This window comes from Vigna umbellata, chromosome 1 (assembly GCF_029865625.1).
Source record: "Vigna umbellata cultivar VRB3 chromosome 1, Vumbellata_1.0, whole genome shotgun sequence".
Classification (NCBI taxonomy): Eukaryota; Viridiplantae; Streptophyta; class Magnoliopsida; order Fabales; family Fabaceae; genus Vigna; species Vigna umbellata.
This window is the reverse complement of record NC_142165.1, coordinates 50,148,421-50,220,509: the sequence shown is the minus strand read 5'-3', so window position 1 is coordinate 50,220,509 and position 72,089 is coordinate 50,148,421. Positions and strand designations below refer to the sequence as shown.

Here is a 72,089-nt window from a genome sequence, read left to right as displayed (position 1 = left end):
TATACCGATTCCTCGCGTATAAAATTCATAAGATCAGTTCCCTGAATATTGATTCCTCACATATCCAACAAATTGTCCAGCATTATATTCAAGTGTTATAAGCAATTGATAAACTGAAATCTATCCCTAGCATAGTAGGATATCAAGTATTCTTGTTCAGATCAGATTTTAGAAATACTTTCCAATCAAAACTAAAAGCCACATTCATGAAACTATTGATCAGATAGAATCAAGCACTAAGAGCAGAACAAAAATACCAATATTGAATAAAACATAAATGATATATATAAATATCACCAGATTACATCTAAGTTCAAATCGATTATATTCAATCCCAAGAGAAAAGATCAGCCACTCATGGTGGCCGTTGACATTCTAAGAGATGAAGAAGAAGATCCTACAGCTAAAATGGAAGAAAAACTCTTTAGGTAGCTTTGTGTCTTCTTTTCTTCGCGCTCTCTGTCTCCCCTTTTTTCTTTCTAACTCATGAGTATATTGCCCGAATTCTCGCTTAAGCTAAATTATTCTCGCTTAAGCGAGAAGAAACTTCTTGGAGAAGATAGTCATTCTCGCTTAAGCTAAATTATTCTCGCTTAAGCGAAAATGACTTTAAAATCAATGGCTTCCTGGATGAATCTAGCTTAAGCGAGATCATTCTAGCTTGGGCGAAATGTTGCAGGATTTACTCTTCTCTCTTAATTTACCTGAAATATATACAAAATAGGGATCAAATGATTTCCTTTTAATCCACAACTCAGAAACATGTGATTACTTTTCATCTTCTTAGATTGGGATAAATTGATACAAATGTACCCAATTCAAATCAAAAGTGCCAAAATTCCATATGAAAATTTACTACTTTTTTTGCACTTATCAACCGGTCAAGGTCAGTGAGATGTGCTAGTATCAGTGCCACATGTTAATATCTTATATTCAATTTGGTTCCTACATTCATTATTTTTGTCCAATTCCGTACCATTTTTTTAAAATAGAACAATTTTGTTCCTTTCCAAATTGAAACCAAATTTAATTTTCATATAAATATTATATTAATTTTTAGGTTAAATTATTTAATTTATTTTTAACCTAGAAATCACATACAATATTAAATAGTTTGTGAGTTTTGACCTTTTAAAATTTTAAACTAATGGTGTTAGTCCTAACTTCTAAAATTTGTATTCTAATTTTAAATCAACTCCAACATTAAACTAGAAATATTTAATAAAATTGTGAGTAATTTTAATATAGTGGTATTTTGTGTTAGTCATTTTAGAGAAGAAATAAAAGAAATTTGAAACTAATGAAATGTGAGAAATCAACATATTACTTCAACTCAAAACCTTAATTTTGTTGTGACAAATAGGGAGACAAATCTCCTTGCAGAATATGTGGAAGAAGAGTGTGGAATCTTGTTGATGGCAAAGAGCTCAGATGTAGCGGACATGAAGAGTTCGATTCCAACAATGAATGAAGTGATCTTAGTGAATGGTGCGACAAATATGGAGAAGGCAAACCTACAAAAGAAACTCAAACAAAAAGATTAAGAGATTTAGCAGATAGTGAAACTTCTGGATGAAGCTAATAAGATTATAAATAGAGGGTTGAGCTTAAAGAGATGAAGAAGGCGGATGTTGACGAGAAAGAGGAAGCATCTAGTGTTCTTGAACCAGATGAAAATGAGAAAGAGGAAGATGAAAATGTTGAGAAGAAACATGGTATGGGAAGCTTATATACTGAGACAACAAAAAATATGATGAGTAAAACTTCAGACAAGATGAAGAAGTCGACCAATATTGCTAAAAGATCAACCAAGATTGTTGAGAAGTCACCTAAAGTCAGAAACGAGATGGTCAAAGTTACTACGAAGTTAGGCAGAACAAAGAATAAGTCAACCAAAGCATTAAAGGTTCAGTTAAGGTGAAAGAAAACACGATCAATATGAAGAAAATGAAGAATACAAATTTGATTAAAAGAAGCAAGCTTGATGTGGGGTGATGCACATGGAAAACTGTTAATCTCTTTGGCAAGTGCACCAAATCGTTCAAGTAATAAACCGTGGTAAGACCATGTATCGTTTTCCCAAGAGACTCGTAATACTAGAAAATTATGTGATTAACAACTCATCTAGACTCAAGAACAACTCATCATTTAAGAATATGTGAAAAAAGATAAATTCACAAGTAATTACAAGGTTGGACTTTGGTATTGAAGGCACTTGGAAATGGAAAAGACTAGAAATGGTATGAAATGACATTGTTAAGGTTAGTTTTCACCAATGCACTCTTGTGTATAACCAATTTCATCTCCTCTCTATCAATTTACTAAAGTCAATCCACTAAAACACTCTAGCCCTAATCCCTTAGGTGAAAGAGCCTAGGTTTTCCTTATCAAACTCCAATCCCTTGGACAATCTAACAAGCAAACCCGCATTAAGAACTAGGATCTAAGACAACATGTGAATCATATCCCATCCCTGGCTTAATGACCCACAAGGACTCTTGTTTCAGTTCAAGATTTCATATCCCATCCCTGGCTCAATGAAACCCCAAAATCAAGTCATGAACGTCCCTATTACATGCAAGCTTTAAGATCGGAAACAAGAATACTAGTAATAGATAGAAAAGGCATTTATAAATACGAAACAATCATTCATTATACAAGAGTTCATAGGCTACATCTAACCCTAACAAGATGAATTTGGTTCTCCATTTCCATGGAGAACCTTAAAGCTGACAAACATGGAAGATGGAAGAAGAAGGAGACTCAAAGGAAGAGGAGGAGATGTTCCCACAAGCTCCTCGCGCCCTTCATGAGCTCCATACGTGAAATCGCGCCTCCAAAGAACCAAAGACCCTTTTTCTTTCTGCCTCATGAGTATATATACAGCCCGAATTCTCGCTTAAGCTAAATTATTCTCGCTTAAGCGAGAATAAACTTCTTGGAGAAGATAGTCATTCTCGCTTAAGCTAAATTATTCTCGCTTAAGCGAAAATGACTTTTAAATCAATGACTTCCTGGATCATCGAGGCTCTTCAATGTAATGGAGGATCTTCCTAACATCGAAATAGATCAAAAAACAAGGGATTAGAGTATTATTTACGTAATGTAGCTCAAAGTATTGATAAATACTAAAACTAAATAAAAGAGAGGATTTAAGCAAGTAATAAGCTAAAGAAGAGTTGATTTTGCTACTAAAATGATGCTTAGATAATGGTAAGAATTAGCTTTATCAAAAACCGAATAAATGATGAAAAATTTAAAGTTACGGGGGAGTTTTACAAGGATAAACTTAAATTTTAGAGGTTTATTAATAATTTTGTTTGAATCTTATTTTATTAGTTTTGGATATAGTAATATTTAGTTTGATTTTGATAGAGATAACATACGGATAGGTAGTTTTGATTTTCCATTTATTTAGGTGCAGTATTATTTCATTTTGTTTATATAAGATAGAAATAGATTAAGTAGATTTTATTTTGAGTATGTTGATATTTTATTTTCAGTTTTTGTTATTTGTAAAAATATATTCTAAAATACACATCCGAAAATATGCTAAAAAGATAAATTCCAAAAAAGAGAATATGGGGTGCTTCTCACATAAATTCATTTCTTTCTTTTCTTCTTCTCCACTCCACGATACACACACACCATGGACATCATCTTCTTCCCCCATTTTCCCAACTCCATCTTCTTCTCTACATCCTCTTCCTTTCTCCACATTCTACCGAAGTCTCTCCTCCCTCTTCTTCTCCTCACTATGGTTTTAGTCACACTAACACAACAAGAAGTTCTTAGAGTTTTTGCTTATACAGGTTTTCTATTTTTCCAAATCTATTTCTCAGATGGATCGTGTTTTCTCTTTTTTTTATTAGTTATTTTCATGAATGATGACCTACGAATATAGGCGTTAAAGTGAATCAATTTGGTTCAATACGGATTGAGTTAAAAATGAATTAGCACAACTTAACTCACTCTTTCGTAAGTTAAAAATTTTGTAACTCAGTTCAATACACCACAGGTTGGTGGATCAGTGATTGATCCACTTAATAATCTTTTTCTTTTAAATTATTTTATATATTTATTACAATATAATCAAAGTGTATTAACTTGACTTATAATTTTTTTACAATACAATCAAAATGTCATCTCTTTTATCAAACATTTTTATGATGATGTAGTAGTTAAAAACTAAAGTATAAACTCAAATAAATTAAACATTCAAACTATTTAAACATTATTGAATATCATTCTAGTATTTAAAAATATCAAATTGTCAACCTACACAATTAAAGTTAATAAATAATTATAATAAAGAATTTGTAAAAAATGATAAAAATTTAATAAAAATGGTTTTTGGTGGGTTATAAATCAACCTACTTGCAATTCAACTTGAATTCATTTAACCTATAGATTAAGTGAGACGGATTCAATTTGATTTTTTGAAAAGAAAAGAAAAACTATATTTTCTTCAATTTAATGTAACTCAATTTATAGTAAGCTGCTTTGATTCACATGTTAAATTTCATTTTGACATATCTAAATATGTACAAATGACTTTAAATTGTTTACAGTTTAAAGATGAGGATGCCATTAAGTTTTTGAAAATAATATAAAAGCAAAACAACCTTTTAAAAAAAACTGTGATTTCATGTGAGAATTTCAAATAAAATTACGTTAGACACCATTATAAACTTTAACAATCTATGTGTGATATCGAAAATCCTTCATTCATATTCATAATCATTTGTTTTAACGTGTGCCATCAGTTTTTTGGAGACACGCTGGAAAACTGTGAAAAATATTTCGGTATAAAACAAGCCAAATATTAGCACATTAGATCAATATTTCGTTGTTTAATATAATATATAACTAAACGATCTAATAAATATTCAGGTTTGTCTGTTTTATAGTTGTAGAATGTGCATGTGTGGTGTCCAGGTAAGTTATAAATGAAAGAAGTAAACAATAAAGGGTGGTGCTCCCTCCACCACCATCCCTTCTTCCTTCATCTCTCTACAAAATTTTTAATGATAAAATTACTCTTTAATTTTTAACTATTTTACTTTTAACCTTATAAATCTTTTTCTCTCTTTGACCAAAATATATTAAAATAATAACTTTGATGGAAGGTGAAACAAAAGTTGAAGCCCCTCTAGGGGTGAGTATCCCCATTGTGTGTTGCGAAGGAGATGGAGGCACTACTCTGAATTGGGTCTTCCCCGCGGATTGAAGAAGGAGTTCCTTGGGAGCTTACTTTTGTTATCAGTTGCAGATGGTTCCTTCATATGAATTTATATGAAGTGAGTTGGAGAAAGAGTATACATTGCATTTGATGATGACTACGGCCTTCCGAAATATTACATTTTTCATCAACTTATAGATGAGATTCATCCAGGCACGGGGTTGGTGGTTATCCTCTTCCAGGAATTACAGGTGATAGAGAGATATGATGGAGGGAATGGAAGGCGTCAAAATAGATGGAGCGGTGGCCGCTAAGGATAGTGGAGATCACGCAACGGGTGATGACAGCGTTGTGTGCCAAACATCTCGCGTGAAGAGGGTGGTCTGACGACAACTAACAGTGGAATTATGGAGGAAAATGCGAGTAGTAACAGCGACGTTAGCAGGAGCTTTCTGGATGAAGCATTGGAAGGCCCACTCGAAGGCGCTGCGGCTCATCTTGGAGGCCTTATCGGCGGCATAGACGGTCGACGACGATGGCCAGAAGTGATCGGAGATTTCGTTAACTGAGGAGAACACCCTATGCATATTGTATCTTACATCTCCTTTGGTTTGATTGTGTGATGTGATGCGATGGGAGGAGGCCGCGACTATACAATTCGAGAGCACCGAGACACATAGGTTAAAGAAAACCAACCTGAGGGTAGACCAACGAACATATGCACGCACCAGTCACAATCAACGAACCACCACCGTACCCATGCCACACCATCGCACCACAACAACGCACCACCACGAACAGAGAGCAAGGGAAAGTTGGGGTGAGAAGAAACGGATCTCACCAAAAGAGAGACGAGAAAGACAGAGAAGAAAGGATCTCAAAGAGAGAAAGAGTGAAAGAAAGTTGGGGGGTGGGGTTGCGCAAAAGTGAAAGTGAGTAGTGATGTAAGGTTGAAAGTAAAATGAGTAAAATTTAAAGGATAATTTTGTCATTAAAATTTTGTGGGGAGGTGGAGGGAGAAAGGGTAGTGGTGGAGGGAACAACACCCACCAATAAATCGTTTAGGTGAGAGATTTATTTTAAACAAAGCATTCCAGCCCTCAATCAGCTCCATACTACTTCGAGCGTTTCTTTCTTTCTGTACCCCAATTTTTGTTGCAGTTTTATTTCCCTTGCTAAAAAATGAGTTGCATGAAATTTCGGTCATATAATTTTAGTTCAGGATTCGGATACGAAATCTTGTTAGTTAAAAATTTCATTAGATTTCAAAATCTAATAAATCAAATTTTAAAATTCGAAAAAAAATAGACATTTAAATGTATTTTAAAATCAAGTAAAAAAATGACACTTAATCCACTCTTGAATTTTGTTAAATAAAAAAATTCACACTTAATCTAATCTCAAAATCTGGTAAAAAGAAGTTCACACATAGTAACTTTTAATCGAATTTTGAAATAAAAAAATCTAATTTCAAATATAAAATCCGGGTGTACAAAATCGGATTGGAGAATCCGGTTTGCCTTTGGAGTGAGAGATGGTGTTGGAGATATGTATGGCTTGTTTGGAGTGATGCGTTTGGAGTGGGTCAGTAATGGTGTCGAGGGTTACTTCAATCTCTAATAAAGTGTTGTCCCATTTTCATCTTCTTTCCTGATGTTGTTCAAAGTAGGTTTTCCTTAGTCAAATTACACCCCTCAAAAAACTTAATCAGATTTTTTGTTTTGGTTCATGTTATATCTTTCGGGTTTTTTTATGAATGTTATCCGATTTATTATTACGAAGAGAAGAGAGTAAAATGAAAAGAAAAAAAGAAAAGTTTAGAGGTGCAGGAAGAAGTGTCCTGCTAATTCAATTATTTCTCCAATGGGCTTCACTCCACTATTTAGAATGGACGGGTGTCCTTCCTCCACCACCACTCCTTGTTCCTTCCACCACTACCTTCTACTCCTTTCACTTTCCTAATTTATCTTATTTTCAAAATTATCCTTCTGTTTTAACTTTTTTACTTTTTACCTTTTGGGAGATTTTAACATATTTTAAAATCCTAATTTACTCCACCACCACACCACATTTTTCACTATTCTTCTCTTCCCGTCTCCGTTCAAGGTTTTCTTCTTTCTTTTCTTCCTTTTCCTTTCAACCTTCTCTTCCCCACTTCCCTTTTCCTTTGCTTTCTTCCATTGTTGCTGATGATTTGGAGAAGTGCAGAGGAGGAACGTAGATCTAATGATAGATCTGGGTTTTCATCTCCATCCTAGGTTAGTTTAAATTTGTATATCTGTTTATCATGTGCTGTTGTTATGCTTGGTTTGTCTCTCAAAGCTGCTGTTGTGTAGTAAATATCATTACTAAACTATAAAAAAATACAATTCAAAATAATTAAACTAACAATAATTAAATTTTTTAACCACAAAAAAAATTAAACAATTACACTAATTCATTAAAAAAAATTAATAACATTTCCATTTAATTATTATTAAATTAATATTAATTACAAATACAAATTTACTATAAAAAATTTAAATACAAATACATATTTACTACCTAACTATAATTAATTTAATAATATTTACCTCATCAATTTTAGATATATATGAACATGACACAATTAAATAAACATGAAGAAAATTTATAAAATATTAAATTAATAATCTAAAACGTGAAAAAGAGTTAAAAATATATCAAATCTATATATTCAAATTATATTATGGTTTAAAAAAAATTAAGAAAAAAAATATATATATATATATATATATATATTCGAAATAAAAATTCAGAAAAGCTAAAATAGAGAAGAAATAAAAAATACAGAATCGGAAGGCCAAAATGAATGTGGGATATCCGTTTGGATGTCGGACATCCGTTGAAGGCCAAACAGATATCCCACATTCGTTTTGGCCTTCACGGCTCTGAGAGACAAACCAAGCACAACAGCGACACATGATAAACAAATATACAGATTTAAACTAACCTGGGATGGAGATGAGAAACCAGATCCACCGCTAGATCTACGCTCCTCCTCTACACTTCTCCAAATCAACACCAACAATGAAAGGAAGCAAAGGAAAAGGAAAGTGGGGAAGAGAAGGTTGAAAGAAAAAGAAAGAGAAAAAAGAAGAAAACCTTGAATGTAGATGAGAAGAGAAGAAGAGTGAAAGATGTGGTGTGGTGGTGGGGTGCAACTACCACGGAAGTGAAAGTGAGAGGTAAATTAGGGTTTTAAAATATGTTAAAAAATTCCAAAAGGTAAAATGTAAAAAAGTTAAAACAGAATAGTAGTTTTGGAAATAAGATAAATTAGGAAGGTGGAGGGAATAAGGGGTGGTGGTGGAGTAGCAACACCCTGATATTAATTACTTGGCGCACATTCTTCATATTCCTTCACGCTATTTCTATTTACACTCCCCTTTTGCTCTCGTTCTATTGTAAAAAAACAATACTTCCACTTATAAGTTGGAATATCCATCATGTCATGCATCTTACTAGCATGATATCCAACTTTACCTCTGTATGTACAAAATGAAGAACATGATAAAAGCATTTATCGAAAAAACTAAATTCAATTAAATTGCAAGAAAACAAAATCAAATTATTTAGTGGTAGGTTTTTCTTTAATGATTTAAAAGTGTTTATTAATACATAATTTAATACTACACAAATAAAATAGGTTGAAAGTGGAGAATTTGTTTATAAATTGAATGTAATTAAAATAAAATTAGCAATGACATATTTGGTCATCATTTGATTAGAATAGCCTTATATGTGCTTACTCGATTAGTAATAACATATTTGGTGAGCATTCACATGCAACTCCATGGAAATTAGTCACCCTTGGTTTTGTTTGTTTAAGTTTCTTTGATTTCCTAAACCCTCCTGAACCCAAAAGTACAAAAAGCTAAAGTATGTTGGTGTAATCTTAAATGACTTGATCTTTATTTCTTGTCGATTGGAATATACGTAGGAATTGTGCCTTTACACTTTGGAGATAACTTGGGCCACTTTTCTTTAATAACATAAAACAGAAAATTTGTTCGACATAAATATTAAAGTGTATTATTTAAGTAAATGAAAGGAATGTGGTGTAGAAGTAAAAGACTTTTTATTAAAAAAGTTCTAACTTGGGAGTATCATTTTGCTTTTCTCCCTACCTTTTGGTCCCATACACTACCCTTACTACACTTTTTTTTTTTTTCCAATCACTTTTCTCTATATGACATGGAAACGCATTATAGTTACCAGGAGATGGTTGCTTATGTTCCTAAGTTTCATCCTTCAATCTAAATTTCTTTTCTCTTTCCTTTTATAAAGCACATTCTACCTTAATTATATATATATATATATATATATATATATATATATATATATATATATATATATATATATATATATATATATATATACACACACACACACACTAGTGGAATTTTAAATTTCAATGATGTATTTTAATCTTCATCCTTCAATTAAACTCTCCAACAATAATACTCGTCTCTTATTCATTACAATGCGAAAAAGAAAATGTTAAATATCCCTTAGATTTTTAAACTTAATAAGAATTAAAAAAAATTCTGTCCAAAATTTTGATATACTTTTGACATTAAATTTTAAAAATAAATAAATATATTCCTCTTAATTCGGTTATATTAAATTTATTTAATATATTAAATTGTGTTTTAGATTTATGTTTGAATTGTTTACATTAAAAATGTCAATTTAAAACCTTATTTAATATGTAAAAATATTTAACGTTAAAAAATTATATTCATTTATTTTTAAAGTTTTAAAATTAAAATATAATAAAATTTTAGAAAATAAGAAATTTTAATTTCATATCTAAATTTTAAAAATAAAAATATATGTAACATAAAAATTAGTGATGCATTATGTTAAAGTAAGAGTGTTCATCTTCAATGTCACTTCATGGGTTTAACGAGGTACACCTACCTTTACATCAAATTACACAAATTACAATATATGTACACCTAAGAACGTGAATAGACATAAGAGTATTAGTGAAATATCTCATTATCTTACCTTTCTTGTTCTTCAAGTTTGAGCCTCACATCAATATATAAAAGAATCAGACATCTCATTCACAACTCTTAAAAAAATGGATAGAAATAAGTTAGTAGAATAAAAATAACTAAAAGTAAAAAATCAAAGATATTTTATTATAGAAAAATAAGTGTATTATACATTTCTGGATACATCTCAACCATGAGGAGATAAGACCTTGGTGAGTACATGTTGACCTACTAAGTCAAGATTGAGGGCTTATCTAGTTGTACCACCTCAAGTTATTTTTGAGATGCAATGATGTGGAAAGCTCAAATGCCATTTATCGAAGGTATGATGAGAAGAGAGAAGGTCGGAGGAATTGTGATAAGGAAAAGAAGAAAGAGGAATCGACTCAACAAGAGGAAAGACATGTTGACGCTAGAAGGTTTGGATTTTCTGGGAGCAATCACATGGGGTGGATATCTATCAGCGACCCCTTCAATGCAGAAGCCAAGGTCTCCTGTCCTTACTTCTTAAAATTTGAAACACGTCATATGTTGATGTTTTCTTCACATGGTGCGCCATTACTCCTACAACAAGTGAAATATTTTAGAATTAATCAAAATTTACTTTATACTTAGCCTTAAATAATTAACTCACCAGTTATCATTCAAAGGACGGGGAGATAGGTATATTTTAACTATTTCCCTAGTTGACAGGCGATAGGAAAGTTAATTTATAATAATTAAGGTTCTTTTATCATCATCTGTCATGTTATTCCTCAACCACTCCTAATACCTAATCAAATTGTTGATCATCCAATAAAAAGGGAATTTGCAGCTACCATTCTCATCATAAAAGTGAAAACGCCCCTTATCAGTAACCACAAATTTAAAGAAACCAACCTTACATTTTTTTTGAAAGACTAGGAATAAAAGCCCAATAAACATGTCCTCGATTGACTAACCAATGAAAGCCAAGTAATTTAATATTATGGGTACTATAAAATGTAAGAAACACTAAGGTGTAGGGTCTAACCCTAAAGATTTACATACAAACCAAAATGCCTATAAGAAACCCTAGTTGTTTGGGTGTAATTGGGTAGACGGTACATTCAAAATGCATTGCACCCCATTGTGAACTCATCAAAGGGTACAAAAACATGTAAATGAATGAAGAAGGCTAGGATGACCATCTCGCCCATGACAAATATAATCTATACTCGTCCTCTCAAAGGTCAATATGTCTTCGAACTTGGCACCCTTAAAAGTATACATGCTTTCCTACAAGGATCTTAGTATAGACGACCACCTAAACTTTGACGTCTACATCTTAACCCTTGGATCTACCCAATCATATCCATCCCTAGGTGACCACTTAGACTCAAGTACCTCATCGACAGGTTCCTCCCTTGTCTAATAAGCACTTCTTTACTCACAAGAGATAACACTCGTGAAGTACCACATACTAGTACTTTACTCTAGGTTATCCCTAACATACATATCGAAAACTACCAAATGATGACATACCTAATGCTAATAAAAAATTATACCACTAGTTAATCTCGAAATATATATATATATATATATATATATATCTCGACACCAAGAAAGAGAAATGTTACAAATACTTAAATAGTTAAATGTGCCCACTATTTATAGATTTTATATGACTCTTCACCTCCTATGTCTTCAATCTCAATTGTTACATCCACTTGTATTTGATGGTTAAGGAGTCATGACTGTTGGACTCTTTTAGGTGTGACACCCATCAATCAACCCTCGTTGAGAATGGAGGGCTATTATTCCTATAAGGTTACATTGCCAAAGAAATACAAATTTTCTTTGCAAACATGACAATGATGGAAGACTGATATCCTTTGCAACAGAATGAGAACTAAAGGCCGACATCCTCACAAGCAGGACAAATCCTAATATTCGGCATCAATGAAAGCTTTCTACATGTCTTCAACAAGTTTGGAGGGCTAGTGTATTGTACGCATCTAGATACATATCGACTATGATGACATAAGACCTGATTGTGTACATGTACCTGACCCACGCATGTTTAACCGGAATGAAATCATGACAGTCAAACTAATTAGTTATAGTAATCTACATTTAAACTATGGAAGAAAGAATTAATCTAAGATTAACAGGTAATTAGGTCACATGGCTTAAACTCATCCAGGTAAAGACTTATGCTAATAGTATAAATAGTACATTCTACAAAGTACGTTTATTATGTTTATTAATAATAGTATTTATCACCATATGATATACTTGACTAACTTAAACATTATAATGTCTTCTGTAAATACAATCTTCATTTAGACTAAAAAAGATGAATATCTTTTAAACGAACAATTTCGTGATTCATGTAGCTAGAAATGCTTAAAACTAAAAATCTTTACATAATATATTTAACTATATAAAAACAATAAATAAATAATAAAATAAATATAATCATTTCTATTTTACTTCATCATTCTAATCAAAGTTGTCGAAAAAAAGAATTCAGACGGTGAGTCTAGTGAGAAAGATTGGTTTATACAAAATGATATCATTCCAAAAACAAAGCTTTTTTTTAATTATCACTAGTAAAAAAACTGCTTTCTAACGCGCCTTATAGGCATCAGTCTTACGAAAACCGAAGCAGATGAAAACGCGGTGGCATTTTTGCAATTTCAGCGACCTTATAGGCCTTGGTTCAAGAGGAGCCGAGGCACAAAGTGTATATTACCTCAGTTAATATAAGAACCAATGTATAATGTATCGCATTTTCCCGCTAAATTGTGTAAAAAACATCTACGACATCAGTTGCCCTTGGACCCGAGGCAGTAGGGCCTTTGCAAGTTTGAATGAAGCTTTTATGCTTCAGTTTTGTGTGCACCCAGGGCATATAGTTCATGTTTAGGCATCGGGTCAGGTGAATAACAGGGGCAATATGGTTTGATTACCTTGGTTAAGATATAACCGAAGCAATATTGCTTTAATATTTTCACAATTAACCATACGCGCACTGTGTTTCTTCGTTCTTCTGCTATCGCCGCTGCATCCAGCTTTCTTCTTCCTCTGCATCTCCACCATTTTTGCCGCTGCTTGCCGCGCCTCCCCCGCTTCTGCTCGTCGCGCCTCCGTGGCGGCGCTCGCCCTGCCTCTGTCCCGTTTGTGACCGCCTCCTTCGCTCCTCCCTTGCTCGTTCATAACGGTTTGCACCTCCATCGCGGTCTTACCTTTGTTACGCCGCTTCCTCCACCACTGCTCCCCTCCCTTGCTCGCGTTAAACAAACCGACGTTGTTCCACCTATTCAATCTGCGAAGAAGCCTGCCCAGCCTAAGGAGTCGAAACCCAAACCTTAGGATGAGCCGAAGAAAGTGGCTAAGCCAGAGCTAGAGAAGCCCAAAGAAGAGGTAGAAAGGGAGGCACCCAAGCCCAAACCCAAAAATCCCCTTGATCTTCTTCCTCCAAGCAAGATGATATTAGATGAGTGGAAAAGACTCTACTCAAACACCAAGACCAACTTCCGCGAGGTTGCAATCAAAGGTATTATGATGGCTTTCTGTGTTTTAATTTTTTGTTTCTCTGCATCAACATGTAAGAGGAAAGCAAGTGCTCATTATATTCTAGGGTGGAGTTTTGCATTGAATGAGGTTGCTCCTCCATTACATTATGCACTACTTTCAAAGCCACCACCAAAGGAGAAACACTCACAGTCTTTTCCTTGGATCAAGGTTATAATTGACATGTTGTCTCCTTTGACATTTACCTTGTTGTGCCTTTTTTCTTTATGTGACACTCTATAAGAGATACACGGTATTTGAAACTCTTGAGGACTGGGAAATGGATTGTCCTCACAGGTTCATATATAGATATCTTCACTTAGCAACAAAGGGGTTCATAGAAATCCAACTAATTGGAGTTGGAGGCTTTGCTTCTGTTTACAAAGGGGTGTTACCCAGAACAGGAACTGAGGTTGCTGTTAAAAGGATCCTGAGAACTCCAACCAAAGGAATGAGGGAATTTGCAGCTGAGATTGAAAGCTTAGGAAGATTGAGGCACAAGAATTTGGTGAACCTTCAAGGATGGTGCAAGCACAAGAATGATCTCCTTTTGGTTTATGATTACATTCCAAATGGGAGCCTTGACTCTCTCCTATTCAGTAGAAGCTTTATTTTGGATTGGGATCAGAGATTCAGAATTCTCAAAGGTGTAGCTGCTGGGCTGTTGTATCTGCATGAAGAATGGGAGCACGTGGTGATCCATAAAGATGCGAAATCTAGCAAAATTCTTATTGATGGGGACTTTAATGCTCATTTAGGTGACTTTGGCCTAGCAAGGCTTTATAGCAAGACTACTTTCAAGGATTTATAAATACCGTAGAGGTTAGATGTATGGTCTATTATTGTTTTCGAAACTATTTTTCAAGAAAAATAATATTTTAAAGATGGAACTACGAGTTTATTATAATAATCTTTTGCGTAATCACAAGATTGGTTCGATCTTTTTTAGTTTGTACAAACTGAATTGTCATTATTTTACAAATTTTACTATTTGAAAGATATTTTAGATTATTTTATTGAGTTTCACATTATATCATTTGAGTTATTTCTTATTACTTTACCACATTATATCATTAGATTCTTTCTTGCAGTTGCTCGGCTCAATGGTGACAATGCATTGTACCTGTCTACTCCCATTGATAAAGAGGTGGGTGGTATTATTTTGGGGTCAAATGTCATGATTGAGATAACTGGCCTTGCTGACATAAAGTCATCATTGAACTTACACACTACTCTCACCCATTCTCTCTCTTTTCTATATAATCTCAACCCACACGGCCCCCCTTTCCACTCCTCCACATCTCCCCTGCTTTTCATCATCATCATCATCCCCTTCTTACTCTCTCTCTTTCAACTGCACCTCAATCCCACTCCCTCGATACCCAACTTCTTCAGCGGCTAAAATTTATAAAGCTAGAGATGATGGTTCAAAAGGAACATTTGGGTTTGAGTCTAAGCCTCAACTCCCTTGTTACCCAACTTATTCCAATCTATTTGATTTCTCCTCTTTTTCCACACTCCTTTTCCTATTTTATACGCTCTTCTGTTTCACGTTGCAGGCCCGCATCGACCAGTGGATTGATTTTTCAACTTTGGAGATTGATTCTAATAATCCTTAAATCCTGTCGTCTATGAAACTAAAAAAAAAAGACATACGGCCTCGGTTCAAAGGGAACCGAGGTGAAATCCTCCACCTTTTGCCTCGGTTCACAACCGAGACATAAAATTGTGGACTTTTTGTCTCGCCTGTATATGTCTCGGTTCAAGAATTGTTGCTTATGGACAAAAATAACCGCTGTCGTTTTTCCTGAATGTAATAGTGTATAATACTCTTAATCATAAAATTTTATATCAAAAGATTATAAAGTAGTAATACCACAGGATTCTTTTTTACATGTGTATATTGGCGTTATTAAGGATGATTGTATGTATGGTTATGGTTTGAATACCTTTTGTTAATATCAAATGGTAAAAGTTGAAATACTTATCAAAAAAATTATTTAAAATGATAGATGCATGATGATTTGGATTACATAATAAGTTTTTAAGAATAGGATTGAAAATATAAGTTGAATTGCGCTAAATTTAGCCTAAATCAATTTTTTATGTATTGAGAATGTGAAAAAGTTAGAGAATAGTTTGATTCGATACATTACCTTGATTAGATTATAAATTATAAATATTTTTTATTTTTATTTAATAAAATATAAAACTAATTAAACGTCAATTGTATGAATTTAACAACATATATAGAAATAGACGGAAAAAAATATATTTGCACAACGTTTAAAATACTTCTGACACTATCGACAACGAAGAATAATTTAACTACATATTCTATTAGCAACGAAATTTATGATAGAATAGCGGAGAAAAATGTTTTACACTATAAATGTGTAAAAACATCAAACTTTTTGAGAGAGAGAGGGAGAGTGTGTGTCAGAGTTTCTTTATAAATTTGAGAATATTTATAAATTAAGTTTTTTAAAAAATTGTTTATTTATAAAGTATTTATAATTTTATATTTTTTAGTTGTATTTTAATTATTTACTAGTGGTTATTTTAGTTATATGTTATTTTAGCTTATTATTTGATTAACTTCTTTTTATACATTAAAAAAATAGATACGATGATTAATATAAAATGATATTATAAATACTTTTATTATTTTTATTAAAGTTATATTGGATGAGTTTTTCAAATTTATAATGATTTTAACGCAATCACCTATAATGATTAAGAATCTGTATCGATACCACCTTGGAGTTCGTTATATATATATATATATATATATTTTTTTTTTTTTAGGTCTTCCAAAAGAGCTCACTGTATATTAACTTGCTGAAGAGAAAGATGGTTGCATAAACGTTGGAGAAGAAGGTTTAAAGATGAATGAAATGTAGTGGTGAAGGGGATCTGGCTCCAATATCAATGCTAGTTGTCTTCACATAGGAAATGAGAGACGTTGGAGATTGTTACTACTATCTTCCGAACCAAATTACAATTCACTCTTCTTTAGTGCATTTGATACAGACTAACTGTTATAAGCCTGCATAAAGCTTCCATCTAAGAAAATGACCCAACGATTAAGACAACCAAGTATTAAAATACGGAATAGATTCTTTTTTTTTTTTTCTATATATACTGTTAACATGCTAACTATCACTGCACATTAACATCTAATTAAATTCACACTTAATCATACTTCACCATTTACAGCATATTGAAAATCTAACATATACAAATAAAATATAAGATCACCAACCCAAAATTTATGTGAAACAAGATGAATCTACAACCAGTAAATCATTTTTTTTTCAGTAAAATTATCTATTATACAAAAACAAACATTTCCTCAAATAAATTTGACTTCAATTTAAATGCTTTTTAAAATTTTAACTTAATTTTTTAATCAAATTTTATTAAGTTTATTTGATGTTGTAAATGTAATTTATTATAATATTTGAGTTATTTATATAGTTTAATACATTTATGTTTTAATGTTAATTGAGAAATACAATTATAATGTTAAATAATTTTTAAAATATTTGATTAAAATGATTAAATTTATATATTTTAAAGTTTGAAGACTAAATTAGATTAAGTAAATTGATTTTAATTTTGATTAAAATTAAGAGACTAAAAATGATATTTTAATTTGCCTTCACGCACGACAATAAAATACATTTTAGGATGTCCACGTCCATGTTCTTTTTTACAGTCCTTTTCCACTTTATGCTTCTGCTCACGAAAGAAATACTTACATTGGAGTAAATTTCTTTACTTAGTAAAATAGAAGATCGGGATTTCCATCCATACTAGTTCAAATTTTAATTAAAATGTACTTATGATATTTTTAATGCAGAATTTTTTGTTGATTTTTATTATATATTTTTAAAAATGTATACATAAGATCATTGTGTATAATAACTCAATTAAGGCATTTATACATAATTTATTTATATTTTTCAATTTAACATGGTTTTGGAACAACAAATTTAACTATGTTTATTTAATATTCATTTAAGATATTTATTAGTTATTGTAATTGTTGCTTTCAATATTACGAGAAATTTAACTATGTTTTTCTTGTCTTAACTAGGAAGCTTTTCGAACTCTTTAATGTATCAAAAAAAGTTTTGACTTCCATTGTCTTCTAGAATTTGTTAAATAAAGCATATTAGAAGGAACCTTGAGATTGTCTATCATTAAAAATTATTTAGATAAAGTGAGTCATGTTATGAATCAAAGATTGTTCATTAATTTGTTACCGTTATTTATATATAATTGATTAGTCTTTTAGATATTGGTATTAAATATTTTATTTGTATTTTTTTAAGTTATATTTTGCATTTATAAATATGACTTTTTCTATTAGATTTTGTATCTATGAGATTTAGATATTTGTATTAAACATTACTCATCTTTTTCTCTTATATTCTTTTATTTTTATTTCTTTATCTCTTTACTATGGGTTTTATTTTATAGTATGTTACATTAGTATAATGTTTTAACCATTTGAATTGGTGAGTACATTTTCTCTTTAATGGCAATACTATTATGCGTGTCTTAATCCAGTCTCCTTTTAATTCTTTTCTTATTTACAATGTTATTTTATATTCTTATTTTTGTGATAAGAATTTGTTTGACTTCATTAATTTTTATATCTTTCTTCTTAATATTATCTTTTTTATTATGATTATTATAATCATTATTTATATGTGATTATTTTTCTAATATTTAATATTTTTATATTAATTTTATAACATAAAATTTGATTATTATTACTATTTTTTTTACTAGTTCTAAACAATTCAAATCTTAAAAAATTTAAATTTGCGGTCCTTTACATTAAGAGGAAGAACTTATCTTTAATATTAAATATTGAAATACATTTAGATGTAATAGATTTTGCTATGTCATTCAAAAAAGAAATAAAGCATTTAAGCAACTAATTTACTCCTACAACTATAATATTATGAAAAAGAATTTTACTTTTGAATAATTTCATGTCTTATTGTATCTATAAATAAGACTTTTCTTATTAGTAATAAAAAACATATATATATATATATATATATATATATATATATATATATATATATATTCATTCTTTTTTATACTCTCTACTATTTTATTTTATAACACATCAACTGAAATCTTAAATTTATTATCCTTTACAATTCATCAGAGAAGCTAGATAAAATCTGTTCATTTATCTTTTAGACTTCGTTAGATTAAGAGAGTAATACAAAACCTTACATTCATAAGGTCTTCAAAATGCGCCAAATGAAGTATCCTACACAGTCTTTTATATGGTGTGATATTTAAAGCATGTATATAAATCATGTAATAATAACGTGGCTTAAAACATTGTTCTAAAAAAGTATTATTTTATAAATGTAGAAATTACATTTTTTTTCTAATTATTAGTGTCATATTATTTAAAGTATTGTTTGGTTTAAAATTAAGTAATTTTACATGTTTTTGTCCTACAAAAACACTTCAATAAATTTAGTCAAAAAGATTCCTTAATTTAAAAAATTGTCATTTTATTACCAAATTGATTCAGATTTAAATTGAAGAAATTATTGAGTGGATTAGGAATGACAACGAGACAATAATAAATTTCCTCTGTCATTTAACTCGTCTAAAAAATTGTATTCTATTATTTATTCTGTTATTACTATATATCTATGAAAAAAATCATTTATTTTTATTTTTTTTATTCGTAGTATCCAAAATACCTACCGCTATTTTTATATATTTTTTAATTTAAAAAAAATATTTAAAAATATCTTTAAAATATAAACTTGGTCTTTTTCAATAAAATAATCAATAAAATATTAATGTAAATAAATTGGTCTTGATCAAAATAAATTTAAATTAGTTGTGTCAAAATATAAATTTTTAAAACTTATTTTTTATATAATAACTACAATCTCATAAGTTAAAATTAAAAAAAAATATAAGAAATCAAATTTTAATTTTTTTATAATTAATATTTTTTACGCTAATTAATAATTTTATTTAACCGCTTGAATTTAAAAAAATATTAAACTAAAATTTATCAATAATTATTAACAAGATTTATAACCATCTTATTAAAAACGAATAATTAAATACTTATATCTAATACATATAGATATGTATTAAGAATATTTATTTAATATATCACACAAATTTTATCAAATATTTGATTACACAACTTTTTTTTGTCATCCTAGAGTGACTTGAATGTCATTTATTTTATAATAATCTCGACCATTTTATGAGTAACACATTCGTACATTTTCAAATTTAAAATGAAATAATTAATATTTAATTATATATCATATAAAAATGTGTTGGAACCGTATATAAATAGTGATTAATAACTTGCTGTAAAGTTGACAGGAAAAGTGTTTTAATTTCCAATACAAATCGACAAGAGTTGCCATTACAGTTACGAAATTCGAGATGGGGACAATAAATGTGTGTTCATTTAAAAATTCGTTAAACATAATTCATATTTATTTCTGATACTTTAAAAATACTACTTAAATTTATTTAACATGTTTACGTTTAAACTTTCCCCTTTATCCTAAAGACGAAGGAAACTCAGATTAACATTTGCCATTGTTATCTTTCTAACTGAGACCCTTTAGCATTAGGTTACATCCAAAAAAATAATTAGTTGTAAAGTTTAATGGGAACAGTGAAGCAACGGTAACATTTGAGTTCAGTTTTTTGGAAGTTCCTTAAGGGGCAATGTAGGAATATTGAAAAGTTAACGGAACCCTTTGATATATATATAACGTAAATAAACCAAAAGCAGACATAGAAAGATAGCAACTGCTAACAAAGTTGAAGAAGAAAAGGCCTTAGTGCTCAGTGCCAGTGAACTTTTTTCTCTTTTCGTCTCTTACTTCTATGATCTGTTGTTGTGTGCTTCTTAACATCATACATTGACTCTATCAGTTTCATTCCTGAATCAATTAGTTTCCTCACTTTTACTTTCTAACAAGGAGGATCAAGTGAGTCTTTGTGAGTTTTTGTCCTCTTGGGTTGTTTCTACTTCTTGTGTGCTTCAAAAGCAGAAGGATTTGGAAGCAAGAAAAGAGTTACAAAGTGGGTAGTGATCATGGCAGCTATAAAGCCTGAGGAGATAAGCCACCCACCAATGGACCAACTTCAAGGCTTAGAGTATTGTATAGATTCAAACCCATCTTGGGGTATGCAAAACCAGCTTCAACCTTTTCTCAAATTGCATTATTAGTGTTTTGTTTTGTAGTTAGTAGTTACTCTTCACTGTGAGTGATATATTGTGTTAAACTGTTTGCAGCTGAGACAATAGCTTTGGGTTTCCAGCATTACATTTTGGCCTTAGGAACTGCAGTGATGATCCCTTCGTTTCTGGTGCCTGTGATGGGTGGAAGTGATGTAAGTTGTTTCTATGTTCAACTGTTCTAGTCCTTTTAACTACTTTAGTTTGTTTTGTTGTTTTGATCGATAGATACTGGTGAAATTCTTTTGATGTGTTACTAGCAAATCTACACCAAGGAATAGTTTTCTTGAAGTTATGATTGAATGGTTTTGTTTTATGTATTTGGTTTTGTTGTGCAGTAAAATGAATTGGGGTGGATCCCACATAAATGAAGTTAGGTGGCCCTAAAATGAAATTGGCAATATAGAGAGAGAATTGACATTCATATATTGACTTGTTTGTTCAGGATGATAAAGTGAGGGTGGTACAGACCCTCCTTTTTGTTGAAGGAATTAATACACTACTGCAGACACTCTTTGGAACAAGATTACCAACAGTGGTAGGAGGATCATATGCATTCATGGTCCCCGTTATATCTATAATTCGTGATCCGTCTTTTGCAATGATAGAGGACCCACATTTGGTCAGTGCATTTCTGTAATCTCTCTTTCATGTTTTGTCCCTAACTCAATTGTTAAGTTGAAATTCATATTACCTTTCAAGGATTTAATTTAACAATATCAAAGTTTAATTAAGCTTAGTATTACCTAACTAGAAAGAACATCTTTACAGAGAAGATAGCTATACACTTTTAGTACACCACCACCATATTTACTGTTAAGCTTATGACAGGACGTGGGATCCGTACATGGTGGTGAAATTTGTCTTCTTTGCTAGCCATTTATTGCAGGAAAAATAAACAAACTTTAGAATAATAATACGCAGGATAAAACACAAATTCGTCTTAAATTTGTTATCTTCGTTGCCTTAAACTAATGCCCTCGATTCATCTCCAGAGATTTCTTAGCACAATGAGAGCAGTCCAAGGAGCATTAATAGTAGCTTCGAGCATACAAATAATTTTGGGATTTAGTCAAATATGGGCTATTTGTTCCAGGTAATTTATTTTATGTAACATACAAGTATATTTTTAAAGTAAAATATGGGCTATTAGTGTGAAACTTTGATAGTTGTTGATATATCTGATAATGAATGTCCTTTTGCTTTATCTTCAGATTTTTCAGCCCACTTGGAATGGTTCCAGTAATTGCCTTAGTTGGTTTTGGATTATTTGACAGAGGCTTCCTTGTGGTATGACACCGAACCACATGTTGCTAGTACTATTTTTCAGGATATCTTATTGTGAAATTTAATAGTATTTTTCATTGCTCAAATTGCTGTGTGTCCTTTCACAGGTGGGGACTTGCGTTGAAATTGGAATTCCCATGCTAATCCTATTTATAGCCTTATCTCAGGTGCAAAATTATATATATTGCAGTTATCTCATACAAGTAAAACATTGCATGTTCAAAGATAGCAAGTAGAAAATAGAGTCTGAGATATGTAGTGTGTCCAAAACCGACCTAATCACTCTGTGTTGTTTTGCAGTACTTGAAAAATTTTCAGATAAGACAAATACCTATACTAGAGAGATTTGCACTACTAATTTCCACAACAGTGATATGGGCATATGCACATTTATTAACAGCAAGTGGAGCATACAAACACCGTCCAGACTTAACCCAACATAGTTGCAGGACAGACAGGGCCAACCTCATTTCTTCTGCTCCATGGTTGGTAGTACTGTCAAGAGCATCTGTGTTGAAATCTGCAAACACATACTTTTACTGTTAGAAAATAACCATGTTCGTGAATGCAGCAAAGAAAATGTTTAATTAACTCTTGAATGTGTTGTGGCAGGATAAAGATTCCATACCCTCTTGAGTGGGGTGCTCCTACATTTGATGCTGGTCATTCTTTTGGAATGATGGCTGCTGTGTTAGTCTCATTAGTTGAGGTATTGAGGCCGCGAGTGCAAAAAAATAAAGTCTTATTATTTACGTTGACAATTTATAAAATAAAAGCAAATATAGTTTAGTTTCTATGTACTAAAATAAAAAAGAGTTTTTCTTTTGTTGTTTTTTCAGTCAACTGGGGCATACAAAGCAGCATCACGTCTAGCAAGTGCCACACCACCTCCTGCTCACGTGCTGAGTCGTGGTATTGGTTGGCAGGGAATTGGAATTTTGTTGAATGGCCTTTTTGGAACACTCACTGGTTCTACAGTTTCTGTGTAAGTGGTATTCTGCATGAAGTGAATCATGCTTTTCTTTCACTTTTATGGGGCACAAATTGATTCTTGTAGGACTGTGACAGAGAGAATGTGGGGCTTCTAGGAAGCAATCGTATTGGCAGTAGAAGGGTCATTCAAGTTTCAGCTGGCTTTATGATATTCTTTTCAATGTTAGGTGAGTGGAAAACAACACAAATGTTTAAAGTAATTTCACAATTTGACTTAAAATTCATATTTTGCTTATTTCTTCAGGAAAATTTGGAGCTCTATTTGCATCGATACCATTCCCCATGTTTGCTGCTGTGTACTGTGTTTTGTTTGGTATTGTGGGTGAGTAGTTTTACTTTCTCTAGTTTTACTTTGTGATTCCTTCCTCTGCCTTTGTGAATGACAATTGCTAATTTTGTTTGTACAGCATCCGTGGGGCTATCGTTTTTGCAATTCACTAACATGAACTCAATGAGGAACCTCTTTATTTGTGGAGTTTCCCTGTTCTTAGGTTTGTCCATTCCTGAGTATTTCAGAGAATACACTATCAGGGCCTTTCATGGCCCTGCTCATACCAATGCTGGATGGGTGAGTTCATTGTTTTATCTCCCTCGTTATATTAGTTAAGTAGAAAACTAACAAGTCATTGTTTTCATGGTTTTGCAGTTCAATGATTTCCTTAATACTATATTCTTTTCTTCTCCAACGGTTGCATTGATTGTTGCTGTGTTTTTGGACAACACTCTTGACTACAAGGATAGTGCCAAAGATAGGGGAATGCCATGGTGGGCTAAGTTCAGAACATTTAAAGGAGATAGCAGAAATGAAGAGTTCTACACCCTCCCTTTCAACCTCAACCGTTTCTTCCCTCCTTCCTAAGACTAAAGAGGAAAAAGCATCATTTCCCAAATAAGGGTTTGGGGGTGAAAAGCTACTAAAGAAACCTTCAAGTATGTATCTATAATCTATGTATTTTCTGAGAGCACAAGTTGTTCTTGCGCTTTCGGTTTATTTCTTTTTAGTATAGTTGAGTTGGGTTAATTAAGTTCAATTTTTTTCATATTAATACAAGAAAAACTTTATTTGTTCATTATTTTTCACATATTTCTCATTATTCTTTTAGAATTCAGTCATTATCTGTAATTATTATTTATGGAAAAATATATAGTTTTTTCTTTAAGTAAAAGAAAAAATGAATGTAAAAGTTATAGAAAAATTGAGGGAGGAAGTATGAATCTGGTTTGGGAGATTTGGCACGTTTAGTTGCTACATTTTGAATTCTCCTTTTTGTTGCTATCTAGTCCTACAAAAATTTGTATATGTAATGTGTTTTTAATTAATTTATATTTCTTTGGTACTCTTGTGGTATTGCCTTTCTTTCAAGGCGATATACGATACTTTTAAATGCTTTAATTTATTAACCAAAACAAAATAGAGTTTCTTTTAAAATTTCAAACAATTCTTTCACACTCAAAATTATATTTAATTTTTGAAACTTTTATTGATTACAAGATAAATGCGGTATTAAAAAGTGTTTAATTAAAACTCTTATCCAAATTGCTATATGATACCAATTATGCTTCGAGTATATCCGTGACTTTGGAAAGAAATATATTCTAACGAAAAAAGTTATATTCCAAGTCTTGGTTTAATAGCTTTATTAATTAAAAATATTTAAAAAAATTATATATTGACTAGATGGTACTAATTATTATTAACAACTTATTGTTTGCACGAAACTTGCTTTAATAATTTTATTAATTAAAAATATTAAAAAAATTAGATATCTACTAGATGATACTAATTATTATTAACAACTTATTGTTTGCACGAAACTAGCGAAAAAAATAACTTTTTATGAGATAATTGTAAAACAAATTAAAATCAAAGTGATTTTGCTTTGCTAGTGCCACCGATTTGTAACTCTTGTTAGAAAAGAAGTTTACAATTCATTCGTAGTCTTTCCTAAAAGAACTTAATGAAAAAGCAAAAAAAAGAAAAAGTAATTATTGTGCCTCTATTTCTTTCACATGGCATATATAATAAAAATATATATAACTTATCCTATATAATAGTTGTCCATTGAATTTGCAATGATTTAAAGTAAATAAAAATAATGCTATTTTCTCAATTTAAACAAAACACTTCTAATATGAAATTTAAAATTGTGATACAAAGTAATTATTAAAAGAATTTGCTTTCAGAATTTAAAATTAACATCAACGGATCTCTAAAAATATAGAATAACAATTGCAGACACTTTCTTTACTATCTTTAATTAAACAAAATACATTCAAAAATACCAATTTAGAAAACATATGTAAAATATATAACTATACAGTGTTTATATATATATATATATATATATATATATATGTGTGTGTGTGTGTGTGTGTAATCTTTCTTGTTTTCTGTTTTATTGGGATGAGACGATGAAAAAAAGTAAGAAAGTGAAAAAAAAAGGAAAAGAAAAGGACCGAGTCAAATTATGTCTATTTTATATTTTACTTTATTTCTTTTATGCATGTTTGTGAGAGAAGCCTTTATCGTTGACATGAACTTTCTTAGAATTCAACATTTTCAGAAAAAGTCATAAAAGGAATTAAATTAAAAAATTAACTTGAAAAGGTAAGAAACAGAATTAAAAATTTAATTTTTGATACAAGAAAAATAGACTAAAAAAATAAATAAATATATTATGTTATAAAAAATAGAAAAATAAAATCTCATAATTTTTTTCCTTTTTTATTAAAAAAAAACATTTCTTACCAAAGATAACTATCAAAGCAGAAGAAAGAGCTTAGACGGTGTTATACGAAAGTATGTGGGCAGATATTTTTTGAAAATGTGAAAAGCCCGTTAAATATCTTGTTCTGGGCAGGTGCACAACACCAGTAGCTATAAAGGCCAACTCTGAAGACTCTCCTCTCGAGCATCTTCACTTTTTCACCATCTCTAACATTCTCTTACTTCATCTCAGACCATAGCCACAACAAGGTGCTTGCCTTTTCCCTTTCTTTTTCGTTTCTAATTGGATTATCGTCTTCTACTTAGAAAGTTTATTCACACCTGAAGAAAAAACCTTCTAATTTTGATAATTTGGGATGACAAAAGCAGCTAAGGAGCTATCTGGGTTTTCAAATTTTTCTTACCCAATTTTTCTTCTTTGATCCTTTTTCCTTCCTCACGTGGCTGACTCAGACACTGTTTAGGTTTTCTTTTCTGTAGAAAAGTGGATTCCCTTATTGAAGATTTTGTCCCTTGGGCTTAAAAGAGAAGACCCATTTGGCTCTGTTTCATCTTCATCTCTTTTTTTTATATAATGTTTGGTTTATTTATTTGGGTCCCGGAGAGTTCTGCACTGGGTGTGTAATGATAAATATTTCCTGTGATGTGATCTTGACTTTATTTTTATGATCTTTGGTTATTTAATGGATCTTCTTGATTCCTTTGCAGCTCATTACTCTATTTTCTGGTTAATTTATTAAGATTCAATGATGTTCTACTTTTGCCGCTGGCTGTTAATGTTGTATTAAGTTGTTTAAGTGGCAAACTTTTGCATTCGCTTTCACTTTCAATTTCATCAATTATTGCAAGTTTCTTGTCCTACGAGTTTCGTGCTGTTATGTTTCTTGTCTTCAACCTTTTTATCAGCTTGTTTCTTTAATTTCTCAAATCTAATATCAATCTTGCTCTGTCTACCTACCCTTTTTACTTTCTTTATGAAAACATCTATGGGGCTTAGATTTTGAATAACCGTTTTTTTTTCTCGACGAGATTTTGAATAACTGAATTGTAGTACGATTAATCTTCCTTTAAACTGCATCATTTTCAAAATACATGCAAAACATTTGAAATAGCAGAATTTCTTATATCTTGTTAATGGATGTAGCAATTTGACAGATGTCCACTTCTGATGCCAATGTGAATGACTCCGTGACTGGTCACATTATATCCACTACAATCGGAAGAAAAATTGGGAAGCCCAAACAGGTATTTTTGAAATGAACCCCCATCTTTCCTGTAACTTATGGTATTAAGATTTTCTTGCCAGATTATGAGTTTTTTAGGTAACTTGAATTTGTAAATGTTGTGAGATTTAGAAGATTTCATTTTTGATCCATGCTAAAACTTTGAAAATTTAATGTCTCTGTTGATTATTCTTGTAGACTAGAACTTATCTGGCAGAACGCATTGTGGGGACTGGGTCATTTGGAATTGTCTTCCTGGTATGCCAATACTATATTCATATCTGTTACTATCTGTCATATATCAGGCACACGGTGATAAATATTCCTCTTAGGCTAAATGCGTGGAAACTGGGGAGCTAGTGGCCATTAAGAAGGTTTTACAGGAGAGAAAAGGCAAGAGTCGTGAGCTACGGTTAATGCGCATGATGGACCATCCAAATGTGATCTCTCTGAAGGACCGGTTCTTTTCCACTACAAGTGAAGATGAACTTTTTCTTAATTTGGTGATGGAATATGTTCCTGAGTCTATGCATCGAGTCTCAAAGTTCTATAGTAACACTAATCAGAGCATGCCACTTATCTTTGTAAAACTTTACATGCACCAGGTACGCCTCAGATTTTCTAGTGATTGAGAAGGTTCTGTTTTTATGTTTTCACATCCTGATACAAGTCTGTGGTTCACATATAGATTTTCCGGGGACTGGCTTATATCCACACAGTCCCTGGAGTTTGCCACAGAGATTTGAAGCCTCAAAATATACTGGTTTGTTTACATGTTTTAGCAGAATGCAATATTGACTTTCTTTCTAAAAAGAAGGAATTATTTCCTGATCTGATGTCATTTTGTGTACTCTTTAGGTTGATCCTCTTACACACCAGGTTAAGATATGTGATTTTGGAAGTGCAAAAGTGCTGGTATGTTGATTTCGTTCTCAGTCCATCCACATCTAGGAGGCGGTAAAAAGAAAACAGAGATTTTTTTTATAAATTGATGTTTTGTTTACCAAGATGTGAAAATTCCTTTTTATTAACTTTTTTTTTTTTTTTGTGAAAACCAACCTAGGTTAATGAGTTTGTTGTGCATAGTTAATGGTGGAAATTAAATATCACTGTACCCACCATACATTAAAAAATGGTTACTTCGTAATTAATTGTGAAATTGTAAATATTTTTTTGGCTTAATTAAGTTTCAAGCTTGTGTATTTTCAATTAATTTTTTATTAAATTTTTTATGTTTATGTTTATTGGGTACTTTAATCTTTTTATATTTTTTAATTGAATTCCTACCATTTAATTTTTGTTGTTAATTGGACGATGGGACTCTTATCTTTTTCCTGTCATCTTCATTCTTGTTACATTTCTTATTACTTGAAGACAATAAACCAAGAGTCACAGCATTCAATTAGCCAAGAAATTAAACGGTAAGGATTCAATTGAAAACTATAAAAATTTTGACTATCACACTAAAATTTTTAATAGGAATTCAATTAGAAATACACAAATTTATGATGACTTAAAATTTAATTAATCTTAATTTTTATAATATTTGTTTTAACCCCAAGATAAAATAAGAAGTTGAATAGAAAACAGAAATTATTTTTAGATCTATTTTAAATAGATAGAGATTCATTACTCTGATGTATCCCTCCATGTAAACAAGGAGCTCAAAGCTATGCCATTTGTACTTGCTCCGCGATGTCATAGTCATGTTGTTCAATTATTTTCGGGAGCTTCTTCTGATTCATTTCCCTCTCTTTCTCATCTTCCATGCTGTAATACTTGCCACATTTGAGCGATCCTCCCGGAAAAACTGTTTGTAACTGGTTCACCCTTTATACATTGATCACTGGTTTCACACCTTGTAGGACTTCCAACTATTTCTACTATTATTTCTTAATTCCATGAGATCGCACTAGTGTTCGACAGAAAAAGGCACTGCCATCACCACCTTGTAGGTGGCTAATTGATTGGAGGTACAAGCAGTACAAAGTGATCATCCACATGAACCTCTTAAATGCAGGTGGCTTATCTATTGACCTGCTCGACCCCCAGTTTCACCAATCTCTCAACTAGAGCTTTCTAGTACTAAAAATCTTCGATGACATTTTTCTCTCATTTCTCTTACACATCCACAGTTTTTGCCCGTGCATAAACATCATAGCCAACCTTTTTCCAAACCTTCGTATATTTGCACGATGACTCAGTACCTTCCTAACTGACATCCCCATCCCCTTGTCTCTGGGATATGTATTGTAACCTTTTTATGCCCTTTTTTGTTTTGGCCTTTTGGATAGAGCAGGCAGTTTTTGGTTTTTGATATTGCTTTGTTTAGGGCTTTTTTGGTAACCATCCAATGTTGTGTTTTTCGAGATTTCTGTATGATTGTTATGCATAAAACTTATGTATTCATCAGCTTTTAAATTGTGACTCTTATTACGATATGCTGGATAATATTTTTCAATGTTATTCCAACAGATGTTTCTTGCATGTTTCTTGCTTACATGAGATTTTATGTCAGGTTAAAGGTGAAGCTAATTTATCACACATATGTTCACTTTTCTATCGGGCACCCGAACTAATCTTTGGTGCCACTGAGTACACAACTTCAATTGATATTTGGTCAGCTGGCTGTGTCCTTGCTGAACTGCTTTTGGGCAAGGTTTATGTCATTGATTTTCTTTTATTGTTTTTATTATGCAAATAGTCTCATTCCATAATATTCACTATCTACATGCCATCTGACACAAAAAATGGAACTTTTTGAAGCCATTATTTCCTGGCGACAATGCAGTGGACCAACTTGTAGAGATTATCAAGGTGCGACTGATGTTACATGTTAAGTTTTTAAGATCGTATTACTCGTCATAAGAAGTCAGGTCAATAAATTCCGTATTTCAGGTTCTTGGCACACCCTCCCAAGAGGAAGTTTGCAGTTCAAATTCAAGCAACAATGATTTCAAGTTTCCACAGGTTTGGGCACATCCATGGTACAACTCTGCATTTTTTTATCTTCTGCCACTTGGTTTTTTCAGATTATCAATTTTGAGTGTAGATATTCCACCAAAATATGCCTCCAGAAGCAATTGATCTTACTTCCCGGCTCCTGCAGTATTCCCCAACCCATCGTTGTACTGCGGTGAGTGTGATTACTTCAATTATGATTTATTTCTGAGTGTGCAAATCATTCTTCTTATAAATCTTTATCATTTAGTGACTTTTACATCTAGCAGTTTGAGGAGGACTTTTTTTTTGGATGCAGCTAGAAGCATGTGCACACCCATTCTTTGATGAACTCCGTGAACCCAATGCTCAATTGCCAGATGGTCGGCCATTTCCCCCTCTATTCAACTTTAAACAAGAGGTGAGTGTGGCTGCATCATCTTCATAGCTATGAATGAAGGTTACAAAAATCTAAATGACCTACCCAACAAAATTGATAGACAGCTTCATTATGAGTATATATCCATGATCTGATATTCAGTAAGTTCTTTGTTTAGGGTGTATTGAATGTTCTTGTTGTCTGTTTACAGTTATCCGGAGCTTCCCCAGAGCTTATTGATAAGTTAATACCTGATCATGCGAAGCTACAAAATACCCATTTTGGTGGAACATGAGTTAACATGATTGCAGCCACCATCTGTATAGGATGAGTACCTTCTAATTAAAGCTGTATACCCAAACATGGGCAGGACAGTGTGTATGCAATTGTAACTGTAGATATCAAATATGTGATGTGAGGTTTTTTAGAATAATAAGAGAGATTCAACACTAATAAGTTCTGAACAAGTTCATAATTCAGAATCTTAAGCCGGTATGTTTATAGATTACTTTATTTATATATTGTTTATTTTTTTGAAACTTCTAATGAATCTCTTGTAATCTTATTTGCATTGCACTATTTCTTTTCAAGTACGGATATCTTAATAACGATCTTTTATGATATCAACAATTGTACTAAAAGAAATCATATTTCTTCTTCAAGCTATCTTTCTCCACTAAAAATATGCTCAGCACTCTTTAATTCCATGTGCATTCCATGAAATTGGTTAAAAGACCAAACTGCTTTTTTTCTATTGCCACCTTGTACTTGCCATCACTTTACCATTTTCGTCCTCTTGCCTTGTCAATACTTTTGTTTATGTATTTTGTCTGTTTATGTATTTTGTCATAAAAGTGTTTTAGATTACATAATTTAAAAGTTATTTTCATTTTAAATTACAGAATTTGAAAGTTAATTTTTTTTTAAATAACTTAATGCAAAAGTAAGAGAATTTTAAGTTACACAATCTATAAGTTAAAAATATTTTTTGAATTATACAAAAAAAAAATAAATTATATAAAAATACTTATAAATTGTATAATTTAAAATTTATTTTTTAAAGACAGAGTAGAATTTTTTTGTATAGAAAAAAATAAGATATGAAAAAAAATTGTAAAAGAAAAGGTAAAATAATAAAAAAAGTATAGCCCAAGTTGAGCTATGCGAGTATTTGTAATACCTATTTAGTTCTACGCGGTTCAAATGTTCTATAACAGCTTATTTTTCTTTTACCCATTTAAAAACATATCTTTTATTTATTTATAATATTTGGACTTAATAATATTTTGTTTTGAATTTATTTAGAAGCGTGTAAAACGGTTCCCTTTAGGATATCTTGAGCCTAAAAGTTACAGTTAACGTGGCATATGCTTTAGGCCGGTCTGATATTTTTTTGGCATGGGTCAAATCTTGTTTTGACCGGCAGATGCTTTTTCTACATCTCTTTGAATTTTGTTATAGAAAATTTGTTAGATATTTTTTCTAAGTTTTGTATTTTTTTATCTTACTTTTCTAGACATGTTTTCAATTCTTCCACTACGATATTTTATTTTTAGTTTTAGTAAGTAAAATTGTATTAATTTTTTTAGATTTTAATTTAAGTCTAACATATATATTTTTTTAGTCTTTAAATTGATTATTTTATAATTTTTGTTCACATGTTTTATTTTTGGAAAACTCAATTTATTGTGATATATAGAATAAATATATAAGTTATACGTTAGAATTAAGAGTTTGTGACAAGAGACTTCTTATATTATGATACATGACAAATAATACTCAATATTAGTAGAATATCATCATGATTCATATATTTTATTTATTATTTTCATTGATAATTGAATAAATGGATTAAGTGGGATAATCTTTACATATTGTGGTATTACACTAAGAATCGTTGCATTGAACGAGTGTGCATGGGCTTGCTAAATAATGGGTCTATTTCACTTTTATCTACTGTGGATGACTTTGTTCCATACGATATATTGGAATATGCAAATATGGTATCATGGTTTTCATTGATTTTTTATTTTCAACATTTGTAACTCTGAAAGATTAGTGCTGTAAATTGGACGCATACTTTTAGTTTATAGTCATTAGGCCTACATTATTCTTCATTATACAACACCATCATGTATAGAAAGCTAGGGTTTAGACTCTAGAAGGGCACAGTGAGAGCAGTAATAACAGGAGGTTGATTTTCTTTAGCTTCTACATTTACACTATTTGGTTTTTTTTTCTTTTGTAATCTTTTATCGCACTTACATAATTAAAACATTTTTCTATCCTATAGTCATATATCTAAATAATATATATATATATATATATATATATATATATATATATATTATATATTATTTTTTTTTGTGATATTTGTTGGGCCAGATGTTTGAACAATTGTATCATACTCTCTGCCTATAGATCTTGTTTGACAATTATTGATTCTTACTATATTAGAAAATAGATTTTAAGCCTAACTCAACCCTACGAAACCGGCTTGTAAGGTGAGGTTTGCACCTCACTTATATATTATAATTTGGCTTTATCTCTAGTTGATGTGAGACTTCTAACACACCCCCTTCACGCCGAGGTATAGACATCTTGTGCGTGATAGTAGAAATTGGGTGGTCCGATACCTGCCCGATAGCGGGTGGAATAGAAGAATAAAATGTCCACTTAGAACTCGCTAAGATAGGCTCTAACCATGGCTCTGATACCATATTAGAAAGTGAGTTTTTAAGCCTAACTCATCCCCACAAAACCGGCTTGTAAGGTGAGGTTTGCACCTCACTTTCTAATATATTAGACGATACCTGATGTTCTTTGCTCTTTGGCTTATGGTTTGGTTGAACAAGAAGAAGGTTAATTGAGCATGAAGTTAATTCTAAGTAAGGAATCACTTTGGTTCTTCCTTGTTTCTTTGTTCTTTTAACTTTTCCTTTAACTATATCTTAGTAAAAGAGATTTAAAATGTTATATGTATTAATCAAAACATAAAGTTAATATTTCTTTTTAATTGTAAAAGCTAAAGAGAAAAATATGAAAATTATCTTAAAATATTTAAAAGAAATGAAATAATGAAAAATACCTTTCTATGATGACCTATATTATGACGTACTAAACTTATGCATCATAATAGGTTGGCCGGTGACAAAGTTATAATAAAAGTAAGACATATTATAACGTAGTTTTGTAAATCAGTTATAATATGAAACGCAGTGACAAACATGTAAATAAGTTTAAGACATATTATGACATAATTTTATATATTAGTTATAATATAAAATGCTGTATAATATTATGACATATTATAAGTGAGTTTTAGAGATGAGTTATAATATCTCTTCCTCTCTAATTTTTCACATTTCTCTCTCGCATCTCTAATTTCATCACGTTACCTCTCACTCTCGTTCTTCTCTTCCGCTTCTCTAAACCCTTGCATTTTTCGGCACTCCTCCAAGAACTGAGAACACTCCTCCGTGCTTGTGGTTTTCTCAGCTCCGAGGACACTCCTCCCTCCGTTGCTTCTGAGACTGCCTCCACTGCCTCTTCGTCGAAATCTCCAAAGTGTGACCAAGTAGGTTTTATGATTCATAGTTCACATTCTACTCTTTGTTTTTTCCCAATTTGTTAGGTTTTTCTTCTATTAATTTCACTAATTTCTCCTAGATTGATGGGAAATTGTTGTTCGTCGGAACGATAACTCTTCCCTCTAATTGTGTTAATTTGATTGGTACTATTTGATGTTTTGGATGGCTCTGCTGGTGTTGTTTCTAGCTCTGGATTTGCTCTTGTATGTGCTTTTATTGTTTCGTCCTATTTTCTTGTAAGAACTAGGGTTTTGAAGTCTTATTTATGTGAAGTTGAATTATTTATGAAGTGAGAAAATGCTGCTTGCGTGGTGTTGTCTTTTTCTGTCCCATGACTCTTGCTGATCAGATGGCTTGCTTTTCTGGCATTCTATTATATTTAGCATTCTACTATAATATCATGTTACTTGGTTAGTTGTTTCATTCTAACCTAAAATGTAAAATGGTCTGGATATAATTTCGAAGTTCAAATGTAATATTGATTATAAATTGATTGTTAGTTTCAAATGTAATATTTAGCATTCTACTATAATTTTTGTTAGTTTCATTAAATTTGTTTATTTGAAGTTATATTGATTATAAATTGATTGGATGAGATGATAATACAAAAATATTATTATAATTTCATTGGATGTCAAATGTAATGATCATTTTTAAAAAAAAACATATATTATGATGTACTAAATAATTTACGATATGTTGATCACATATTATAACATATAAAAATATATACGTAATAATAGATCACATATTGTAACGTACAAAAAATTTTACGTAATAATATCCTCCGCCCTATTATAACGGGACAAATTTGAACTATGTCCCAGAAATTAGGTTATAAAAAGTTATTTTTGTACGTTATAAAATATCATTTTTTTCACTAGTATAAATGAATATTATGCTTAATAAATTGAATATAAAAAACACTTATCACGTACCAAAGATGATACAATTTGAAAAACATATTACTCATGATAGGAAGGATATACTTTCTCAGACAACACTCTTGCAACAAACGAATTAGGAACGGTTCTAGATAGCTGAAGGAGGTATGATATTGGTGCGCAACAACTTGAAATATTTGGATAAGAAGAAACAATGTTGTTTAACAAATTAGGTGTAGTGAAGTATTTCGGGTCATAGTTAAAATTGAAGGATAAATTATTTATTATCTCTTCAACATAATGTATTATGTTGTTCATTTTTTCCTTGATATATGTAAATATTATTTTCGTTTTTTATATATATTTTTATCTTTCTCTATATGGTTTCCATCCGCTGAACTAAGCATGCTCTCAGTGTGTTATAGCTACTATAATATTATAATATGTGAATTAAAATGTTGGTGGTTGTATTTGGGAAAATAAGGTAACGCAACTAGCTAGCTGATTTAGATGCCTTGCACATGGCATGAACTCAAGGTGGGTACGACGTAAACGCGGAAATGTAGGTTAGTTATATAGCTAACCCAAATTTGGGTTAGATGTAATTAATGTACATCCGTTCACAATTAATTATTAACATTCAAATGAATGCAAGATAACATTGACTTAATGGTCAAAATTAAAAGAAATAGAGGGATAACTAATTTTTAATATTTGATAAAAACATATCAATTAATTTTTGTTGATAAAGAAAAAAAAAAGTTGACATTCGAATGCATATTTACCAGCGTCAACATATGTATATAGTTACGTAACCAACCCCATTTGTTTAGTTTAGGACACATTTAACGATATCTGTGTACTTAGATAAGGAGCTGTTTCGTGGGTCAGAAAAACCTATTTTCTACATCACAACACAACAAATTATGTGCGTTCACGGATTTAATTCAGCTCCTGACTTCTTGTCAGTGTTTCATACTTTGATTTGATAGGGTGACAGTTTGAACGCAGATTAATAAAAAAGTTAAATTATGTCTTTCTTTCTTTTTTTTTTTAGGAAAATTTAAAAAATATATTTTTTTTTATGTGTGTTGACGTGGTCTTCTATTTTAAAAAATATGATGCAAGTTATTTTTGTTAATATTATACTGACAAGGTTAAAGATGTGATATGTATCAATTTCTAATTTTTTTAATTTGTTTTTTAATTATTTAATTTATTTTAAATAAAAATTTGTTATTTGTTAAGTTAACATTATATCACATGGCAGTGTAATATGATAATAATAGTATATGTCAGGTTATTATTTTAATCTAATTAAGTCCATGAATTTGTTACTTTGATCATAAATTCCATTTTTTTAAATTAATAATTTAATCTTTTAAGAAAAATTTAAATTTTTATACTAATGATATTTTTATTAAATATTTTTAAGCAGACTGATTTTATTTTAATTTAACTTTATTTAAAATTGTTTTAAAATTTTAAATTAATTTGTTTTAAATTGTTATAAAATTATTTTAAAATTTTGCATTTGAATTTATATAATTGTTAGTTTTAATCCAACTCTAATATTAGTATATAAATTATTAAATTTTACAAATTTTAAAAATATACAATTATTTAAAATAGAAATTAAATAAAAAAGTTAATATATTGAAGTATGATGTAATAAAATATCAATACAAATAAAGTTTAATATAAAATATAAATTTAAAAATATTTAATAAAATATCAGAATAAAATTTATTTACAAATTGTTTAATTTAAAATATATGAAATTAATTTGAATCAAAATAATAAAATCAAGGTTTAAATATGTTTTTGTCCCTAACCTATCATGTCATTTTAGTTTTCGTTTCTCGTTGAAATTTTAATCTATTTTCATTCCTCTCATTTTAAAAAGTCTTAGATGTAGTCTTCCACGACCAATGGTGTTAGTCTTTTTCTACGTGTGGCTAACAGTGTGCCACTTAGTCTGCTGCATATAATAACATGTGGCTATCACATGTTTAATTTTTTTTTCTGAGCTAAAATTAACTTTTGATGAGGTGAGGATTGCCTAACGAGGGATTACGATGTTGCAGTTCCCTCATTCACTCAGGATTAGGGTTTCCATGCTTGTAGATGAGAGTAGTTAGGGGTGGTCCAACGCCAGCGACGGTGGTTGGTGGTGACAATGGTTGATGACATTTTGTGATTCTTTTTTACATACGAAGAAATGCGATTTGGGTGGCGTGACTTAGTTTGCAATTGATGCGATGTTGAAGATGATGAAGGCACAAAGCAATCGTTCACAATTAGGGTTTTGATTTGGGGTTGTCAAAGATGGCACTATGGTGGACAAACAGGTCTGGATCTGTGTTGGGTGTTTGCATGTGGGTGAACAATAGTGCGATTCTATGGTGGACGTTGTGATTGGTGTTGGGTTGATGGATGGTGGCGCAAAGCTGTAATGAAGTAGTCTGCTGCAAGTGTTTTGCCTTTAGAGTTTAATAGTTGTGGTTGTTTTCGCGATTTAAGGTTTTGTTTGTTGATGCTTCGACGAGACTCAAGTGGATGCTTATGTTTTGATTGTTCATGGTGAAAATTGTTGAACAATAAAAGAGATGAGATTTGTAGGAAGATCTTTTAAATGCCATTATCTTATTACTATTAAAAACAACTACATTATTAATAAAAAAAAAATTTGTTCATAACATTAATATTATCGTATTAAATTACAACAAAGTAACAAGTGACACCAAAACATAATTAACATAAAATATTATATAAAATTATATAGACTATTAAATCACGTATTAATATACTACATATTATTTCATATTAAAATATAATATAACCACTACGCACCATTGGTTTAGAAAATTATTTTATATAGTGAAAGTAAACTATTTTATGATTTAATTTAAAAACTAAACACAATTATACAAAATTATTTTATATGAAGGAAAAATGTATTTAACTCTAGATTAAAGGATATAAATGAATATATATATATATATATATATATATATATATATATTTATTTATATATATATATATAAGACAATTAAAAATAATATATAAAATAAAAAAATATTTTTAAATAAAAAATACAGTTTATAATATTGCAAAATCTAAACAATTAATTAAATCAAACATTAATAAAAGACAGTGTTCTCTGCGTATGTCAGAATATCAAAATAATTGATAATACTGCTAGACCTTTTTCTAAGGTTCAAACATGCCGTCAATCAGCATCACGAAGATGCGGACTTCTTCATCAAAATTTAATGAATCTCTCTCTTGCTGTTTATAAAATGATGAATCTTTAACTTAGCAAAGAAATATCCAAATATATCTATCTAGGAAGAGTCTTGAGAATTCTTATAGAACACACTTTAACTTGTCCATTTTGAATTTGGTATTTCTTTGAAGAGTTTTTAAAAAAAGATTAAGAAAAGAAAATATATATCAATTGTTCTTTATTTGATATGAGACTATTTAATGACGTGGAACATATTATTACTGGTTGTCGAATCAGAAAGAAAATGCCTTCATTATTTTTCCTAATAATTACAGTGTGTAAGTATTTCTTAAGATTCTGAGTTATGGGAACTTTGTTAAGGTATTTTTGTTTAAATAGAGATACTTAATTTTCTCCGTTTTCTCAGAAACGCATATCTTGATTCTTGGCTTTACTAATATTCATTTGTTAATTCAAATATGAATTTATGAAAACCATGTGAGAAAGAAATAGAAAGCAAGAGGGGAATATGTTGTTGTTTATTCTCCACTCTTAATACCTTTTAAAACTCAAATTGAGTTAATTAATCATAACTCAGAAATTTTGACAAGAGTTCCATGTTAAAGAAACAGCATCCAATGAACAAAACTTTAATCACTTTTCTACTTCTTTAATAATTGACTAAACGATGTTGTCAGTTATCACATGCTTTGTGGTGCTCTAGGACTTTTTTTTAATAAGAAGCACACTTCTGCCTTCATAATAAAATAGACTCATACCTGCATCCTATCTTTTTTAACTCCCTCGTATATAGACCTACTACTTTACTTATACGTTATTTATTTTCATATTTAATACTCATAATTAATTCTCAATTTTCTCTTTCGGTTTTCTTCAAAAACAATAACATAATATTCTATACCCTCTAAATAAAAACGATTACAGTTTTACTTCATAAAATTTTACTAAAGTCAGTGACGTTAATTTTCAGTTTTTAAATAAATATTGTTTTTTTTTTTATTTCTATACCTCTAAATAAATCATATTAATATTTGTATTTACAATGTAACACCCCGATTTAGGCGTTACAATTTATTTTCCACAAAATACATATGTAATTCGTCTTTAACAAATTTCAACACCCATAAAATATTAAGTTCTTTATTACAGCACAAGTCTTCTGAAAATAAAATTCCACACAGTTCATAGACTTCTGAAATTTAAAATTTCTCACAGTTCGGAAATTCAAACACAGATTTATTTTAGAAATTCCCCATGTCTCCTTTTCCCCACAGATCTCTCATCTTCTAAGCGAGTCCAGAACCATCTGCTAATTCATCTGATATAGTTTCTGCTCCCGTATAATATCACACATTATACGATCATCGCATTCACATGCACAAACACAAACACAAACAGTAGGGTGAGCTAACCGATTCAAGAAATATACATCATCCACAATCTTACTAACATCACAAGTATGGCAATCAGTCAAATACATGCATCTCAAACATACTCAAAAACCAACTATTACACTGATACTTTATAATATTTCTCCAGTCAAAATCATCAGTCGATTCACTAGAGTCAATACAACATATTATTAATCTGCCTACTTACCAAAGCACAATAGTCAACAATCCTTCTGTCTACTTACCAAAGTAGTATAACCATGATATACTGATTACTTACCAAAGTAATCTAACAAGGTGATCTACTTACCAAAGTAGTATAACCATGTGATACTGACTACTTACCAAAGTAATCTAACGAGGTGATCTACTTACCAAAGTAGTATAACAAGGTGATATTGTCTACTTACCAAAGTAGCACAATAATGTAATATTATCTACTTACCAAAGTAGCATAGCGTGGAACACTCCGCCTACTTACCAAAGCAGTGCGGTTTATGTCAAATTCACCTCTCATTTTCCCACCTACTTACCAAAGTAGTGTCCGACTTCAAACCTCTCCTCTCCCGACTTACCAAAGTCGTAGGAAAATAAATAAAATTTCAGATTTACAATTATGGCAATAATGTCTATACCACCCATCCAAATTTACCATCAACTTATTTACAATTCATGATTTAACTCAAATAATTATTACAACTCAGAATGTTCAATATAATTAAATTTTCTAATATAGAATATATTATATTACTCATCCTCCAATCTCCAAAATACAACTACACATACAATTTAAGAATATAATTATCCAAGTTTTTACCCAATACAAATAAATTTACTATTTCGTGAAAATATTACTCTTCACTCATATCATTAATTACAGATCTGAACCAATCAAACTAATAAACAACATGTTTAACTCATATGGTAAAATTTTCAGTCCAATCCAACGGTTAATGAGGCGGAAATCATAATTTATGTATAAATGATCCAAAAACATAAATTAAGCAATATTAAGATCCCTGAGAAGATACGAAATTAATATCTATAAATCTGTATCTCCGATTTAAAATCGGAACGGTCCAAGTATGACACTATCGTTTAGAAACAACATATTAAAATTTCAGGGTAATCCAACGGTTAACTAAGTAGATATGGAGGTTTTACCGAGGTAACTCAGAGACAGAAACTTAAGTGGTTCTCGGTTAAACTCAAAATGCGGAATGAATTCCTCTAAGCACAGACATCTAATTCCAAATCTGAACGGTCAAGATCACTTAATATGTCTTATGAACTACATACTAAAGTTTGGGCTCAATCTAACGGTAGATGAAATATATACAAAATTGGTACCATGATAGCTTAAGAACAGCAATACAGTGTTCATCCGATTGTTTCACACTTTCAAAATTTCTTTCTCCAAACATAGACCTTCAATTCCAAATCCGATCGGTCAAATTGTAATAATGTATTCTAAAAATCATATATCCAATTTTTAAGTTGATCTCACAGTCCCATAAGTCAGAATCTATACTTTACCAAGGGAACTCAGTAATAGAACTGCAAGGGTAATTAATTCACTCAAACATGCATGATATATATCTCCAAGTACAGACTACTAATTACAAATCCGAACGGTCAAAGTGTATTAATATGTCTTAGGGATCATATATCAAATTTTGAGGTTGATCTAACGGTCCAATAGGTCAGAATCTATATTATACCGAGACAACTCAGTAACAGAACTACAGGGGCAACTAATTTACTCAAACTTGCAGGATTTATTTCTCCAATTACAGACTTCTATTTTCAAATCCGAACGGTCAAAGTTTAGTAATAGGTCTTAGGATTCACATACTAAACTTTTAGCTAAATCCAACGGTGAAAACAATTAATAGAAGTTTTTCACCACAGTAACTCGAAAATAAGAAATTATAATCATGAAACCCAAATTTTTCACAAGTCAATAGATAACTACCATTACCAAATTTTAACACATTCATACTCATATTCATGATCATAATCAAGAAAGGATTAGCTCCCCTACCTCTTCTCCTTGCAAGAAATTCTTCACTCTTGATACCTCTAGACCACCACCTTTGCTTGTTTTCACTTTCAATTTCAAAGAAAATTCTAACTTAAATCTCTCTTCTTCAAAGAGAGCAATTCCTCTCCTCCTTGCTAGACCAAGTCAGTCTCCACACTTAGAACACTTAGGATTTTCGTTCACCTCCCACCAAGGACCTCTCTACTCTCCCCCAAAACTCCAAATCTGATTTGGAATTAAAGAAGATGCCTTAGACAACAAAGGACCTATGCACTTGGTACTTAGCAATAATAAACAACCAATGAACCATCCTAAACCATTTTTTTCAGCCCTAAAACATGGTAGGAAAGTCTCCAAAGGTTCCAAAATGTTCTCCTAGTTCAGAACATAACCTACCCACTCCAAAAAAATCGCAACTTGTAAAAATGTACCTAAAATTAAGGTTGGACGCTAGCCCCTGGACAGCAACACTGTCACGTTTTCCCCAGCTCAGTTAGACACCTTCCCGAAGTCCAAAATATGCGTATGAGTAGTCAAATTGAAGCTCTTTGAGTCTAGTTTCCAATGAAACAAGAATCAACTCAATTGGAGTTCGGTAGAGAAAGTAATAAGCAAAACAGTCATCATAGGTCAAAACTGAACATACCTGAGCGTGATTAACGTTTCCGAGTTTTAATAATTTTACTGCAGCTAGCCCGGTAGTCCAAAAATTTATATTTATATGTCCAATTAAAGATATTTGAGTCTAGTTTCCAATAAAACAAGAATCAACTCAATTGATATTTTCTACAAAAAGTTATAATTAAAATAGTAAACCATGTCAAACCTGACAGCATTCCATTTTACATTATAACTTGAACTTTTTACAACTTGGTAAATTCTTGAGGTTCTAGGGTCTTACATTCTACCCCCCTTAAAAAAATTTTCGTCCTCGAAAATTAAGATGTTACTCAAACAAATGAGGGTATTCTTTTATCATATAATCCTCTAGCTCCCATGTCATCTCTTGGGTTTCCTCGTTCCAAAGCACCTTCACTGTATGAATTTCCTTTCCTCGTAACTTCTTTGTTTGAACTTCTAACACCCTTACTGGCATCACTTCGATAGTAAGATCTTCACGCACTTGAATGTCATCTGTTTCCAAAACATGAGTCGGATCAGAGACATACTTCCTCAGCTGCGACACGTGGAACACATTATGCAAGTTCGCCAACTGTGGTGGTAACGCTACCTCATATGCTACTGGTCCAATCCTCCTAAGAATATCTTAAGGACCAAGAAACTTTGGTGACAACTTCCTTGATTTAATAGCCCTACCTATGCCGGTAATTGGTGTCACACGTAGAAACACATGATCTCCTTCGTTGAACTCAAGAGGTCTTCTTCTCTTGTCTGCATAAGATTTTTGTCGACTTTGTGTTGCACGCATCCGGTCTTGTATCAACTTGACTTTTTCTGTTGTTTGCTGCAATAACTCGGGACCTACTGAAATTGTTTCTCCATCCTGAAACCAGCACAAAGGTGTCCTGCACCTTCTCCCATACAATGCTTCATACGGTGCCATTCCAATGCTCGCATGAAAGCTGTTGTTGTATGTGAATTCCACCAAAGGCAAAACCTCACTCCAACCTCCCAAATGATCCAATACACACGTTCTCAGCAGATCTTCCAATGACTGAATAGTCCTTTCAGTTTGTCCATCTGTTTGAGGATGATATGCTGAACTCATTCTTAACTTTGAACCCAAAGCCTCTTGCAATTGCTGCCAGAACCTTGACGTAAACCTTGGATCCCGATCTGAAACAATGCTATTTGGTACACCATGCAATCTCACTATTTCCTGAATATACAACTCTGCCAACTTCTGCATTGACATTCTCAGGTTGATTGGCAAAAAGTGAGCACTTTTCGTCAATCGATCAACTATCACCCAAATGGAATCATGACCCTTCAATGATCTTGGTAAGTGAGTTACAAAGTCCATCGAGATGCTGTCCCATTTCCATTGGGGAATATCCAACTGTTGTAACATTCCACCTGGCCTTTGATGTTCTATCTTAGCCTTCTGACATACCAAACAAGAAGATACAAACTTTGCCACATCCTTTTTCATCCCACTCCACCAGAAAGATTCTTTCAAGTCTTTGTACATCTTAGTCATACCAGGATGTATGCTAAGACGACTCTTGTGTCCTTCTTCTAGAATCATCTTCTTCAACTCATCCTTTGCTGGAATGCAGACTCTATTCTTAAAACGAATAATACCATCTAATCCCAAACTGAAGTCTTTAGCTTGATCCGTTCCCAACAACTCCACTGTATCTTGTAGACTTGTGTCTTCCTTTTGTCCCAATTTGATCTCTTCCAAGAAATCATTTGTGATCTTTAAATGACAACACCAAAGGTGATCTTGGCTCAGCTGTAATCCCAAGTTCATATCTCTGAACTTTTCTATTAATTCAAACTCCTTCACCATCAAAGCTGACACATGCATTCGCTTCCTACTCAAAGCATCGGCTACAACATTTGCTTTCCCTGGATGGTACTGTAACTCAAAATCAAAATCCTTCAAGTACTCCATCCACCTTCTCTGCCTCATGTTCAACTCCTTCTGATCGAAGAGATACTTTAAACTCTTGTGATCACTAAAGATTTGAAAACGTGATCCGTAAAGATAGTGCCTCCAAGTCCTCAAAGCAAAAACCACAGCCGCTAATTCGATGTCGTGCGTTGGATAGTTCCTTTCATGCACCTTCAACTGTCTCGATGCATAAGCTACTGGTCGCTTCTCCTGCATCAATACACACCCGAGCCCATGGTATGAAGCATCACAAAACACTTCAAAAGCTTTAGAAGTATCAGGGACTGCTAATACTGGAGCACTTGTCAACCGTTTCTTCATCTCTTCAAAACTTGTTTCACACTTGTCGGTCCATAAGAAAGGTTGTTCTTTACGAGTCAACTGCGTCAAAGGACCCACTATCTTGGAGAAACCTTCGACGAACTTCCTGTAGTAACCAGCTAGGCCCACAAAACTTCTTACTTCTGTTACCGTCTTTGGACGTTCCCATTTTAGCACTGCCTCCACCTTCGTTGGATCTACAGAAATTCCTTTGGCAGAAATCACGTGGCCAAGGAATTGTATTTCCTCCAACCAAAATTCACATTTAGATAATTTCCCAAACAATTGATGCTCTCTAAGAGTCTCCAACACAATCCTCAAATGTTCAGCATGTTCTTCACGATCCCTTGAATATATAAGAATATCGTCTATGAACACAACAACGAATTTATCTAGCCACGGTCGAAATATTCGATTCATGTAATCCATGAATATAGCAGGAGCATTGGTCACTCCAAACGGCATCACCACATACTCGTAGTGACCGTAACGTGACCTGAAAGCCGTCTTCTGACTATCCTCTGATTTGACCAAGATCTGATGGTAACCAGACCTCAGGTCAATTTTTGAAAACACACCAGCTCCTCGCAACTGATCCAACAAGTCATCAATTCTTGGTAGTGGGTACTTGTTCTTAATCGTCAACTTATTCAGCTGCCGGTAGTCGATGCACAACCTTGAACTACCATCTTTCTTCTTTACTAACAAGACTGGAGCTCCCCATGGTGACACACTCGGCCTGATAAACCTCTTCTTCAGTAGTTCCTCAATTTGTCTCTTCAGCTCTGCTAGCTCTGTCGGAGCCATCCTATACGGAGCCATAGACACTGGTCCAGCTCCTGGTACCAAGTCTATAGAGAACTCCACTTCCCTGCTTGGTGGCAACCCTGGTACTTCATCTGGAAAGACATCCTCGAACTCTTCCACTACTGGGATACCCATCGTCTGAACCTCAAAACTCTTCTTCTCTTGAGCTACCAGTACAAAACACATGGCCCCATCACTAACATCCTTTAGAACTTCTTTGGTTGAGATCAGTTCTAAACCATCCGAGTCTGGAAAAACCAATCGTTGTTGTCCACAGTCAAGAAGAACGTGATTGGCGGTCAACCAATCCATTCCCAGAATTACATCTAAGCCTTCGAGAGGTAAGGAAATCAAGTTCACTTTGAACTTGCGTCCGAAGACTACAATCGGGCATCCAACACAGATTGAACTGGTTGAGATCTGACCCGATGTTGGTGTCGAAACCACCAATTCATACCTTAGATTACTCACCGGTATACTGAAGTCTTTCAAACAAGTAGAAGAAACAAAGGAGTGCGTAGCTCCGGAATCAAACAATACATGCACACATTTACCAAACAAAAGGCATGTGTCAAGGATGAGATTACCTGGCTTTGCAGCCTCTTCACCGGTCAAAGCGAAAACTCTTCCAGCTATCTTGGGCTTCACGCCTGAAGAACTTGGTTGTTGTGGTGCATATGCTATCTTCTTCTCAGGACAAACATGAGCGAAATGTCCTGGCTTGTTACACACAAAGCACCTCTTCTCTTCAACCTTCACTCCAGAGAGCTTAGGACAATCCTTCTTGTAGTGCGCACCACCGCATTCAAAACATTTCACGGCTGTTCGCATAAGCGGTTGGGGTCGCTGATATGGCTTCTTCCATGGCTTTCCTCTAATAAACTTGTCCTTCTGAGTCTTGTCAACTCGGTTTCGGTTCATTTCCAGTAACTCCACCTTTTTTGTCTTCTCAACTAAGGCTGGAAACTTCTTGATTTCAAGAGGTACAATCATTCTCCTCAGGTCATACCTCAGACCCTGCTCAAATCTTTGACACTTCCACCCTTCCGTCATGTGCTGACTATAAAAACGGATAAGATACTCAAACCTATCGATGTACTCTTGCACTGACATCCCACTTTGACGCAAGGCCAAGAACTCTTGCTCCCTTTCGATCTTGGCACTAGTCGGGAAGTACTTTTCCAAAAACTTGTCCTTGAAACTGTTCCAAGTAATAGCCTCTTCATCAGATTCCATCAGTCGCTTCATACCATCCCACCAGTACTCTGCTTCCTCTTTCAGTATGAAGGTTGCGTAATCTAGTTTTTCCTCATCTGTGCACTTGATCACATGAAAGATCTTCTCAATGTCCTTGATCCAAGCATCTGCTTTATCTGGCGTAGCTCTTCCATTGAACCTTGTTGGGTTGTGCCTCAAAAAGTCATTCAGCCTCGAATAAGTCCTCGGTTCCTGAGTGGTATGTTGCCTTTCCATTGCGTTGATCATCCGATCAACAGCCCGATTAAAATCATCAATTGGGGGTGTTTGACCAACATTGTTAGATCGACGTGCCATGTTCTACCATATACGTCAAAAGAAAGTAATTTAAACACAAGTCAAAACAATGCATATATCTACCTTTAAAACCAACGCTCTCCAAAAGAGCTACAAAATAATCACAACAAATCACAGAGTCACACAACAGAAGTTAACGAGCTCACTTCCCAAAAGCCCCAAAAGATTTTTGAAAACCATGGCTCTGATACCAAATAGTGTAACACCCCGATTTAGGCGTTACAATTTATTTTCCACAAAATACATATGTAATTCGTCTTTAACAAATTTCAACACCCATAAAATATTAAGTTCTTTATTACAGCACAAGTCTTCTGAAAATAAAATTCCACACAGTTCATAGACTTCTGAAATTTAAAATTTCTCACAGTTCGGAAATTCAAACACAGATTTATTTTAGAAATTCCCCATGTCTCCTTTTCCCCACAGATCTCTCATCTTCTAAGCGAGTCCAGAACCATCTGCTAATTCATCTGATATAGTTTCTGCTCCCGTATAATATCACACATTATACGATCATCGCATTCACATGCACAAACACAAACACAAACAGTAGGGTGAGCTAACCGATTCAAGAAATATACATCATCCACAATCTTACTAACATCACAAGTATGGCAATCAGTCAAATACATGCATCTCAAACATACTCAAAAACCAACTATTACACTGATACTTTATAATATTTCTCCAGTCAAAATCATCAGTCGATTCACTAGAGTCAATACAACATATTATTAATCTGCCTACTTACCAAAGCACAATAGTCAACAATCCTTCTGTCTACTTACCAAAGTAGTATAACCATGATATACTGATTACTTACCAAAGTAATCTAACAAGGTGATCTACTTACCAAAGTAGTATAACCATGTGATACTGACTACTTACCAAAGTAATCTAACGAGGTGATCTACTTACCAAAGTAGTATAACAAGGTGATATTGTCTACTTACCAAAGTAGCACAATAATGTAATATTATCTACTTACCAAAGTAGCATAGCGTGGAACACTCCGCCTACTTACCAAAGCAGTGCGGTTTATGTCAAATTCACCTCTCATTTTCCCACCTACTTACCAAAGTAGTGTCCGACTTCAAACCTCTCCTCTCCCGACTTACCAAAGTCGTAGGAAAATAAATAAAATTTCAGATTTACAATTATGGCAATAATGTCTATACCACCCATCCAAATTTACCATCAACTTATTTACAATTCATGATTTAACTCAAATAATTATTACAACTCAGAATGTTCAATATAATTAAATTTTCTAATATAGAATATATTATATTACTCATCCTCCAATCTCCAAAATACAACTACACATACAATTTAAGAATATAATTATCCAAGTTTTTACCCAATACAAATAAATTTACTATTTCGTGAAAATATTACTCTTCACTCATATCATTAATTACAGATCTGAACCAATCAAACTAATAAACAACATGTTTAACTCATATGGTAAAATTTTCAGTCCAATCCAACGGTTAATGAGGCGGAAATCATAATTTATGTATAAATGATCCAAAAACATAAATTAAGCAATATTAAGATCCCTGAGAAGATACGAAATTAATATCTATAAATCTGTATCTCCGATTTAAAATCGGAACGGTCCAAGTATGACACTATCGTTTAGAAACAACATATTAAAATTTCAGGGTAATCCAACGGTTAACTAAGTAGATATGGAGGTTTTACCGAGGTAACTCAGAGACAGAAACTTAAGTGGTTCTCGGTTAAACTCAAAATGCGGAATGAATTCCTCTAAGCACAGACATCTAATTCCAAATCTGAACGGTCAAGATCACTTAATATGTCTTATGAACTACATACTAAAGTTTGGGCTCAATCTAACGGTAGATGAAATATATACAAAATTGGTACCATGATAGCTTAAGAACAGCAATACAGTGTTCATCCGATTGTTTCACACTTTCAAAATTTCTTTCTCCAAACATAGACCTTCAATTCCAAATCCGATCGGTCAAATTGTAATAATGTATTCTAAAAATCATATATCCAATTTTTAAGTTGATCTCACAGTCCCATAAGTCAGAATCTATACTTTACCAAGGGAACTCAGTAATAGAACTGCAAGGGTAATTAATTCACTCAAACATGCATGATATATATCTCCAAGTACAGACTACTAATTACAAATCCGAACGGTCAAAGTGTATTAATATGTCTTAGGGATCATATATCAAATTTTGAGGTTGATCTAACGGTCCAATAGGTCAGAATCTATATTATACCGAGACAACTCAGTAACAGAACTACAGGGGCAACTAATTTACTCAAACTTGCAGGATTTATTTCTCCAATTACAGACTTCTATTTTCAAATCCGAACGGTCAAAGTTTAGTAATAGGTCTTAGGATTCACATACTAAACTTTTAGCTAAATCCAACGGTGAAAACAATTAATAGAAGTTTTTCACCACAGTAACTCGAAAATAAGAAATTATAATCATGAAACCCAAATTTTTCACAAGTCAATAGATAACTACCATTACCAAATTTTAACACATTCATACTCATATTCATGATCATAATCAAGAAAGGATTAGCTCCCCTACCTCTTCTCCTTGCAAGAAATTCTTCACTCTTGATACCTCTAGACCACCACCTTTGCTTGTTTTCACTTTCAATTTCAAAGAAAATTCTAACTTAAATCTCTCTTCTTCAAAGAGAGCAATTCCTCTCCTCCTTGCTAGACCAAGTCAGTCTCCACACTTAGAACACTTAGGATTTTCGTTCACCTCCCACCAAGGACCTCTCTACTCTCCCCCAAAACTCCAAATCTGATTTGGAATTAAAGAAGATGCCTTAGACAACAAAGGACCTATGCACTTGGTACTTAGCAATAATAAACAACCAATGAACCATCCTAAACCATTTTTTTTCAGCCCTAAAACATGGTAGGAAAGTCTCCAAAGGTTCCAAAATGTTCTCCTAGTTCAGAACATAACCTACCCACTCCAAAAAAATCGCAACTTGTAAAAATGTACCTAAAATTAAGGTTGGACGCTAGCCCCTGGACAGCAACACTGTCACGTTTTCCCCAGCTCAGTTAGACACCTTCCCGAAGTCCAAAATATGCGTATGAGTAGTCAAATTGAAGCTCTTTGAGTCTAGTTTCCAATGAAACAAGAATCAACTCAATTGGAGTTCGGTAGAGAAAGTAATAAGCAAAACAGTCATCATAGGTCAAAACTGAACATACCTGAGCGTGATTAACGTTTCCGAGTTTTAATAATTTTACTGCAGCTAGCCCGGTAGTCCAAAAATTTATATTTATATGTCCAATTAAAGATATTTGAGTCTAGTTTCCAATAAAACAAGAATCAACTCAATTGATATTTTCTACAAAAAGTTATAATTAAAATAGTAAACCATGTCAAACCTGACAGCATTCCATTTTACATTATAACTTGAACTTTTTACAACTTGGTAAATTCTTGAGGTTCTAGGGTCTTACATACAACACATACAAATAATACGTTTATTTAGTGATGAGACTGTTGCAATAAAACTATTTTGTGAAAGAAAAAACAATTCTTAAATTGTAGGATTTTACTGAAAAATATGCTTACCTTATATCTATTTATTTAAATTATGCCAAGCTGTACCAAAAATTGAATATTATCATAAATGTCATACTCTTGATGTAAACATGACTATTTATGCAGCCCTTTTTTTATTTATCAATAGAGTAGTATTATGTGGATATTTTAAAAACAGATAAAAGTTTGCTTCTTTTTCTTTCTATATATAAAAAAAATTTGGTAGAAAGTCATTGATGAATTAAAATTTAGTTATAGAGTGTCAGTTGCCCTTTTTTCCAAAAAAATTTGGTACAAAGTCATTTAAAAACAGATAAAAGTTTGCCCTTTTTTCCAAATTCCACCCGTCAGTTACAAAAAAAAAAAACAATTTCCTTGAGGTTTATAATTTATCTATTCATAGTTTGTTTGTTGACTCAAACGTCAAAACTTTAATGAATTAAAATTTAGTTATAGAGTGTCAGTTGCACTGACAAATCATTGGTGTGTGTCATACAAGCATTTTTAAATTCATTAAAGATAATATTCTATGTAATAATTTTTTAATAAGATAACTTATGTAATAAAGAAAATGAAAAAATAACTGTAAAAATATTATAAAAACAGAACAACTTGTCTGAAAATGTGCTAACCTTCGCCAGCTTGCATAAAATTCCAAAACCAATAAAAAAAGGGAAAAAGCAAAAATTATTCCACTGGATTGCTAATTTAAATTATATTTTCATTAGTTAGAACATTTTATGTTTTATATAATGTCACATTGTTTTGTAGAATTTCAATATTAAAAATGTAAAATGGGAAATGTTTGAAGGCATTTAATACAATATGTTTTTAATACTCCTTGTATTCCTTCCGTTTAACCTGAAATTAAATTAAATTACAATCAATGTCCTAAATTTGTGAATGGATTTATTTTTCAATTTTTTAAGTGTGTTCAGTTTAGATTAAGGAAATAAAGGGAATCAAAATAGAGAATAAATGAGGGAAAAAATTAACTTCTTCGGTAAAATAGAAGTGTGAGAGGAACAGAAAAAGTATATTTTGAAAGTTATGTGATTTAATTAATTTGATAAAAAAAGAAGAGTTAGTTCTATTATGTTTTCCCTTCTATTCTCCTTTCCTAAATAAAAGAATCCATATTGTCATTTCTCTCCCTCCATGCCTTCTATCCTCTGTAAAAGGTTTAAAAATTATTATATATTTCAAGTTTGCTATTGTTAGATTTCATAGTTACTTTTTTTTATGACAAATATTTATTACATTCTAAATACAAAAACTGTAACATTTTAATATTTTTTAAATTTTTATCTTTGAAATCCATTTTCAAATAGATTAAATGTTTACAAAATGAAATTAATTAAATATTATAATGATAAAAATTAAAATAAAAGATTATTATGATTATTTTGTAAGTTTTTGAGTGTGCTGCTGATGCATGTCGCGCTAAAGTAAAAGGTTTAGTGTAAAAGCAGGGAATAAAGACAAAAACCTCAATTTCTTATCCTTTGCTTTACACACTAATCCATTCCATCAAATGATTCAAACGCACTCAATCTATTTTCCAATTTCGATACCATTTTCCCAGTTACTTTCCTCACCTAACCCTGCTACTACTTTTCATACATATAAATAATCATAATTTTGTCCATTCTTCCAACTCCAGCCACAACCAGTGGCATAGCCCAGAGTTTTAACGTACTGTGCCTGCATTCAAACATACCCAGTTTCATTTTTTATTCTTAAATCCAATGTCTGAGGTAAACCCTCCTTTTTCTGTCTCATTTCAGTGAAACATCCTATTGGTGATGATCCAAGTTTCATTTTTTACCATTTCGTTTGCGTGTGTTTATGTTTTTGTAAGGATGTTTGAAGGTTGTGTCTCACAGCATTAAATGGTCGTTTTAGATGTGTCTTCTCCGTGTTTACTTTGGTCACATTGTTCATCCTCTGTAAATAGCAGATTTTTATTTACTTTTGCTTTTCTTGGTGGGGTTTATCACTGTGGGAGACATGCGTTATATATTGTCACGAGTTTCTTTTCAGGTTTGGAAGTATTGAGTGGAAGAATTTGATGTTGGGGTGATGGATCTGGCAAAAAGCAAAGGTAGTGGTGAAGTTTTGGATCATGTTGATGAAAGGGTGGGTGAGGATTTGAACCAATTGGTTGAAGGAAATGCAATTGATGCAGGAGGTGGACATAGGTTGGATGAAAGAGTTAGTGTAAGTGGGGAAGATGAGACTACAGACCAGATGTGTAATGGTCTTGGTTTGAATGTGGAGCTAAAGGAGGGGCTGCAAGAAGTTAATGATCAGAACCTGGTTGGACCTCAAGAAATTAATGATACATTACATGGGGTTGATCAAGGAACCAGTTATAGTTCAAGAAATTTGGTTAGTGGGGAAGTACCTGAGACTTGTGTTGTAATAGATCCTTCCGCACAGATTGATTGTGTCAGTGGAGAAAATAGGAAATTGGAAGCAAAACCTAATGATTCAGGCTTGAGCAAGGTGTCCAAGAAAGTGACAAAAGGGGTGTCTGACATAGATAAAAATTCATGTGTGATTGATATAAACCGTGGCAGCTGCGACGGTTTTAGTGAAAATCTGGAAGGTGAATTGATTTGTAGGATTTGCCATCTGGCCTCTGGGCAACCATTAGAAGCAGAAGCTGTTGGCACTGTAAGTAGTGCTACAACTACGAATACAGATTTGATTCAGCTTGGTTGTGCTTGTAAAGATGAATTAGGCATTGCTCACAGTCATTGTGCTGAGGCATGGTTCAAGATTAAAGGAAACAGGTAACTGCTGCTTTTGTTAGTACTTGGTAATTTCTATTGTGCATATCAACATCTTTTTTTTTTTTTTTTTTTTGTGTGTTAATGCCTGCAACATTGAACATGTTCTGTTGTGTTGCCCGTTTATTTTGAATTCAAAATGGCATAGGGATTCCTGAGGATTTCTACGTTTCTGATTACCTCGTGTCTGTAACCTACTTGGTACAATTTCTCAAAAAGAAACCAATTTGGGATGTGCATTGCTTTAATAATTTGTAATTTTATTTCTTTTTTGTTGATTTTTTCTGTCCCGTCTTGTCTTCTGAAATCTTTGAAACTCTGCGGCATACTTTTGCATATAGATTTAGTGTTACTATTACCATTATTATTGTAAATCTATTTTCTTATTATTAAAATTTAATTCGATAAATTTCTTAAATTTGAGTCTGAACTTTTGAAACCGGCTTCATTGCTTATCATTTGTCAGTTGGTTATTGCATGTAGCTCGTTGCCGTTTCACTTTTCGCTGGTTACATCGCTAACTGGAGAACCAATATCATCCTTTTGCACCCTGACACATGGAGTTTTTAGTAGTAATTGACTTCGACGAAGGGTGAGTTGGGCAAATGCATCCACAGACACTCAGTTGGTTTTCCTTCTGAGGTATTAGCTAATAGCTTGGCTTCTGTTGGTTGCGAGCTGAGGTTAATTGACATCCAAATTCCAAATAATGGCACCAGGTCTTAGTTTGGTATAGTTGCATATTTTTCATGTTGATGCCTAGTAAAGAAAAAATGCTTTTGTCTCCATGAAGTTTCTTTGAATCCTATGTTTCTCTTTTCAGCTTATATGTGCGGAATGAACTTGGAAAAAAGAAGTTTATACTTCCATCTCCTATAAAAGAATAATATATAGCAATGTACCTCCTAATCCTTTCTGTTTTCTTCCATGGTTCCACCCCTTCCTATAGAAAGAAAGAAAAAATTGTATTCATAGAAGATTGTTTGCCAGAAAGATTGTCTTTCGTCTGTAACGATTTCCATGATGATTCAGAATGTGGCCATATTTCACATTTAAAATAATTGCTATTGGTTCTTAGAGAAGAAACTCTGGTGGTATGGTGCCAATGTGACTTTCACCAATTTCACTAATTAGTGACCTGTCCCCTTATAAACCCTTCTCTTGCTTGCTTTCCTTTAGTTACGGCATCAATTTGTAATCTATGTATTTTTATGGATCCACACCAAATTAGTGAAAAACTCAAGATAATCTTTTGGTGCTGTTGCAAGTATAATGGTGAACCCAAGAGGCCATAGTGCAAGACTGATTGGTGGAACCTAGATTATTTTGGTGTTCTTTTTTTGGGTCGAGGGTGGGGAAGGTTCTGTCGTTGCATATTAATGAGTCTAATCTAACAAATAATATGAGAAGCTCTCTCCACTTGCCTTCTATCTAGAGCTTTGTCAAAGTCGCAGTTACTATTTCAAAATTGTTTACATCAAAATTCAAATTATGAAATGATTGTTCAGATGTATGCTCAATTCAAATTTTTGCGGTTCTCGTTTCAACTGCTCCTGTTGAAGAACGGTCCGAAAATACCATTGGTTTGGGTAACATAACTCAAATATGTGTTTGAAATCACTCATGCATGTACCTCTGTCCTTTTAAGACCCTTCAGAATTTGAAAGCCATTGGGCCCTTACTCATCAGAGTCAAGTTGGGTGAACCAATGGGGTTGGGTGGGGGAACCTATATCAGTAATTGTTTTTCCCATTCACATCTTAATATACTTGCAGCTTATTCTTTTTTTAAGTCTGAATATCTTTGTTGCTTATAGAACTGAGACAGAAGAGTTTACGCGTGCTTTTTGCAAACGTTTACATTTTTTTATCTGAAAATTGCAAACATTTACATGGTTATAAGAATGTTATCACCGATCATGGTAGATCTTGTTTAAAATGCAAACTAGTACCGAGGTTCCTGAGGTTCCTATTGTTCTATGTTAGTTCCTTCACGATCTTTAATAACCTTTCGTGATCACAGGTTGTGTGAAATATGTGGTGAGACTGCAAAAAATGTTTCGGACGTTGCTGATCATGGATTTATTGAAGAATGGAATGATACTAGATTCATGGGCAATGATGATACCTCATCCAGAAGATTTGGTGGATGCTGGCGTGGACAACCATTTTGTAACTTCTTAATGGCATGCCTGGTTATAGCGTTTGTTCTACCTTGGTTCTTTCGTGTAAATATGTTCTAGTGGAGGAAGCCAACACCACTCTTCTTGCCTATATGATGAGTGTATGTCCTTGAAGTTCATGGCATATTCTTTCTCAGAAGTGGTGGCAATGCATAACCATCATGACCAACTTCACATTTTTCAGGGTATGTTCCTTGAAATTTGTTGTAAAGAAACTTGCCAACTAGGCAAGTTACGACCAAATTGTTTCCTTATTGCAGCATTCGTGGCTTAGATATTTTATGAGGGAGAAAAGCAAAGAAGATATTTTACTTGTGGCATAGATGTTATATGTTAGACACACTAAATTATTATTCTCTGTAAAACAAGCAAACAGAAGAAGCCTCTCCTTGATTTCTCTTCTCTTTTTTACGTTCTTACACTCTTTTCTTTCTTTACTATCTGTTGGCTTGTCTGTTAATATAAAGTTCAAAGAATCCAATGTCATACGTCATCAGTGTGTTTATGTGCCATTCTTTTTGTTTGCAAGTATTCTAGCTTCTAATCCAAGTAACTTTGCCTGTCATCATTTTCTAAAGTTAATCAAAAGCAATATACTCGAACTCTTGCCTTAATTTTCAAGGTACATATGCTCATGATACATATTTATGACCAAGATAAATCCTTCATCAAAATTTTGTTTACTGACAGATCTAAGCAATGGATTAAATTAATATTACAAAAAGTAAAATGAAATCCTAGTAGTAGGTTAGGGTCAATTATATTGGGAAGATCATATAGATTTGTCACGGGTTTGATGACGTGCCAAGGGAGCTAAATAATGCATATACCACCTTTTAAATTGAAAAAGTGAAAATTGCAATATCTACAAATTATTGATGTATTAAAAACAAAGATTTGTGTGGCTTCAACATGAACAATGTGCGTGGTGGAAGTGAAAAATACTTGATTCCAGTGCAAGTGTACAAGTTGGTGAAAAGATAATACTGAATATCAGTACATATAATATATTAAGTAAAAACATTAGCAGGGATCCGTTGTAGTCTAGTTGGTTAGGATACTCGGCTCTCACCCGAGAGACCCGGGTTCAAGTCCCGGCAACGGAATCTTTTTTTGTGAAGTTTTATATATATATATATATATATATATATATTTTTTTTTTTTATCAGCTTTTGTATATTTACCGGTGTAGCTATAAATAACTGTATCAGTGTGGTTTGTTTGAAGGGGTGAGGAAGAGCAAAGCCAATTATGTCTAAAACTAGAAGCGTAGCACCGTTCAACGCTTATCCAACTTATCATAATCCCAGAAACAAGACGAACTATTCAAAATCTCCCAATTACTTCATCCTCTTCAGACAATCTTGGACATGTCTTCCACCACCCAATTTTGTCCTTTCTTGCAGTAGCAGTGTCGTTGTCTCTGCAACTTTGTCCAAGCCCACCTACAACGTAGCCATAGACAAGAATGCACAAATTCGCAAATTCTGCCAAACGGGTGATCTCAGAAAAGCCATGGAATTGCTCAAAATTTCACAAATGTCTGAACTTGAGCTGCAAACTTACTGTTCTGTGTTGCAGCTCTGTGCCGAGCTGAAGTCTTTGGAAGATGGAAAGAGGGTTCATTCCATTATCATCTCCAACGGCATGGAAATTGATGACATTTTGGGGGCAAAGCTAGTCTTCATGTATGTTCATTGTGATGATTTGGCCGCAGGGAGACAAATATTAGATGGGATTATCAATGATAAGATTTATCTCTGGAATTTTTTGATGTCTAAATATGCAAAGATTGGAAATTACGAGGAAGCTGTGAGTCTTATCAGGAAAATGCAGAAGTTGGGAATCAGAGGGGATCCTTTTACTTTTACTTGTATATTGAAGTGTTATACAGCATTGGCAAAGATAAGGGCGTGTAAAAGCGTTCACGGGTATGCTTTTAAACTAGGTTTTGGTTCTGATAATACAGTTATTAACTCTTTAATTGCAGCTTATTTTAAATGTCGTGATGTTGAGAGTGCACATAATATGTTTGATGAATTGAGTGAGCCAGATGTTGTTTCCTGGAATTCTATGATTAGTGGGTGTGTTTTAAATGGGCTTTCCTGGGATGGACTTGAGTTTTTCATTCAGATGCTGAATTTCGGGTTTGGTATGGAATTGGTCACCTTGGTTAACGTTCTTGTGGCTTGTGCAAACGTTGGCAAGCTTTCATTCGGTAGAGCTCTTCATACTTGCGGAGTGAAAACTGGCTATAGCGGGGATGTCGTGTTTGACAACACATTACTAGACATGTATTCTAAATGTGGCTATTTAAAAGGTGCAACTGATGTTTTTGCCAAGATGAGTAAAACTTCTGTTGTTTCTTGGACTTCAATGATATCTGCTTATGTACGGAAGGGTCTGTATGATGAAGCCATTATATTATTTGAAGAAATGCAAAGCAAAGGTCTTAAGCCAGATGTTTATACTGTCTCAAGTGTGGTTCATGCTTGTGCTTGTAGCAACTCGTTGGAGAAAGGAAGGAATATACACAATTTCATTAAAAAGAACAACATGGGATTGAATTTGCCTGTTTTCAATGCTCTCATGTATATGTATGCAAAATGTGGAGTCATGGAAGAAGCTCGTTTAATTTTCTCTCAAATTCCTGTCAAAGACATTGTCTCATGGAATACGATGATTGGAGGTTATTCACAAAACTCACTTCCCTATGAAGCTCTAGAATTGTTTGTGGACATGCAAAAACAATTGAAGCCTAATAGCATTACAGTGGCTTGTGTCCTTCCAGCTTGTGCAGGCTTAGCAGCTCTAGAGAAAGGTAGAGAGTTACATGGGCACATATTGAGAAAAGGGTACTTTTCAGATTTACAAGTTGCCTGTGCACTTGTTGATATGTACGTGAAGTGTGGGTTAGTAGTTCTTGCACAACAACTTTTTGATATGATTCCTAAAAAGGATATCATCTTGTGGACTGTTATGATTGCTGGCTATGGCATGCATGGGTTTGGAAAGGAGGCAGTTTCCACATTTGAAAAGATGAGGATAGCAGGTATTCAGCCTGAAGATTCCTGCTTCACTTCAATACTCTATGCCTGCAGTCACTCTGGATTACTGGAAGAGGGATGGAAATTCTTTAGTTCCATGAGAAGTGAATTCAACATTGAGCCTAAGTTAGAACACTATGCATGTATGGTGGATCTCCTTGTTCGCTCTGGAAATCTATCCAAGGCATACAAGTTCATTGAAACTATGCCAATTAAACCAGATGCTGCAATTTGGGGTGTCTTGCTTTCTGGATGCGGGATCCATCATGATGTGGAGCTAGCAGAAAAAGTAGCAGAGCATATTTTTGAGCTTGAGCCAGAGAACACAAAGTATTATGTTCTTCTAGCAAATGTCTATGCAGAGGCAGAAAAGTTGGAAGAAGTAAAAAAGTTACAAAGAAAGATAGGTAAGGGGGGATTTAAAAAGGATCAAGGTTGTAGTTGGATTGAGATTCAAGGAAAGTTTAACATCTTTGTTGCTGGGGATACTTCCCACCCTCAGGCCAAAAGGATAGACTCATTGCTGAGAAAATTGAGGATGAAGATGAATAGGGTAGACTACTCTAATAAGATGCGGTTTGCATTAATTAATGCCGATGATATGAATAAGGAAGTGCTTCTCTGTGGACACAGTGAGAAATTAGCCATGGCTTTTGGTGTACTAAATTTGCCTCCAGGGAAGACTGTTAGGGTAACCAAGAATCTCAGAGTATGTAAGGACTGTCATGATATGGGGAAGTTGATGTCCAAGACAACTGGGAGGGATATTGTGTTGCGAGATTCAAACCGGTTTCACCATTTCAAGGATGGTGTATGTTCTTGCCGAGGTTTCTGGTAAAACGTTGGAAAATTTCTATAAAAGAATTGTCAACGTATCCTTCTCTTCATGTGAATTGATAGCTGTATATTTTGCAATCAGAGTTCTCTTACTGATGTGAGACTCGTTGCAGATTAGGATACAAGGTCATTGGCAAAATGTAGGTAGAAGTGATAGTGATACTTGTGTAGAATCAGTGGTTGAGACTACGATTTTTTTAGTTTATACGATAATGCCAGAGGCAATTTTATTTCCTTAGCCAGAAAGGATGTTATTCATGGATGACTTATCTAAAGATCTATATTTGGATTGCAATAGCCTCGCGGTCGATATCTATAATTAGGGGTCAGATGTAACATATTTTTCTGAGATAGATTATTGGCACTGTGACATATTTATGATTTGTGCGAGTGATCTCATTTTGCTTTTAGATTCCAACTTTCTTTTTCTGAACTGATAATGTTGACCAATCTCGACTCGTGCGAAGGGAATCAAAATCAGAACGACAATAAAAATGCTGAGGAAATGAGAAATTCAGTGCTGTGTCCTCTTTTTTGAAGTACGGGTATAGTTGCATAAGGATGTCACGCCATACTGAATGGGTGACGTGTTTTTGAGGTATTCTAGATTCAAATTGCTCTCCATTACGCATCTGATATAACTGAAACATTACACATTCAAATAATCATAGTCAATCTGTTTTGTTTGTTCCCCTTTAAAATATTGTGAATCAAATTACTTTACTCCTCAAAAGTCACGAATCTATACTCCTTCAAAGCCATTTTTATGGATTAAAATATTAATGGACTGCATCATGCATAAAATCCTTTATATTTCTATATAGTCGCAAATAAAAAAATTCATACACATAAATTAAAAGCAAAAAAATCTATAGTTCAAACCTTGATAAAATATAAATACATTTAACAAATCTATTACCTTGTCAATTTTTTGCCTCGGGAGTTACAAGTTCCAACTTTACACGATAGCCTGCATCAAGAGATATCAGTATTCAAATATGGATTTCACCAAAGCTTAACCCTTTAAAAATTTCCTTATGTATAAGCCATTTTTGTTCTTCCTTTCCCGTCAAGCGTTTTTGAACTGCAAACACATTGACCATTTAGGCTTCACTGCAATAATTTCCTTGGAATACTTTCTTTGGTACTGACAGATGCATAGGCCTGCAGGGAGAGAGTTATGGTAAACTGCTATGTGCAAAACTTCCTTCATTTACGAGCCTTGCACATGCAACTGTCAATGCACCCTATCCAAGAACACTGTTTTTTTGGTTTCAGGGAAAGAATATCTGTAGCAGTAATGAATCTTAATTGATAAAAGCTGCATCCACAAACCCAGAAATGCCAATTAAGGTAGTCATAAAAAAATGCAGAACCTGGGACAATTAAGTAGTCATGCATTTGTTTCACTTCTCATCTTGTCTTTCAGTTGGCTTTCCGTTAATTTGGTCTGTTGTGTGTTGTTTTATTGCTATTTTCTAAATTTTACAAATTTTCTCGTTTAAACATTTAATGGACAAACAAACAAGAGCTTAATAGATAGACTCCACGAGCAGGTGATTTTTTTAGAACTAGATAATAGTTTTCTAAAACTTAAGAATCAAACGAAAGAAAATATAATATACGCTAAAGAATGAAAAATAAAAAACTTATATATATTTAGGAAGAGGTGCGTATTAGGTGAATATTAAATAAGAAACAAATGATGTTTCTAAAAAGCACTAATAAGTTGTAGTGGCCTTTTGCTGTTTGAGCATGCTAATTAATTATAACTCTTAATTATGTTAAGGAAATTATTATTGAGTTTTAATTTTTTATTAGTGTTGTATTGATTTATTTTTTTTCATTTATGTATTTATTTAGCTTTTTTATAATATGTATTTTTTTTGTGCAATGTATTTTTATTATAGATTTGGTACGTTCCTTTCATGTTTTCTGTTCTTTCTTTTTTATTTTATTTTTGGTTTAATTGCTTCCTTTGTCCCCAGTTTGGTTGAATTGTGTCAAATTCATCCTCATTTTTAAAAAAGTTTCATTGTCGTCCTCACGTGGTGTAAAAGTTTCATTGTCGTCCTCACGTGGTGTAAAAGTGTCAATTGAATCCAAATGTAGAAAAAATTTGTGTCAAAGTAGTCATTTTTCCTATATCTCTGTGTCTTCCTTTCATACAATCAAGTACAGATATTCATTTTACCTTATCCAATTTAAGGCTTTTCATAGCTCCAGAGAAGTGACATATGAAAGGAAGACACAAATATATAGGAAAAATGACTACTTTGACACAAATTTTTTCTATGTTTGGATTCAATTGACACTTTTATACCACGTGAGGACGACAATGAAACTTTTTTAAAAATGAGGATGAATTTGACACAATTCAACCAAACTGGGGACAAAGGAAGCAATTAAACCTTTATTTTTTTAATAAAACTATCATGACAGCAACATAAACTTATTTGGAAAATAAACAATACTGTTTAGAAATAAAATATTTATAAGCTTCTTTGAATGAACAACTAGACACCAAATAATTGACACTTATAACTTATATCTCATTATATCACTATATACTTTTTTTTTTCCTTTTTCTTTTTAACATGTAAAATAATTTTTTGGTATCTAAATTTTTCTAAAATGAGTCTGGATGAAAATAAGCTATTAACATAGGTCATATTTGTAACATTTCAATTTTTGTAGTGTATAAAATATATTACATTTTTAATCAAACAAAACCGTTGGCTTAAGAAATATATTGCTATTATAGTTATTCAAAATAATATATAATAACAATATATATATATATATATATATATATATATATATTTTGTTAGTAATATTTTAAATATTATGGATTTTCGGTTTTTATTTTTAAAGAACATAACGTGGTATATTAAGCCATAAGTTTTTATTTTGTTTCAATTGCATGCAGGTTATGGAGCAGTTACTGATTTTTGTTTCAATGACAATAACAAACCCATTCATTTTTTTAACCCTGTGATGGCCAAACTTTACAAAGGGAATGAGATACTATCAATTTTGATCACTAAGCCTACTCTTCTCTTCGGATAAACACATCATCGAGTTTTGAGTGAGTGAAAGTTTAGAAAAACAAAGTTGTGTTCGAATTTTTAAAGCTGCAATGGCAGAAGATACGCATTTTATTCTGGTTTTTTGCTTCTGCTGTGTTGATATGGATGTATTATTATAATGTTTATATAACATGTTCATTATAATGTTTATATAGCATGTTTGGGTCAGTTTTTACACTCTTAATTTATCATTTAACTTGGCTTTGATACCAAATGATAAATTAACCGTGTAAAAACATGTTATATGAATATTATAATAGCACACCCAGATCAACACCGCAGAAGCAAAAAAGAAAACGAATAAAATACGTACCTCCTACCATTACAGCTTTAAAAATCCGAAAACAACTTTGTTTTTCTAAACCTTTACTCACTCAAAACTCAATGATGTGTTTATCTGAAGAGAGGAGTAGCCTTAGTGATCAAAACTAAAAGTATCTCATTCACTTTATAAAGTCTGGCCATCACAAGGATAAAAAAATGAATGAGTTTGTTACTGTCATTGAAACATAAATCAATAACTACTCCATAACCTCCATGTAGTTGAAACAAAATAAAAACTTAACGTCTTAATAGACCACATTATATTCCTTAAAAATAGGAACCGAAAATGACATAATATTAAATATATTGCTAACATATATACATTGTCCTATACTACAAGAAGATATATTACACTACACCAAAAGTGTAATATAGGCATTACAAAACAAATAGGGAACGACTCTAAGCTTCAGTTCCGCCACCGACTAGCTCCTGCTCACTAGAGACACCCCTAACCTCGTACCATTAATGTAATTATTACAAAAAATAATACAAACACACACAAATAGACACAAAGACAAAATGGTAAGTTAAAGTACCAAAAGAATATTCATACTTTTTAAAACAATATTATCACATGTTAACGTTGTAATAGGTCTCATGTAAAATTTTTTAATATAGTCCCAATATTTTTTATTTTATCTCAATTGAGTTCTAATTATTTTTTTTTAAACTAGAATAATTTTCATCTCTTCCCATATTCAAATCAAATTTAATTTTTATATAAATGTTATAATGATATTTTTATTAATATTTTTAACCATTTCAAGTTTATTTAAAATCGTATTTTACATTAAAACTTTATTTAAAATTCGTTTTAAGCTTTTATATATTAATAATTTCACACTACCTTTGGCACGTGGCATTCAACTCTATTTAACTTTTATATAAATGTTATAATGATATTATTATTAAAATTGATACTTTATTAAATATTTTTTTAAAAAATAAGTTTATTTAAATTTATATTTTACATTAAACTTCATTTAAGTTTTGTTTTAAAATTTTAAATATATTTATTTTAAATTGTTATAAAATTATTTTAAAAATCTACATTTGAATTTATAAAAATATTATTTTTAAACTAACTCTATTATTTGTATAGAAATTATTAATATATAAATATTTTAAACAAAATTTAAATAAAATTTAAGATAAAATATAAATTTAAATAGACATGTTAAAAATATTTAATAAAATATCACTTTTAATAAAAATATCATTATAACATTTATATAAAAATTAAATTTATCTTAATTTAAAAAGGATAAAATTATTTTAATTTAAAAAAATTAAAACTATATTAAAACAAAATAACAAATACATATATATACTAACTTTAAATTTTCACCTAATATTTATTCCAAAAATGACACTAACAAATGACATTTAAATTAATATAGTTAGTATCGAAAAAAATCAAATTACATCATATTTTAAAAATAAAATTTAATTACAATATATTTTAGAAAGTAAAAATTCAATTAAGATCAACAAATTATATATTTAATTGAGATTTTCAAATAAATAGAATATTCACTTGAAGACTTAAATTAGAGATGATAACGGATCGAGTCGGACATGGATAGTATCTATCCGCAACCCGACCCGACAAAAAAAATCCACCTGTTACCTTAACGAATACCCGCTTAAAAAATATTCGTGGATATTTTAAAATCCGTAGATACCTGTGGAAATCCACGGATACTCGCAAATATTTAAAAAAAATATATTTTTATAAATTATTAAAATAAAATTAAAATAAAATTTAAATAATATATATAACCTACACAGAACATCAACCTCTATGTTTTCATCCCGAACAACCAAATGAAACATGTCAATGAGCTCCTTCGATGTAGTGGTTTTTGGATTAAACATTTGACCAACCAATCCAACTACTAGGATGTCTAAACCACCTATATCTAAACCTGTGCTCATGAACACATCAAGAACGATAAATGGGACCAATTGTTGACTAACTCTAAAACTGACATCATGCCCAACCCAGCGTTGGACTATCATCTTCAATAATTTCAAATTCACCTTTAGAGGGTTCAGAATGTGCAAACACCACCTAAAAGGAGTCATCTTAATGCGCTCTACATGAGCGTCTCCTACTAACCTATTCATTTCAACAATGGTCGATGAATCCATCAAAATACGAAGGCAGCACTACAAAACATTAACAAAAATTTATTATTAACTAACCGTCAGAGGATAAAACATCATCTATAAAAATAAAAAATTAGATTTCATCTTACATTTGTTTTTTGGGATGCCATTGAACCTGTAATTATAACATAAACAAAACAACAATATCGACAACATGGTTAGGGTTCGCGAAAGAAGAAAACATCAATGATGGAGAAGATGGTTAGAGTTTGCACGGTTCTACTTACCAAAAAACACCACGACAGCGAGAACGCGAATGCTAGACAGCGAGAATGCGAATGCTAGACAACAACGTCGAACAGGGCTTCAATCGTGCACAAGACTTAAGTCCAAGAAAGCGAGAACAAGCAAAACCAAAAGTCGAGTATAAGGCTTCGTATTTAGGGATTGAACACAAGAGAGACGAGAACACCGAGAGAGATGAAGGAATGTCATAAATGAGAGAAGCAAGAGGTGAAAGAAAAATAGAGAAACCGAAACAAAAATTCGTATTTTTTTTTCCTTCCAATAATAATCTTACATGATGAAATAGCTATTAATTCTTTTTCTTAAATATCAGCCATTGGACAACTATCACGATATTGTCAAAAGTGTGTCAAAAAATCGTTGTTTCGTTAAACCTATTTAACAAAAAAAAAATGATACGAAAAGTATGCTCCTCAATCAAGGTTTATTTGAGAAAGGAAAATGTTATTTGGACAACAAAAGTTTGACACAATTTTGACAACGGCGACGTGGCAGCTGTGCATTGGCTCAGTGAACCGGGGTGAAGGGTATTTTGGGTTTTTTCTGGTTTGTTTTCAATTCACTGAGCCAATGCACAGCTGCCACGTCGCCGTTGTCAAAATTGTGTCAAACTTTTGTTGTCCAAATAACATTTTCCTTTGAGAAAAGAGTTGTGAAAATGTGGCGCAACAAACAAAAAGGTAAAAGCTTGTTGAGCTAGCAGAGTGGTGAAGTGGGAGAAATAAGTGCTTCTAGCATAAGTTAATCGCATCTTTCTAGATACAGCATGCACCTCTTTCTACTCATAAACGGCTAATTTCAAAAGTTGCAAAGGCCATCATCACTCCTCGTATGCAAATCATCGCACTGCACAACAAATTCATTAAAATACCAAATGAAACGAAAGCTGAACATGAACAATTTTCCTCTCATGATTCTATGGGGGCACCTTTCATCGTTTCTCTTGCACTCTCCCTCTGCACCATCCATCGTCTCTTTGCATCACAAATAAATGAATCAAACAAAAACATTTCAAATAAATTACCAAAATTCCTACTCTTGCGTTCAGAAACCAAAACTCTTTTTCAGCGACAGCACTTGGAGCACAGGATTAGAAAAACAACGATAAAGACCATGGAAGAAAGCGCTATGGCCACACCAAGAACCACCTTGTTGGGTCCATGATGATGTTCCTTCTTGTGACTGACACTGCCACCTCCATCATCATAATCACCATCATAGTCTCCATCACCGCTGCTATCATCTGCAGAAGAACGCTTGGACGGTGGAGGAGACACCGGCCTTCCAAACTTATCGCAAGGGGCGATGTCCAGCTTCAACTGGGAAGGCAGAACCGAACGGTTGTAACACAAGTTCCCGTTGCCACCCACCTTGAACACTTGCAACCTGTCGATGAAAGTGGAGTTGAAAGGCAGAACCCCGCGAAGGAGGTTGTTTGCGAGGTTCAAGTGTTTGAGGTTACTCATTTGGGAAATGAAGTATGGGATGGTCCCATTGAGCTGGTTGGAACTGAGATCCAAGTGAACCAAACCGGGTATGGCGGACAAGGAATCAGGAACAGAGCCCGAGAAGGAGTTGGAATCCAAGGAGAGGTTTCTCAGAGAAATGAGGTCCCCAATGGAAGAGGGTATCTCACCCTTGAGTTGATTAGAAGAAAGGATCAAAACTTGGAGGTTGTCCAACATGGTGACGGAGGAGGGTATGTTTCCGCGGAGGTTGTTGGAAGAAAGATCGATGTAGGTGAGGTTGGGAGAGTGGATGTGTTTAGGGAGAGAGCCGGCGAGGTTGGCGTGGGAAATGGTGAGGGTCTGGAGGTTGGAGATGTGGGAGAAGAGAACGTAGGGAGCGGATGCTTTGATGGTGAGGTTGGAGAGAGTGAGGTGGGTGAGGTTCCTGAGGTGTGAGAGGGAGACGGCGGAGATGTTGCGGAGGCTGTTGACGGAGGTGAGGGAGCGGAGCGTGGAGGAGAGTTGGAGAGGGAAGCGAGTGGGGGAGGGGGTGGAGGTGACGGGGCAGTTGAGGAGGAGGAGGGAGTGGAGGGTGGAGAGGGATTTGAGGGCGGCGAAGGAGAGAGAGAGGTGGGGAGAGGTGCAGTTGGAGAGTTGTAGGGTGGTGAGGTGGCGGAAGGGGGTGGAGGTGTCGCAGAGTAAGGAGGGTTGAGAGCATGGATCTTCTGTGGTGGGGATGTTGAGGGATTGAAGAGCCTTTACTTGCTTTGGGTCAAGGGGTTCAGAAAGTGAGATGGTTATGGTGGGAAGGAGGTAGAGGAGAATGGTGAGGGTTTTTTTCATGGCTCAACGATGATGCACCAGCAGAAAGCAATGAAGGAGAAGGTCCTCTTCTCTGTACAATCACATCATACATATATATATTGGGATTCAGAATAGCGCCAAAGTTCACTCAATTTTAAACTTATATACAACAACACTATTGTATCATTTATTTTTAACTATTAATTTTCATTCTTACCTGGGAGTGTTATTTTGGGGTCAGAACTTTTCGACTGAATTAGAACAGTGAGAGTGGGATCCAGCTTTTCCTTGGAGGTTCCACACTTAATTACATTTTTATTTCTTAGCTGCAGCTTTAATAACTCTCCCTTTAATCAATACTTTTATTGTATTCCGATATGATAACTACTCTTCATTATCATGTCAACAACGATGGTTTTCACTTTTCAGTAAGACAACAGAGAGCAGAACAATGGGGAAAAGGAAAGCACTAGGCGTTATCATTATTATATTTCTTCTCTTTTCTTCTCTTTCTTTATTTCTAGATTATTTTGTCAATTTAGTTTCCCTATTCTTACGTTTCATATTATACTTATGTTCTTTATTTCTTCCATCAAAAGAAAAAGCATGGTAATTATTTTAAGATATCCTTTGAAACTACGTCAATACTGTAAGACATCCTTTTATCTGACGTTTTTCTTATGCATCTTTTCTCTTGCAAAGTCTAACGAGTGGTGAAAAACTTTTGTCATAAATCTTTGGTTTGAGACTCAGCGCATACACTTTTTAATTTAAAAACCATTCATAATATGAATATGTAGTGGTGGAAATCTATTTACTAGCATTTAAGTATTAAAATTACACTTGGTTCAAACCAAAGAATCAAAATTATAAAAAAAAAAGATAAAAAAGAAAATTAGCAAGAGAAAATGCATATTTTTGAACCAAAATTTATCACGCTGAATTTGAATAAAACAACGTTGACAACAATAAACATCATCTTGGAGTTAGAGACGAAGAGGTGGGTAAATTATTTATATTTTATTTATATATTTCAAATTGAAGTTCGTTAGAGGTCAAATAGATAAAGCAATAAGCATTATAAGTTTGATTTAGTGGAAAAAGAAAAGAAAAGAGAGAATGTAGTAGATTTTAAAGGTAGATATTATGAGTAATACTTTCGTAATATTGAATGCTCTTAATGAAAATTTACCCTGGATTTTTATATAATAGAAGTTTAAGAAAAAAGAAGAAGAAGAAATTGGAGTTATAGAAGAATTAAAGAAGCATGTTCGGTAGAATGTTTTGTTCTTAAAGTCATATTACTATTTTTCTTTGTTTTTCATGAACTCATAAATGTTAGGTGATAAGTGTGAAAAAGAGTTGTTTTTATACTTATAAATGAACTCAATCTTGTAATTATTCATGTTGTTCCTCATTGAAAAGTTGTAATAGGTAGTAGATTGTTATGTAAAATATTGTACAAGGAATGGTGTATTATTTAGATTCTGTCAGCCAATTTTCGCAAAGCGAAAGCCAAAATTCGCACTGCTAGGAAATGGAAATTCGCATAGCGCACCATTACTTGTGCGCTGTGCGAATAACATCAGTTGAGAGGCAGCGGTTACACAAAATTCGCTTTAAAAGACGTGACAGAGCGACAGAAACATTCTCTTCGGATAGAAGTTCCGGACAGAAGAAACAAACGAAAACATCTCAGGAACTTCCGGAGACTACTTCAAGGCATCAAGACACCATTGTTGCAAGGGATTGCTTCAAATGTGTACGTTTTAGATGACTAGGAGTAGTTAAATTTCTCTTTCGTTGGGATTGGATGTAATGAACTCACTGTGATGCAATTTTCCTGTTCAATATATCGTTGTTCGTTCATATGCTCTTTCTTGAATTTATTATCATTGTATGAAAATATAATGTTATTTGAATGTCTTTGATTACTGGAAAGTAACTTTGAACATGAACGAACGTAGATAGAGCACTTAAGTGATTTGAGATCTAGGGATAGACTCAATAACTTGATCATTCGTAACATCGGACTTAATGCAAATTGTATATTAAATTGACTAAGGGATTATCATTTTAATATATTAATTTAGAACTAGTTGCTAAGGAATTAGGACTAGTATGCCTTGATGTGAATGTTTGAATGAAGTAATGAAATATTGAACAGAGTTTTATATTCATATGATTCATGAAACCCAATTCCAACGAAGTTTCTTTTAAATATAATTCCTTGCACACCAACTGTTTGATAAAAATACCAAAAAGATTTTCTTGTGTTTTTTTTGTACACTTTGATGTCTAATTGAGTTATAAAAGGAAGAATTGTGTAAGACCCGTGTTTGTGGGGGACATGGTGTGACATGGTGGTCACCCACCATTCCTTATTTTCGGGTGGTTTGTTGGGGTGCATTATTGAGGCAGAGGAGAAAAGGGGGGATTTTAGGAGAGAAGAAAGGGGGGGCGGCTGGTTTTAGTTTAGGAAAGGGGGAAGGGAGTTTTGAGTTTTGGCCGTGAGAAGAAGAGGGAGAGTAGCTGAGTCTCGGCTTTGGGAGTGTGTTTCGATTTTATGGGGTGGCAGTGAAAGGGAGTGTGTTTCGTTCTTTTTGGCAGAGAAAGGGGAAGCGTTTTCATTCTTTTGATGGGCAGGAAGAGAGAGTCGTGAGGGAGAGGGAGCAACAGGAGGGAGGGAGCCTTCCTTCCTCCCATTTTCCAGCTGTCTAGAGAACCACCGTGGGAAGCTTACCAACTTCAGAAAGACTGTGAGATGGATCTGGGTTGAGTTGTTGCAAGGTTTGCTGGGAGAAGAAGTGAAGAACTTTTGAAGTTGGAAGAAGATCAACATCTCTGGAAGTGATTCAAGGAGGTCTTCAAGAGGTAAGGGGAGCTAGATATTTTGTATGATTAATTGTATGTGCTTTGTATGATGTAAATCTGGGAAGAAATGGTTGAATTTGATGTTTCTGGAAATCTGCAATTCTGCAAAAATTCTGCAGAACCGTTCGTCCAATTTGGTTTCAAATTGGACGTTCGTCCCAAAATGGCTTAGCCAATTTTTGAACGTTCGGTTATTTGCTGAACGTTCGTCCAAATAGACAAATTTTTAAACGTTCGTTATTTTTCTGAACGTTCGTCCAAAATTGATTTAGCCAAATGAACGTTCATCCTAGGTAGTTTCCAGAACGTTCGTCTTTGATTTCTGAACGTTCGTTAACTTTGGGAACGTTCGTCCTAGTAAGATAGGACGTTCGTCCAATATGTTCGGTAGTCGTTGGAGAGCGTTCGTTCGGGGAAGCTCGTTCAAAGTTGGTGAAGTGAAAAGTGGACGTTCGTCCCATTCGCTATGCGCGTCCGTCATTAAATCCAAGTGTTCGGCATTGAGCGATTCGTTTTGTACGTGTGAGCGTTCGTTCGCAAAGGCTCATCGCGCGTTCGTCCAAGTTGTAGATTATGAGCGTCCGTGTTTCAGATAACAAGTGAGCGTTCGTCCTACACATGAGTTGGCGTTCGTCCTGACTTCGCACTCGTTCTGAGTTAGCGTTCGTCCAAGCGTTCGGCCTGCTGCTGAGCGTTCGTCCCGTAGCGTTCGTCCTCAGCGTTCGGCCTTAATGTGGAAGTTGAGCGTTTGGCCCTAGCATTCGTCCGTTCAGAATGGACGTTCGTCCAAGTTCCAAAATTGTGAAAGTGGGCGTTCGTCCAAAGTTGGTCAAGGGGCGTTCGGTCGTTCTCAATTGACGTTCGTCCAAATTCGCTCGGAAAATTGACGTTAGTCCAATTTTGGCTGGTGTTCGAGGACGCTCTGTTTTCAGCGTTCGTGACGTTTGTTCAAAAACTGTTAGGTACTTGGAAAGTACGTTCGTACTGTAGCGTTCGTTCTGGAGAACAGTATTCGTCCAAATAAGTGTTCTATATAAGTTTAATTTTTTTTAAGTGTTATTTTCTCTTGAATTGAATTCTGTGTATAAATGTGTAGAATATATGTGGTGATGTGATTTATGTGAAAAGTATGTGAATGCATGAGATATGAAATTACTGTGATAAATGTATTTTATGATGTGGACATGAAATTTTGCATCTGATCATGAAATGAGTATTATGGAGAGATTCTGGAATGTTATGACATTAGTGTGTATGTTGATGTTGAGGGTCCCGTAGTTGGAGGTTATCCTGATACTCTAATAATCATCCAGTCTCATGTAGAGAAGGATGATATATGTGGTGAGAGGAGCAGGAGGTCCTGGTCTATGTGCCGGTTTTGGACATAGTGAGGGGACTAACCTTGTGAATGATATGAAGTATGTTGAAAGTGTATTTGTAAGAAAAAGTAGAAGTCATCACAAGTGCATAACCTCCCGTGACCGCTCATCGACGCATCATCCGGATGAGTGTCTAGTAGGAATTGTGGTATGATGGTAAATGAGGATGTCTGACATAAATTTTATATGATGTTTATATCAAAGCATTTATGCATGTTTTATAACTGTTGTGTTGCATGTTAGCTCACCCTTACTTGTTTGTTTGTGCCGGAAAATCTTTTTGCGATGATCGTATAACGTAATTGTTATACGGGAGCAGATGAAGGATTG

The 72,089-nt window shown here is 32.9% G+C and overlaps 3 protein-coding genes, 1 long non-coding RNA gene, 1 other non-coding gene and 2 pseudogenes across 8 annotated transcripts; 5 read left to right on the top strand and 2 right to left on the bottom strand.

The window, feature by feature from the left end:
- The first annotated feature begins 20,579 nt into the window (after positions 1 to 20,579).
- Positions 20,580 to 24,360, top strand: LOC124838414 (nucleobase-ascorbate transporter 2-like). Its single transcript, XM_047314007.2, has 13 exons — positions 20,580 to 20,957; positions 21,068 to 21,165; positions 21,456 to 21,632; positions 22,006 to 22,106; positions 22,225 to 22,300; positions 22,405 to 22,464; positions 22,598 to 22,782; positions 22,910 to 23,006; positions 23,137 to 23,282; positions 23,366 to 23,457; positions 23,535 to 23,612; positions 23,698 to 23,858; positions 23,937 to 24,360. Exons 1-13 carry the CDS (start codon positions 20,867 to 20,869, stop codon positions 24,147 to 24,149), a joined length of 1,575 nt encoding a protein of 524 aa, XP_047169963.1. The 5' UTR covers positions 20,580 to 20,866; the 3' UTR covers positions 24,150 to 24,360.
- Positions 24,361 to 26,110: 1,750 nt separating this feature from the next.
- On the top strand, positions 26,111 to 31,125 carry LOC124838408 (shaggy-related protein kinase eta-like). Of its 3 annotated transcripts, none has more exons than XM_047313999.2 (12): positions 26,111 to 26,267; positions 27,163 to 27,263; positions 27,440 to 27,499; positions 27,574 to 27,846; positions 27,930 to 28,004; positions 28,100 to 28,156; positions 29,760 to 29,900; positions 30,008 to 30,058; positions 30,140 to 30,211; positions 30,294 to 30,377; positions 30,501 to 30,602; positions 30,772 to 31,125. In XM_047313999.2, the coding sequence occupies exons 2-12, from the start codon at positions 27,174 to 27,176 to the stop codon at positions 30,853 to 30,855; spliced, it is 1,089 nt and encodes a 362-aa protein (XP_047169955.1). In that variant the 5' UTR covers positions 26,111 to 26,267; positions 27,163 to 27,173; the 3' UTR covers positions 30,856 to 31,125. The 3 variants fall into 3 exon arrangements, with proteins under 3 accessions (XP_047169955.1, XP_087959748.1, XP_047169953.1); XM_047313997.2 differs by having other exon boundaries at positions 26,215 to 26,267; positions 27,174 to 27,263; XM_088103622.1 differs by lacking the exon at positions 27,930 to 28,004.
- Positions 31,126 to 52,086: 20,961 nt separating this feature from the next.
- On the top strand, positions 52,087 to 56,048 carry LOC124846109 (uncharacterized). Of its 2 annotated transcripts, none has more exons than XM_088103621.1 (3): positions 52,087 to 53,357; positions 53,838 to 53,946; positions 55,377 to 55,516. In XM_088103621.1, exons 1-2 carry the CDS (start codon positions 52,642 to 52,644, stop codon positions 53,932 to 53,934), a joined length of 813 nt encoding a protein of 270 aa, XP_087959747.1. In that variant the 5' UTR covers positions 52,087 to 52,641; the 3' UTR covers positions 53,935 to 53,946; positions 55,377 to 55,516. The 2 variants fall into 2 exon arrangements, with proteins under 2 accessions (XP_087959747.1, XP_047179280.1); XM_047323324.2 differs by lacking the exon at positions 53,838 to 53,946 and having other exon boundaries at positions 52,096 to 52,316; positions 52,603 to 53,357; positions 55,377 to 56,048.
- Positions 56,049 to 56,569: 521 nt separating this feature from the next.
- Positions 56,570 to 56,642, top strand: TRNAE-CUC (transfer RNA glutamic acid (anticodon CUC)). Its single transcript has one exon. It is a non-coding gene; the product is annotated as a tRNA-Glu (tRNA).
- Positions 56,643 to 56,745: 103 nt separating this feature from the next.
- On the top strand, positions 56,746 to 59,830 carry LOC124846111 (pentatricopeptide repeat-containing protein DOT4, chloroplastic pseudogene; annotated as a pseudogene).
- Positions 59,831 to 64,638: 4,808 nt separating this feature from the next.
- LOC148205647 (uncharacterized) lies at positions 64,639 to 65,749 on the bottom strand. The gene is made up of 3 exons (XR_015786045.1): positions 65,236 to 65,749; positions 65,098 to 65,123; positions 64,639 to 65,008 (listed from the first exon to the last, which is right to left on the bottom strand). It is a non-coding gene; the product is annotated as an uncharacterized LOC148205647 (long non-coding RNA).
- A 122-nt stretch (positions 65,750 to 65,871) lies between these two features.
- LOC124846106 (receptor-like protein 51 pseudogene) lies at positions 65,872 to 67,671 on the bottom strand (annotated as a pseudogene).
- Between the last annotated feature and the right edge of the window lie 4,418 nt (positions 67,672 to 72,089).

What these genes read in the sequence shown, in the direction of transcription:
- LOC124838408 (XM_047313999.2), top strand. Translation starts at nt 27,174, where the DNA reads ATGTCCACTTCTGATGCCAATGTGAATGACTCCGTGACTGGTCACATT. An exon ending in CTGAACTGCTTTTGGGCAAG is followed by an intron (nt 29,901 to 30,007) that starts GTTTATGTCATT and finishes AACTTTTTGAAG; the next exon opens with CCATTATTTCCTGGCGACAA. An exon ending in ATGATTTCAAGTTTCCACAG is followed by an intron (nt 30,212 to 30,293) that starts GTTTGGGCACAT and finishes TTTTGAGTGTAG; the next exon opens with ATATTCCACCAAAATATGCC.
- LOC124846109 (XM_047323324.2), top strand. Translation starts at nt 52,642, where the DNA reads ATGGATCTGGCAAAAAGCAAAGGTAGTGGTGAAGTTTTGGATCATGTT. An exon ending in TTCAAGATTAAAGGAAACAG is followed by an intron (nt 53,358 to 55,376) that starts GTAACTGCTGCT and finishes TCGTGATCACAG; the next exon opens with GTTGTGTGAAATATGTGGTG.
- LOC124838414 (XM_047314007.2), top strand. Translation starts at nt 20,867, where the DNA reads ATGGCAGCTATAAAGCCTGAGGAGATAAGCCACCCACCAATGGACCAA. An exon ending in AGATTCAAACCCATCTTGGG is followed by an intron (nt 20,958 to 21,067) that starts GTATGCAAAACC and finishes AACTGTTTGCAG; the next exon opens with CTGAGACAATAGCTTTGGGT. An exon ending in TGATAGAGGACCCACATTTG is followed by an intron (nt 21,633 to 22,005) that starts GTCAGTGCATTT and finishes ATTCATCTCCAG; the next exon opens with AGATTTCTTAGCACAATGAG.